Below are 72,089 nucleotides of genomic sequence, written 5' to 3'. Positions count from 1 at the left end.
GCATACCAACTTGATTTAAGTCTTGACACAGTGATTAGGGTCATAATTACGAGGAGAAGAGGCATCAAAATTCCTCATCTGGTCTCACCCCTGTTCACACTTCTGGCCGCACTGCCATGGAAAAGTCAGAGAGCATTCTGGACTAGAAGACAGCTCTTCAATGGCTGAGGCTGAACCATCCCCATGGGAGGACAGGTCTCTCCATGAGCAATGTTTTTCTGCTTGGGACTGGTCTTGGTTTTTTCACATGTAAGTCTGGAAAAGACAGGATTTCATCTTCCCAGAGCTGTAGAAAGTTTCAATCTGCTTTTGAAGCAACTTCTGAATCATTCTAAATCATTCAGAAAAGCAGTTGCCTCCCATCATTTTGCAAGGGCCTTGTTTCTCCCTTCCCTCTCTTCCTCCCTTTGTACCTGGCCCTTAATTATGAATTAGCCTCATGAGGTTGAGCTGTCTGATGTGATCTTCACTGTATGTCTTTCACTGAGAGCCTCTGTGCAGGATTAATATTCAGTATTTTGTTATCGTATCAATGTGCCAGATATTCACTGATACTACTGTTGACCTCAAATAAATAGACTGCTGGATATTTCTCCAGCAAAGATGAATTTGTTTGAGATCAGCAGAGAATTGTACTTTGGGGTCTTCAACCATGGAGAGCCACTTGCAAGTCCCCACACAGGAAGGGAAAGAGAATGCTTTTTTTTTTTTTTTTAATTTAGATTTTTGTTTGTTTTATTTATTTTGATTGTGCTGGGTCTTTGTTGCTGGTCAGGCTTTTCAGTAGTTGCGGCAAGTGGGGGCTACTCTTGGTTGCAGTACATGGGCTTCTCATTGCAATGGCTTCTTTTGTTGAGGAGCACGGGCTTCAGTAGTTGTGGAGTGTGGGGTGAGTAGTTGTGGCTCCTGGGCTCTAGAGCACAGGCTCAGTACTTATGGTGCACGGGTTTAAGTTGCTCTGCAGCATGTGGAATATCCCCGGACCAAGGATCGAACTCATGTCTCCTGCATCAGTAGGTGGATTCTTAACCACTGGACCACCAGGGAAGTCCAGGAGAAGGCTTTTATAGAGAAAAGGAAGTTGGGAGGGCTACAGTAAACAAAGAGTTCATGGCTTTTCATTGGCTGAGCTGTTGCTAGGAAAGAAAAGTCTTTCTTCCTGTTGGGCTCTGCCATCATGGCAGGGTATGAGAGTCCCCTTTCTGGTCTCAGACGTAGACCCTGTATTATAGGAGGATGGAGACATGGCAACCAACGATTAAAATACAGCAAGGTCAGGGCAACGTGAGAGGTGAACACAATGAGATAAGGGACCCTAGAGGAGTGGAATTGGACTCTCCTGCAGTCAGCAAATATTTCCGGGACAAGGAGATGTGTCTTAAAGGTTATAGTAATTTTCTAGGTGGAAAAATGGGGGAAAGGCATTCCAGGTAGAGAGGACAGCTTGAGCAAAGTTGTGAAGGAAGCATGAAGAACCAGGATCTGTTCAGGGAATTGTAAAATGTTTGGAGTGGCTGGAACATAGTGGGTGAGCAGGCAAGTGATGGAGTATAAGGCTGGAGGGTCTGGTCCTAGGGGCAGGGCCTCCATGTGTGGCTGCAAGCTGTTTGCTTTATGAAGTCACCTGCCAAGGCGGGAAGGGGATGAAATATAGCTCTGGCTCTACTTGGCAAACAGGTGTTTATAGCTACATCCGTCCAGATGTAGGCCTACTTCTAATTTATAAAAAGGCTCCCATGGACCAGCAGTGTCTCTTTGGAGGGCCTTGCAGATCTTGCTAAAGATGCACCTTTCTCTGGTGCAGTGGTTTTCAAATTCTGTGCACCAGAGTCACCCAGAGGACTTGCTAAAACAGATTGAAAGGCCCCACCCTTAGGGGCCTACTAAATCACCCCCAGATTTATATTCAAAGCCTGTGAATTTGCATTTCTTATATGTTTCAAGTGATGCCAATGCTGCTGGTCCAGGAACAACTCTCCAGGAATTCCTGGTTTGTGTAATAAGAAGCCATTGGAAAGGATTAGCTAGGAGAAGCAGAGCCAGGGCTCCAGGTAAGAAGGACCTATTTTCTGAGATTAGGGGTCTGATATCCCTTGAGAACCAGTTGGGATTTCCAGGTGGCTCTGAGGTAAAGACTCTGCCAGCCAATCAGGAGACACAGGTTACTTGGGTTCGATCCCTGGGTTGGGATGATCCCCTGGAGAAGGTAATGGCAACCCACTCCAGTATTCTTGCCTGGGAAATTCCATGGACAAAGGAGCCTGGCAGGCTACAGTCTATGGGGTCGCAAAGAGTCAGACATGACTTAGTAAGTAAAGAGCAACAGAGAAGCAGTCGGAGCAACTGAATATATGAAGGACAGTGGATGTACAGTATTCCCCATTTGGTCCTGCCAGGTGAAGTTTAATGGTTCTGTTCATTCAAGTAGGACTTCTATTCAAGGGGCTCTCTGTTTAAGAAGTTTTTACCCACAGTTGATTTAAGGAATGGCCATATCATTACAAGACACTTACCCCTAGAGCTTTTACATAGTGAGCTCCCACATGATTTAAATATTTGTTTACACTTTATTAATTACTCCCTAGAGAAGCTGGGTGCCAGAGGCCAGAGAAGCTGGGTACCTAAAGCCACCAACTAAAAGATGTCATACTTGGTGATATAGCTTCCTTGAAAACTCTTATTAGTTCAATAAATACTCGACTTTAAAATTATAGTGTGCGTGTGTGTGTGTTTGAAAAAGGTGGGGAAGGAAGGATGTGGAACCATAGATTGTCAAGATCTCACACACATTAGCAAATAAATGTTCACTGAATGAGGATGTGACAAGTGGATGGAGCCTGGTGATGGAGACTCCTGGGAGAGGCTGAGTGAGGGAAGCTGAGCTGCCAGGAAGCTGCCAGGTGGTGTCTGGTTCTGGGCTAGGGTCTGGAACTTGGTTTGGGAAGCCAGACCTTCCCCAAGCATCCTAATAGGATGTCCTCGCACACGGAGAGAGAATGGTGGCACACTTCCTCCCTCTGGGGACTCAGGCTCAGCCTGCCTGCACACTGGGGACTGGAGCTGAGAGGTGGTGGCGATACAAGGAATCCATCTTTATCCTCTGGTTGGAATATCATCTCCAGGATCAACTTGTTTTGGATAGGGGTAGGAAGAGGATACTGGGAAGAACATACAACCTGATTGTCTTCAGCCTGTTTCTGAGCTCAGCCCCAGCCTTTCCTGAGAGCTAGGTCAACACACGCACAGCGAGATCTCTATTAACCACTGATTTAGGTTGTCCATCAGGGAGCCTCATGCTGGCTGAAGGGCTGCCAGTCTCAACTGTTTTCAAACCGAGCCTGTCAGCAGTGTTACTGGGAGAAGGAAAGCCTTTTTGAAGGCTGCTGGATTCTGCCTCTAGATGTCAAGGAGAAAAGGAGAGGAGAGGATGGGGAGGAGAGTCCTTTCAGAGACTGCAATCAAGATCAGGTTGTTCTTAATTAAGACAGCTCCAGGCAGCATATTTCCATAATTCCCCATTAAAGGGTTCTGATGTATGAGTCACTGCGGGAGTGTGGTTCCGAATCAGTGCTGTTCTGTGTCTGCATCTCAGTTCAAAAAGCCAATCCATCTCAATCACCCAGGCTTTCTGAGCCCCTGTGATGTCAACTGGCCCTGTGCCAGACACCCTGCCCGGCCTAGAGAGGGACACAGCCATGCATATGGCTTTAGTTCCTGCTTTCACAGGGTAATAAAACCCCAGCTAGACCCTGACCTTGGAGAAGGACAGAGATTCAGAAGCACTTGAGTGTGAGGCTACCTCAGGTGGGCTCGGTCCTTCCTGTGATGACTGGGGAGTAGCATGGGACAAAAGGAAGCCTACTGGATTTGGAGACAGGAGGTCTGAGTTTCTTTCATTTAGCAAAATGTTGTCTCATAGCAACCTTACAAAATAGGGAGTGATCTGCAAGATAGAGAGGAGGGTGGCTTCCCCCAAGCCTGCCTATCTTGGCCATGTTCTTGGGAGGATGCCAGGGTGCTGTGCAAAGATGTAGGTCAGACCGCGGAGAAGCCTTGCCTGTAATGGCCCATGTGGAGATGCTGAATGTCATTGTGCCACCATGGCAGAGCAGCTCCTTTACAAAATGCTTCTGAGAACTTTTAAAATAAATACTAAGAAAATTGTATCATACTAAAAGTGACTCAGCAGAAACCAGAAAACTTGACTAGACCTATAACTATGAAGTGAACTAGAAAAATAATAATCTAATTCAAAAGCTACCAGGTATAGAGGTTTTTACAGAAGGGTTCCAGTCTTCAAAAATTGGATAATCCCATTTAAACTAATCTAGATAATGCAAAAAGAGAGAAAACTACCATTTGTGAGCTATTTAACTGAAAAATCGACAAGGATAAAAAAGAAACATATACGGAGTAATCGCTATTAACATAGATGCAAAAATTCTAGTTAAACCAGTTGTATTAAGAAAAAATAACACAGGTAGGGTTTATCTCTGGAATTTGAATGTTCAATATGAGAGAATATGTTCATGTAACATTAACAAATTAAAATTCATATGATTTTCTTAATGCAGAAAAATAGTTCTATAAATTTATACAAATTTATTATTATATATAATAGTACTTGTCATTTATAATATATACTACTAATATGTGGTTGTCATTTATTATTAATGCTATTAGACAGTTAGAAGAAAATTGCCATGATCTGATATAGAGTATCAAAAACCCAAAATACACATGGGAAAGTAGGTCTAAGATCATTTTGGAGAAGAAGCAGGTTTGGATAGGAGGTTATAGGATATTTCTCTACCAGATAATTCAGATTTTTTTATTAAAAATTGTGTTATTCGGAGAGGGATAGAAAAATAGACCAATAGGAGAGCCCAGGAACAGCCCCAGACATGGAGTATTGAAGCATGGCAGATGTGACATTATAAACTGGTGAAGATAGGAGAAACTATCAATAAACAGATTAGTTATTTATATGGAAAAATAAATCTATATTCTCACTTCTTACCGGATGCAACAAAATATATTCCAGATAGGCTAAAGATATAAATGGAAAAGCAAAACTGAAAAACTTTTGGAAGAAAATATAAAAGAATGTCTTTAAGGCTTTCTGGTTAAGAAGGACTATCTTAAACAAATGATAGAAAGCAAAACCAGAAAAAGACCGATGGTGTTGACCAATCTAAAATTGAAAGCCATACCCTGAATCAAAAGCTGTAGCCTGCCAGGCTCCTCTGTCCATGGATTTCCCAGGCAAGAACACTGGAGTGGGTAGCCATGCCCTCCTCCAGGGGATCCTCCCAACCCAGGGACTGAACCCGCATCTCTTGTGTCTCCTGCATCGGCAGGCAGGTTCTTTACCGCTAGTGCCACCTGGGAAGCCCATGTTATATCCTTACCACACACTAATTAATGATAACAATAATGGAGGTGGGAGGAAACTTTTGGAAATGACAGATAAACTTATTCATAGATTGTGGTGATGGTTTCATGCATATATATTTATTTCCAAACTCATCAAGTTGTATCCATTAAATATTTACAGTTTTTGTATGTTAATGACAATAATTCAGAAGAAAAACCAATAACATGTATTTTGCTTTGCAATCTGAGAGTAGAAAGGGTTCTGCAGTCCTTTCCCAGCCTCTCCTGGTGGCTGTAGGGGCTCAGGTCACACAGAAGCTTCCTTTCAGTCTGAGGCAGGGGCTGGGAACACTCATGCAGTTGGAACTGAAACAAGAGGGGCTTTTCAGGCGTCTCTCTTTCCCTGTGCTCTGCACATGGTGGCCTCAGGCTAGCTGAGCTTCTTACTGGTGGAAAGCTCCAAAGCATCCAGAGACACTGGCAAAGCTGCACAAGCTTTTCTCGTGTGGTCTCTGAAGTCCTGGAGGGTCACTCCTGCCACATTCAGCTCAGTTCCCTGTGGCAGTCACAAAGGGTATGAAAATGAACGTAGTTAATATACATAAAGCTCTTCAAGTCGGGGGCCTGGCGTAGGATCTATCTTAGCTGGGTTTTTGAAAAAAGTATAAAGGGATTCCTGAATTTTCTAGCTGGGGATTTTAATGCTTACCAATAGACACATGATCCTCTAACTGGTCCACTGATGGGAATCTCCCTGTCTTCACAGACTCCATCTGCTCTTTCCATGCATGTGTTTCTCTTCACTGCCTTTCCTTCTTCACTTGCATACAGATATGCCAATAATCAGTGTCTCGTAGCTACGTATTATCAACAATTTGGACCTTCAGCCTTCCTTTGAACTCTTTCTTTCAGTCATTTGGTGATCACTGCTGAAGTGCCTGGGCTTCTCAGGTGGCGCTGGTGGTAGAGAATCCATCTGCTAATGCAGGAGATGTAAGAGACACTGGTTTGGACCCTGGGTCAGGAGGATCCCCTGAAGGAGGAAATAGCTATGCACTCCAGTAATCTTGCCCGGAGAATTCCATGGACAGAGGAGCCTGGTAGGCTACAGTCCACAGGGTCGCTAAGAGTCTGACATGACTAAAGCAACTTGGGATGAATGCATGCTGAAGTGCCTACTATGAGCAGGTCACTGTTAGAGGAGCTGAAGACAGAGAGTGAAGAAGAAAAAGAAACAGAAGGATAAGGAGGAGAAGGAGAAGAAGACAGAACCTTGGTTTTCTGTTAGCATCCAAGCAAGTGGGGCCAGCTTGTTAGCTTGCAGGCAGTTCACAGTTCAGTTTGACACCGTTCAGTGGGATGCATGTTGTTCTATAGGGAGCCACAGATTGAATGTGTGCGTGTGTACCTGTGTGTGTGTGTGTGTGTGTGTATGGTGAGCAGTGGGACCCAGAAGGACAGTGCATATGACATGAGGATGCACGGGTACGTTTAGCAATGAGGCCGGTAGAGAAGGTACCATAGGAGAAATGACATTTGAGCCGGGTCTCTGAACAGTAAATAGAAGCTTTTCAGATAGATTTTGTATGGAAGGGTATTTTCAGCAGAGGAATAGAATGTGCAAAAGGCCAGAGGAATGTTTGGATTAGAGCAGATAAAGAGGCAGCTCCAGGAGTCCTGCCCAGAATTCCCATGTTACCCCTACCCAGGTGGCCTTGGCAACCTCATAGGGTGCCATGGAGTTTGGAAGTCAGATGAAGCTGAGTTTGAGTCAGCCCTTACACTGGGGTCCTCTGTGACACGAGATAAAGCCATTTAATTTATCTGAGCTGTAATTTTCTCCTTCGTAAAATGGGATAATAATATCTTCCTCACAGAGGTAGATAGAGATGAAATGAAGTGATATATGAAAAAGCATTTGGCATTGTACCTGGCCAATGTGGGTATGCATTGTGGGTACGTGAAACTAGTAATTACTACTCCCCTATAGAACCGCTCTGAGGTGTGTGAGTGCACACATATGAATGCTGGAGGATAATGGGTGCCTCACAGGGAGGTATATGTATCTTTCCCTTTCCCCCTTATTGTCTAACACCGTCCTCTTGACACTGAAGTCACAGGGGGTAATGGGAGACAAATTAATGTGGAGTAAAGACATACCAGTGTCCCAACTATAACTCTGCCACTTATCATTCTGGCAAATTACATCCCTTCTCTAAACCTTCATTTTATTATCTGTAAAATGGGAAGTATTAAGACCTAACTCATAGGGTTGTTATGAGGGTTAAAAGGGTATAATACATCTAAAGTGCTTGGCATAGTTTTCAGGAGCTCAGAAACTATTATCGTGATGTGAAATTGCTTTGTACAGCATAAAGCACTGTAGAATGTAAGAGGTTATTATTTTATTAAGGCAAAATTCATGGATCCAAAGGTTAATAGCTATTTCAAGCCAAGGTTTGGTTTTTCTGCTGACTCTGTTGTTGGGAATGGAGTCATGGAAGGACTCAGCCTTCATTTCCTGTGCTATCTGGGGAATAACCGACATTGTTCCTCACACCCTGCAGCCATCAGGCAAGCCACAAAGTAGCCCAACCAATGTCAAAACAAAATGGAAGGTTGTGTCTTGACATCCCAGGGGAAAGAACATGTTTGTAATTGTGCGAAGTGTGATGCAACAAGAAACATGAACAGTATGGTAAATAAGTTAAATTGACTATGAAACCTACATCATGATTCTAAGACAGCTTAAAGTTTGAGATTTGAAAATTTTCTTTAAAAAGCCTAAATTAAGAAAATTGTGAGCGCCATCTTGTGGTGAGATCTCTATTAAAACATCATATTGGAAAACACATCCTCTACATAGAATCTTTAAAAAGGCAGATAGCATACATCCATCCACTTTTCCACACATCCATCCATTCATCCACCTCATAATCCATTCAATAAGGTTTTCATTTGTTTGCCGCTGCTGCTAAATCGCTTCATGCTGTCTATGCTTTGGTCTGGGGATGCCAAAACCCTACTTGGAAGGAGCTTACAGAGGGTGATGGTAGGGATGGACAAACCAATAGTTCTGGGGAACGCTGATGGGAGGCACTGAATTCAGTTCTTGTTGTTATTGAGGTTCAGGCGACAAGCAGGGCAGGCTTCCTGATGGCAGTGGCACCCATGGTGACATCTGAAGGATGAGGTTCTAGGCGAGGAGAGCTCTAGCAGCCCTAAATGGGGCTACGTTTTCTGTGCTATCGTGTGTCCTCCAGTCCCCACCCTAGTAGTGATGACAGATTGGAGCATGTCCAGCAGACAGTGGTCAGTGTGGTAAGAAGACACTTACGGAAGGAAGCAGGGGAAGAGCTGTGAAATGAAGTGCCTGCTAAGTGGACAGATTCTATTACATAAGATGGATGCCACCTATTAATATTAGAAGGTATTAATAGCTGCCATTATGTTGAGTTCTTCATTTAATAGAATTCATTATCCTCACATCAGCAGAGCTGTGTTACTGTGGGCCATTGGCCAAGATGTGGGAATGGCCTCATTACATGTGGCTGGACACATCATAATGTTCTGCATCAAGAATCTACCTCTATTACCTGTTACAGGTTGTTAACTGATAAACAGAACACATCTGATCCTCAACTCTACAATTGATAAATTGTATTACAGAAAAAAAATGCTCAGCATGAAACTGGATAAATTGGCCAGGCTTGGCCCACTTTTGAAGAATAGACGGCCCGTTAACCATCACCCTCCACTCCTTTGCGGACTACTAGAATTAATGCTGAGCAGATCTATTTGCCTAGGCAAAGCAAACAGTAGATTCAGCAGACATGAGCAGGGCCGGCTGTAGTCAGAGTGAGTGTTCTTCAGCTCAGCACAGTTCCCACCACTCTCAAGCGTCTCTTGACTCTAAACTGTGTATCCATTGCCTTTGGAATCACCTTGACACTATTGTTCTTCTTATGATAGAGAAGTATTTCCCTATACCTATGTCTTCAGTAACATTAACGAAATATGGGCCCCAAAGATTTTGAGTATCTTATGCAACACGGTGGGAAAGCATATTTCTTCGTGGGATTAAAAAACATTCATATGTGTTTTACATATAAACCAAGTGGATCTGTGTCTTAGAGCTTGGCCATCTCTTCATTCACAGTATTTTCTTGGATTTTGTAAGTATTTGTTTCAAGATAAGCAGGAGCAACCCTGAGCTGTGTCTCAGAGCAGACAACATTGGCCTTGACTGTCACCCCTCCCTGGTGGCCCCTCCTTCCCGGGTCCCTGCACTGTCCAAGAGCAGGCTGCCCATGTTGAAAGGGCCGTGTATGGGACTTAAGGGCAAAGCTTCTACATTTCAACAATTTCTTGTTGTGGATCCCTGCTTCCCTTCTTTAGTTCAACTCAGATCAGAAGCAAGATGATGTTTCATTGGGATGGCCTTGGTTTTTCCGCTGTCCACAGTCAATTCTGCCTAAAATAATTTGCTTTCTTTGAAGTCAGCCATTGACTTGTCAGTTCACGAGTCCAGCTCCTGCCTCCTAGCCATCACCCCTCCACAGCTGGGGGAAATGAAGCCTCAGCTTTGGGCTCTGTCCTCCCAGCCTCCTTCCTTCAGGCTCTGGGGCTAATCCTGTTTTCAGTGGGAAGGAAAGATACTGTGGAGGAAAGATCCTGGTGGGAGGAAAGATATTGTGGGTTTGAGCATGAAGGCTGTCCTGCCACCTCTCTGGATCCCCTTCTTACCCCATCTGCTGTGAGGCTTCTGCTTTGTCCTTCTCACCGAATGCTAACCCTCGAGGACCCGCCTTGAGGACCTTCGAGAACTTTCTGTTCCTATTTAGAACAAAGTGCTCAGATGAACAGTTTCTTCATGCAAGCTGCTGGCACATTCAGCATTCTTCAGGGGGATGGGCACAAGGCGGGGCAGTCTGATCAATCAAAAATATTTCCCACACCCACTGGCCGATAGAGGGAAAACTGTACTGTGTTAGTGAAATTGATGATGTAATGTTCAGAAAATAATAGTGCTCCAAGCTTAAATGGGGCTTCCTAGGTGGTGCTACTGGTAAAAGAAGCACCCACTCCAGTACTCTTGCCTGGAGAATCCCATGGACAGAAGAGCCTGGTGGGCCACGGTCCATGGAGTCGCAAAGAGTCAGGCACGACTGAAGTGACTTAGCATGCATGCAAGCTTACATGATGCATAGACCCTTTTTAATGAAAAAAGGCTAACCAGTTATTTTCTTACCGTAATTAACTTTATGTGCAGACATTAACCTACGGGTAATCACCTTAAAGACCAAAACAAATATGTAAATTTAAGTATAAATGACACTGCAAACACTACTGTTCAGATAACCTTTTCCAGATTTATAAAGTGTCAACAAATGAACAAAGCTAACAACATTCCTTTACTCTAAATAGCCTCCCTTATACTGAGTTGACCAAAACGTTCATTCAGGTTCAAACTTTTCGGCCAACCCAATAAGGATCGTGATACCTTTGTTTCTACGTATGTAGCAAGGGTGTTTGTTCTTCGGCTAACAGTGATCGCATTGTTTGTGTGGAGGTGTGTCTTGCTCACTTTCCATTAGCCTGAGACATGTAAAGCAGTCCTGGTTGTCCCCTCTGCTGTCACAAACACAAACCTACATGCAGATATGGAAATTCTGTGGTTGAGCTTGTCAGCCAGTCGATCCACAGGATTCTTAGATTGATCATTTTAAGATTTTCATCAAAATGAAAACACAAATTTTTTTTTTAAAGTTAAAACCTCATGAACCCAGAGAAAACATCCCTAGGCTGTAGTCTGAGAAACACGTATATGAAAAGCCTGATGGGATGACTGTCTCACTGTTACGGGAAATGGAGGGGAACACCAGGAACTTAAACTGTCAGACGATGCCCAGATTAGTTTCTATCTGCTTTAATCTCTATCTCCTCAAAGCTGGTCTGCTCTCAGATTTACTGGGGAAATGGAAGCAGCTCATCTATTCACATGCGTTCTGATGCTCAGCCCTCATTCTGCATCTGACTGTGTGTTGCCAGACCTCCCCCGGTGAGGGCTTGTCATCCTGCCTACTGCTGGGCATAGGATTGGGTGGTTTATGTAGTGGAATCTGACCACTTGTTGTTCAGAAACACAAATTGGAAACCCTAGCTGAATAAATTTTCAGCCATTTCTATGTTTGATTGTATATGTTTATCATCAGGAGAATTTTAGCTAATTGCCATTGGGAGGGCCCAAGAAAACTGCCTTCTGGAATAGCTTCTGGTTATAAAGGATGTTTCAGAGTAAGGAAGGAAATCTGACCAAGGAAATGTTCAAGCAGCTACCAGGGACCCACGAGCTTGGTTGCCTTTTACAAGCTGGGCAGATGAAAAGAATTTGAACTGCTCTGTGACTGGCAGTAGTAACCCCCAAACCCAGCAAAACATTTTGAGTAGTTATTGAAACGTGGTTTTTCAGCCTCCAAATGCTGACTTGCCTGGGCTGAGGCAGTATAACACCTGATCCATGGAGCCTTCCCCAGGGTCCGATTAACAGGCTTCATTCACCTGCAGCTCACCTTCTATGGCCCATTCGTGGTCAGTATCACCTCACTCCAGTACTCTTGCCTGGAAAATCCCATGGACGGAGGAGCCTGGTGGGCTGCAGTCCATGGGGTTGCACAGAGTCGGACACGACTGAAGTGACTTAGCAGCAGCAGCAGCAGTGGTCAGTATAATCACGGCCAAGATGGGTTTTCTCTTACCTCCCAGAGCTGATTGCCCACAGCTCTGCCTGCCCCACGAATCCAAGTACCAAACCTCAAAGAGTACTTCAAACTCCTCCTTAAGTGCTGCTGCCAACTTCAACTCCCAATGCTTTTATTAACATGACCTTTCTACCCTTATTTCCCCTAAAACTCAATAGTCTCAGTTTAGTGGTACTGGTTATATTTCTGCAAAATAATCTTCAGTTCAGTTCAGTCACTCAGCTGTGTCCGACTCTTTGCGACCCCATGAATCGCAGCACACCAGGCCTCCTTGTCCATCAATAACTCCTGGAGTTCACTCAGATTCACATTCATCGAGTCAGTGATGCCATCCAGCCATCTCATCCTCTGTCGTCCCCTTCTCCTCCTGCCCCCAATTCCTCCCAGCATCAAAGTCTTTTCCAGTGAGTCAACTCTTCGCATGAGGTGGACAAAGTACCGGAGTTTCAGCTTTAGCATCATTTCTTCCAAAGAAATCCCAGGGTTGATCTCCTTCAGAATGGACTGGTTGGATCTCCTTGCAGTCCAAGGGACTCTCAAGAGTCTTCTCCAACACCACACTTCAAAAGCATCAATTCTTTGGCGCTCAGCCTTCTTCACAGTCCAACTCTCACATCCATACATGACCACAGGAAAAACCATAGCCTTGACTAGACGGAACTTAGTCGGCAAAGTAATGTCTCTGCTTTTGAATATGCTATCTAGGTTGGTCATAACTTTTCTTCCAAGGAGTAAGCATCTTTTAATTTCATGGCTGTAGTCACCATCTGCAGTGATTTTGGAGCCCCCCAAAATAAAGTCTGACACTGTTTCCACTGTTTCCTGATCAATTTCCCATGAAATGATGGGACTGGATGCCATGATCTTCGTTTTCTGAATGCTGAGCTTTAAGCCAACCTTTTCACTCTTCTCTTTCACTTTCATCAAGAGGCTTTTTAGTTCCTCTTCACTTTCTGCCATAAGGGTGGTGTCATCTGCATATCTGAGGTTGTTGATATTTCTCCTGGCAATCTTGATTCCAGCTTGTGCTTCCTCCAGTCCAGCGTTTCTCATGATGTGCTCTGCATATAAGTTAAACAAGCAGCTTACATGTATTTTAAAATGAATTGGGGTGTGAATGATTGAATGATCTTGTATACACTTACAAGAGAGTATGCATGGGAGTTAGTTCTGGATTCACACAGCCTGAATTTTAACCTTTTCTTAATACTCAGGAGCTGTATAACCTTAGTCAAATTCCTCGATTTTCCTAGTCTTGGTTTTCTTATCTGTAAAATAGGGATCATGGTGGTGGTGGTTTAGTTGCTAAGTCATGTCCGACTCTTGCGACACCATGGACTGTAACCTGCAGGCTTCTCTGTCCATGGGATTCTCCAGACAAGAATACTGGAGTGGGTTGCCATTTCCTTCTTCAGGGGATCCTCCCGACCTAGGAATTAAACCTGTGTCTCCTTCATGGCAGATGGATTCTTTACTGACTGAGCTACAAGGGAAGCCTCAAAATAGAAATCATAAGAGTACCTATTTCATACTGTTGTTGAGAGAACTAAATGAGGTAACACAGTGTCAGCACATAGTAGGCACTAAGCTGTAATTTATTATTATTGTTATTCCTTTTTTGGCTGCCCCACATGGCTTGTGGAATCTTAGTTCCTCAACTGGGGATTGAACCTGTACCCTCTGTATTGGAAGCATGGAGTTTTAACCAATGGACCACCAGGGAAGTCCCTGTTACTCTTGTTGTTAATTGAGCCATTAATATTGGGCTGGGCATCAGGGATTTCAAATTCTCCACCCTCAAGTAACTCATAAGAGATCTGAGGTCTTCTCAGGAGCCACTCAGATTAGGGTTAATGGTCAGACTAATTTGATGAGCAACCCACTGATTTTGGGGCCAGAGCAAACATAATTCTCCCCCATCACCCAACCCTGATTCAGTTCAGTTCAGTCGCTCAGTCGTGTCCGACTCTTTGCGACCCCATGTATCGCAGCACGCCAGGCCTCCCTGTCCATCACCATCTCCCGGAGTTCACTCAGACTCACATTCATCGAGTCCGTGATGCCATCCAGCCATCTCATCCTCGGTCGTCCCCTTCCCCTCCTGCCCCCAATCCCTCAGAGTCTTTTCCAATAAGTCAACTCTTTGCATGAGGTGTCCAAAGTACTGGAGCTTCAGCTTTAGCATCATTCCTTCCAAAGAAATCCCAGGGCTGATCTCCTTCAGAATGGACTGGTTGGATCTCCTTGCAGTCCAAGGGACTCTCAAGAGTCTTCTCCAACACCACAGTTCAACCCTGATTAGGGTGGGATTAGTATAGAGCCTATGTTCTAGAATTAGACTGCATGTTGAGGCCTCTAGTGTCCAGGTGGGGGGATGGGGGGCAGCAAGTTCCGTTTCTACAGTCTCATAGCTCTGGCTCCCCTTAATTTGGAAAGCCTAAGAACAGTAGCAGATGAGCAGCAGCCTCCCCCCGCCTACCACCACTGAAAGATGACACTGAAGGCACGGCCAAAGAGCCGCGTCCCATCCATGGCGCCGCACAATAAAGTTAGAAGGAACCTCGGGCCATCTTTCCTTCCTAATGGTTGGAACCATATGTCTGAAGCAGAATTTATAAAGAGATTGCTTTATTCGTTGTCTCCTCATTTCTGAGTCAGTAAACAAATAACTTGTTTTCTGGAGCTTCAGGGAAGCCCAGATTGACATTTTAGCCAGAAAGTAATGTGCCTTCTTTCTGAGATGGCTGTCCATATGCATTCCAATCCAGATAAAAAATATGTTGGAGTTTGTTCAAAATCTATCAATTGGGCTATTTTCTCAATGACAAACAGATGGCTTCTTTGAGTTATACAGAGACAGGGCATTTTTTTTTGTTGTTGTTTGTTCATCTCAGTTTTTATGGTTTAAAAGAATTAGTGTTTAATCCCAATTCCAAAATTGTTAATTAGTTTGTATTTGCTTCACTAAATCTGTTAAATAGATTTTTATCACTTCAGCTATATCTCCCTGGCAGCATCTGGTGTCAAGTTTGCAGAAATAATGTCGGTTTTACAGCCAAAAATCAGAGGTTAAACCTCAGGACCACAGATGTGACAGCATTAAAGGGAAATTCATCACCCCCAAGACTTTCATTCCCATATATTTTAGAATCAGTCCAAACATGAACCAATGTTCTTTTCCTCCTTTCATTCTCAAGGAGCATAGTGGCTCAGCTCCTTTTTGATTTACATATGTGATTGTTATTGATGAGAGCTCCTGGGGAGACCTCAGTCCATCCCAGCCATAGCCTTGGAAAATTAGCAGAGGATTTTCTTGCTCAACCCCTTTGCTGTTGCTTTCAGGGGCTTCCATCCTAGGCTAGTGCTGTACAAGATAAAGGCAGTTTATTCAGTTGATAAAGGGTTGAGGTAAGAAGAGCTGAGCAGACAAAAGCTCCGTAACCTCACCTACAGGTAGGGGGCGTAAGATAAAAGCAAGGTAGACTTGCAAACAGAAATTTTGAACTTGAATCCATGTACTCAGAGAAACATCCAGATGTCTGGATCTAACATCCAACATTTCATTCAAAATAACTCTGATTGAATTTCCTTTAAGAAAGTATTCCACTGGTTGAAAAATATTATTTGATACTCTCAGTTTTGATATAATTTTAAATGTTCAGAAAATTGCAATAATACCAAGGACCCAGTTGCATAATCACTGTTCTCTTTTTCTAAATACAAACATAGTTGAACCATTTGAGGGTAGTTCAGTTCGGTTCAGTTGCTCAGTCGTGTCCGACTCTTTGCGACCCCATGAATTGCAGCACGCCAGGCCTCCCTGTCCATCACCAACTCCCAGAGTTCACTCAAACTCACGTCCATTGAGTAGGTGATGCCAAACAACCATCTCATCCTCTGTCATCCCCTTCTCCTCCTGCCTTCAATCTTTCCCAGCATCAGGGTCTTTTCCAATGAGTCAGTTCTTCACATGAGGTGGCCAAAGTATTGGAGTTTCAGCTTTAGCATTATTCCTTCCAAAGAACACCCAGGACTGATCTCCTTTAGAATGGACTGGTTGGATCTCCTTGAAGTCCAAGGGACTCTCAAGAGTAAGTTGGCATTAATTATGGGTTTCCCTGGTGGCTCAGTGGTAAAGAATCTCCTGGCAACGCAGGAGACCTGGGTTCAATCCCTGGGTTAGGAAGATTCCCAGGAGGAGGGCATGGCAACCCACTCCAGTACTCTCGCCTGGAGAATCCCCATGGACAGAGGAACCTGGTGGGCTACAGTCCATAGCGTCACAGAGTTGGACATGACTGAAGCCACTAAGCAGCAGCAGCAGGCATTAATTATATCCCTTTACCCCTAAGTATGTTGGTGTATATTTTTTAAGAATGAGGACATTTTGTAATTTGTAATTTATACTATAGTACAATTATCAAAATTGGGAAATGTAACATGGACAAAATGATGTCACCCAAATCACAGTCCAAATTCAAATTTTGTCAATTGTCTTTATAGCTATTTTTTTTTCCTGGTCTGGGATCTGATCCAGGTTCACACATTGCATTTAGTTGCCATGTCTCTCCAGTCTTCCTTAATTTGGAATATTTCCTCAGCTTTTGTCTTTTTTGGCCCTGACATTTTTGAAGAGTACAGGTCAGTTATTTTGTAAATTACCCTCAATTTGGGTTTGGATAGTGTTTCCTCATGATGATACTCAGATCATGCATTTTTAGCTTGAATATCACAGAAATGATACTGTGTTGTTTTCCGAACATTGCATTGGAAGGGACATGGTGTTGCTTCTTCCCATTACTGGTGATGGTAGCCTTTATCTCTTGATTAAGGTGGTGTCTTCCAGGCTTCCCCACGGTAAGTTCTCATTTTCCTTTGTAATTAAGCAGTTGTGATGCTGAAGCTGAAGCTGCAATACTTTGGCCACCTGATGCAAAGAGCTGACTCTTTGGAAAAGACCCTGATGCTGGAAAAGATTGAGGGCAAGAGGAGAAGGGGACAACAGAGTATGAGATGGTTGGATGGCATCACTGACTCAACGGACATGAGTGCACCAAATGGACATGAGTCTGACCACACTCCAAAAGTTAGTGAAGGACAGGGAAGCCTGGCATGCTGCAGTCCATGGGGTCAAAAAGAGCTGGACATGACTTAGTGACTAAACAACAACAGCAATTTGTGGAAAGATACTTAAAAACTATATAAATAGTTTTATCATATAATAGTCTCTTTATCGTATCACCGTTGATAATCTTAGCATCCATTGCTAATTCCTACTTGAATCTATTATTACTATGATGGTTGTAAAATGGTGATTTGTCTAACTCACATTGACCCAGATTTAGCTAGCTAGAGGGAGCCCCTGCAAGTTGGTTCCTATATTTTTTGATATATTTCTATAATTTTCCAAGCATTTCTTTACTTTGTGTGACAAGATGCTCTAAGTTCTTCTCTCAACCTTGGAATCAACTATTTCTCCAAGGAACCCTGGTTCCTTATACTATTATAAGATATAATTTTTATAAGATGTGAGCAGTAGATGAGTTCATTGTTACTGGCACATTATTGCTTCTAGCACCTTTCAGCTTAAAGATCTAGGAAACATACACACACATATAGCTCTCTCCCTCTCTATGTCACACCACTAATTCCAGTCCTACACACAGGATTCACGCTAAGCTTCTCCCATTCCATGTTTGTAATAGCTGTCTCTTACGGTGAGAAGCCTGGCACCCATCATTTCAATCTATTCGTGCATTTGCTCAATCATAGTTTTCACAGAAAAATGGTTTCAGAATTGCTGACCCATACCACTGCAAGAACCAAGCCTATAGTAGAATGATTTATTTACAGGTTTTTTTCCCCCCTTCATATTGAAGGTACACAGTCAAAGCACTGTGCTTAAAACTTACTTGGAGGGGTGAAATGGGGTGGGGGAGGGCGGCTCAAGAGGGAGGGGATATCCATATACTTATGACTGATTTATGTCGTTGCGCAGCAGAAATCAACATAACATTGTTAAGCAATTATCCTCCAATTCAAAATAAAAACAAACTTACTTGAATGTGTGATTATCTTGTTTTTTTCTCCTTCACTATGGTTATGTGACTTTTAAATTATGGTTAGGTTCATTTTTTTTTTGTTTTTTTCTGTTTGTATTCCACTTTAGAGTTTTCAGACTGACATCCATATTGATTTGACTTATTTTTTTTTAATGTTTAAAACACCAACATGATTCCAAACTCCAAACTATGTAAAAAATTACTCTCACTGAAGTATTACTCCCTTATCCACTTGGTTTCCATCCACTCCTGTAGGTAACAACTCTCATTAGTTTCTGGTTTGTCTTTTCTCAATTTCCTTTTGCAATTAAGTAAGCAATCACAAGAAAATTTCTTATTTCCTCTTCTCACACAAAATTAAGAATACTATATATAGCCTTTTGCTGTGTGCTTTTTAACTTACAAAATGTGTTCTGGAACTCACTCCACATCCCTTCATAGAGAGCAGGTCTATTGTCTTTTACCACTGCACACAGTACTCCATTGTATGGATGCAATTTAGTTTATTCAACTCATCTCCCATGTATGAACACTTAAGTGGTTTCCAACATTTAGCCATTACAAATAATGCTGCAGTGAATAAACCAGTGCATATATCAGTTTGTATTGTTGCAGGTGTATTTTTAAAGTAAATTCCTAGAAGTGGATTTCTGGAACAAAAGGTAAATGCATATATAGTTTTGTTAAATGCTGCCAAATTCCCCTCCATAATGCTGCACAATTTTGCACTCCTATCAGCAGTAGATGAAAGGGCTTATTTCTCCTCAGTCTTGCCAATACAATGTAGTGCCAAGTTTTAAGTTTCTGCCATTTTGATAGAAGATAAATGGTATTTCAGTGTAGTTTTAAATTGCATTTCTCTTTTTATGAGTCGAATGACTTCTTATAAACTTCAGAACCATTTACTATTTTGGGGGATAAATTATCTATTCATGAATGTTGCCCATTTGTCTATCAGGTGTTTGGGCCCTGTGTCCTCAATTTTTAAGAGTTCTTTGTATATTATGGATATTAGACCTTTAACTATGACATGCATTACATATATTTTGGAAAAAAGTTTAATATCACTATTAAAGATGGTTAGTAACTGGCTATAAATATGTATACTTTGTTGACTGTTGACAAACTCTATGCTATTTACTCCTGTGTGTGTGTGTGTGTGTGTGTGTGTGTGTGTGTATGTGTGGGGGGGAATAATTATAAACCTCAAATACCCTTGATTTAGCCTAGATTAAAATGAAAGCTAAAAAAAAAAAAATGAAAGCTAAATAGCCTTTTCAACAAATAGTAGTGGAGCAATTGGCCATTGATAGAGGGAAAAAAAAAGAGAGAAAAGAAAAAAGAAGAAAAAAAAGAACCTCAGTCAAAGTCTCATACTTTATAGAAAAATTAAAGTGGGAAAATTTTAGAAAGAAACACATGAGACAATCTTGAGGATCTAGGGGTAGGCAAAGGGTTCCCAAACTTGATGTCAATAGCACAAAATGGATAAATTAGCTACGAATGGAGTATAACCTTTAAACATTGTGAATTACTATATTTTACACCTGTAACATATAATATTGTATGTCAAGTAAACTTCAATAAAATAAAATAATAATAAAATAAATTTGAACAGAAGGAAAAAAGAAAATGGATAAATTAGACACTTTCACAATTATAAACTTTTTCTCTGTGAAAGCCTATGTGAAGAGGATAAAAGAAAACTATAGGTTGGGGAAAAATATTTGCATACCACATGTTTGACAAAGGACTAGCATCCAGAGTATACAAAGAACACTTAAAACTCAACAGTAGAAAGTCAAACAGTCCAATTAGAAAATGGGTTGAATATATAATGCCAAAATAATGGTACAACCACTCTGGAAAGCAGTTTGACAGTTTCTTAAAAGTTAAAACTAGTGTACAACCCAACAATTATACTCTTGGACATTTGTCCAGAGAAATGAAGACAATGTTCACACAAAAGTGGGCACACGTTTATAGGAGCTTTTTCTTAAAAGCCAAAAACTAAACTCAACCCAGATGTCCTTCAACAGGTGAATGGTTAAGCAAACTGTGGTTCATAAATATGATGAAATACTGCTCAGTGGTGAAAGAAATAGACCGTTGACATGCAACAACTTGGGTAAATTTGCAAAGGAATTCTGATGAGCAAAAATCCATCTACTACCAAAATGTTATATACTGTATGATTCAATTTATAAAACATGCCTGAAATGAAAACATTTTAGAAATGAGAGGACAGATTTGTGGTTTTCAGAGGACAGGGCTGGGGGAAGAGAGATGCAGGAGGGAGGCGGGTGTGATTATAAAAGGGTAAATGAAGGATGCTTGCCTTGTTGCAACTGTTCATTGTTTTGACTCAGGTGGCAGGTTCATGACCCTACACGCATGTGTGCGTGCTCAGTAGCTCAGTCATGCCCAGCTCTGTGACCCCATGGTTTGGACTCCACTAGACTCTGTCCATGGAATTTTCCAGGCAAGAATACTGGAGTGGGCTGCCTTTTCCTGCTCCATGGGATCTCCCTGACCCAGGAACTGAACCCACGTCTCTTATGTTTCCTGCATTGACAGGCAGTTTTTTCTTTTTTTTTTAACCACTCTGCCACCTGGGAAGACTGCATGATCCTACACAGGGGACAAAATTGTATGGAACTCACACACACACACACACACACACACACACACACACACACAGAAATGAGAACAAGTAAAACTGAGGAAGTTAGAATAAGATGGGTAAATTATATAAATATCGATGTGCTAGCTTTGATATTATGCTATAGTTTTGAAAAACAAAATGAAATGTTTTGTTACCCCTGGGGGAAACTGGAAAAGTGTACAAAATATCTCTCTGTATTATTTCTACAAATGCATGTGATTCTATATTTATCTATAAAATTCAACTAAAAATTAAAGTCAAAGCCTGCAGGCTTTTCAGAGAAGGCGATGGCACCCCACTCCAGTACTCTTGCCTGGAAAATCCCATGGACAGAGGAGCCTGGTAGGCTGCAGTCCATGGGGTCGCAAAGAATCAGACATGACTGAGTGACTTCCCTTTCACTTTTCACTTCCATGCATTGGAGAAGGAAATGGCAACCCACTCCAGTGTTCTTGCCTGGAGAATCCCAGGGACGGGGGAGCCTGGTGGGCTGCCATCTATGGGGTTGCACAGAGTCGGACACGACTGAAGTGACTTAGCAGCAGCAGCAGCAGCAGGCTTTTAGCAAAAACCTTGAGAGAATCTTTAAAAGCCATCAGTCCTTCTCCTTTAAGAATGGTAGAACCCCTGCCAATAGGATCCATTCACTAGCTCATTCACCAAGCATTTACCAATGTGCATGTACTCTGACAGGCACCGCCCATGTGCAGCTCATGCCCTAAAGATCTCAGAGGCTGATAGGGAAGACAGGTGTGCTCACACACTCTCTGATACCAGGTGCAAAGAACTGACAGCTATGGTAAAAGTGCAGGTGGGAGACGAGAAGGGAGTACAGTTCACTTCTGGGGGTTCAGGGGTGGCTTTAGGAAGGTCAGGCATTTGAGGCTAGTGTTCAAGGATAAACAAAATTTTGAGAAGCAAGGTAGGGAAAGGGATTCTAAGCAGAAATGTCAGGATAAAGCCAGGCATAGAGTTCTGACAGCCTCCAGCTTGCTGGGGTGCAGAAATGAGCAGTTTTCAGCAATACAACACAGTGGGGATGGATGTGTAATGCAAATGAAGCTGGAAAAGTTAGTGACAACTTTCTTTTGAAACTGACTAAGGGGCTCTGAAAGGTTGATGAACAAATTCCTTAAGGACTATTTCCTTAGTCAGTTTGCATATTTGGAGAGTTCAGTCTTACAGTCATTTTGGTATGTGGTATCTCCCTATTTGTTTTCTCACATATTGGTGCCTAGGTTGAAACTAAGGCAAAAGTCTCATTCTAAAATCTTATTGCACCTCCATTTCTAAGGGGTTGGGGAGAAGGGAAGGAGACACAGAAAGAAATATACTGTATACAGATACACACAGAAATAGAGAAAGACCAAAACAGTGAGAGACGCAGAGAGTGAGAAGGAGTCTGAGTCAGACAGCAAAGAGTCCAAGGATGGACATGGGGAATGGAGGTGTTTTAGCTGGTCTAAGAGACCACCAGAGGTCAGGCTTGGGTCCTTCAAGAGGAAACCCAGAGGCATTTGCTCAACACAGGGTCTCACCTGAGGACCATTCAGAGGAATTTATTCCACTTTAATATACCATGGAGTTAGCAGCTTTGAAATTCTTGACCACCAAGGGACTCTTAAAAGCAATGAAGCGGGAGTCTCAGGAATGACCCGTATGTCGGGCCTGGTTATTTATAACCCTCAGGGCCACAATAAAAGGCAAGTTTCATCGCTTGGTGATTCTGCACTTGTGGGACCCAGATGTACAAACCCACCCCTCTGGCCCAGGAGTCTGCCTGAGCTTGGGAAGGAGGGATTTTGGTGCTGGGCCTGATCGAGAAGGCTTGCTCGGGCTTGGGCTAGGTCCAGGGCTGGGCTGGTTTAGGACTGGGCCTAGAGCTGGTCCAGGTCATCCTGGGTTTCAACTCTGGTCCCCAGGTTACTGACTTTTCTGTTGTTGGAGATCAGCTTCATAGGCTCAGTCAGGAAACTGTGCTGCCACACAGCTGTCTCTACAGGAGGCTCCCCAAGGCCCCCAACCTTTGAGCTCAGTAAGGAGATTGGTTTTCAGCTATCCCATTCTGGGGCCCTGTGGCTTCCAGGAGCAGACTTTGGAACTTGGGGTCAGGTGTTCCAGGTCTGTGTCTTGGCCAACGTCACTACTCATAGGCAACAGGGGTCTCAAGGCTCACCTCTCATTTCTTTTGAGTTACATTTTCTGATCCAGGGGAGCTTGACCCACAGGTCAAGGGCAATATCCTTTGAGATGCCCTCATCTTCACTTGCTGTGGCTGCTGGTCCCTGGGATACACAGGTCCTGGTGAGGCCTGGGGCCCTGGTCTGGCCTGCCTTCAGGGAAGGGGGCAGATGAGGGTGGGCAGCTGCCAGAGAATATGTGGGAGGCTGTTCAAGTGAAAGAGACAGAGCAGGGCAGTCCCTTTGGTTCCATTTCATCCCCTTCCATTAATGAGCCTTTGCCAGATTTTGGCGATGCAGGTCATCCTCACCAGCACCATCATCCTTCTCATTGAAACTATAGCTCTGCTACTGTTCTAACAGTGATCTCAAATAATCTTGACACCAGCCTGTGACGTAGCTCCTCTTATTGTACCATTCACAGAAAGGAAATTAAGGCCCACAGAGCTTTCTCTAATAACTGGTATAAAGCCACAGGGCTAGTAGATGGCAGAGTCCCGTAGCCAACACACTGAGGCACTGCGTGGATGAAGATGACTATGTTGGCCCTTGAAGATCTTACACTTCAGTGGAACACAAGCCGCTGACATGGACCAGGGTCACCAAGGAAGGCCGAGGAACACCACAGAGTGGAGGGTTGGGGCAGATTTGGCAAAGCGGACAGAAGGCTGTTGGCGGGAACACTTATTCCCCACTTTTGATGTTCCCTTCCATGCAGAGGACAAGTTTCTACAACCCTCCTGGCTTCTTCCTCGATGGGTGTGTTTGGGACAAGGAAGTAGACGTGTACAGCTCGGCCCCTTTCCTCCTAAGGCTGAGTGACCAGGCAGAGTGACCAGGGCAGGCATCAGGGTGAGGAGCTGTGGTTGTCCATGGGTTCTGTGACTGGGGTGTCCATTCACTTCTGGGTTCATTATACGGAAGTCCTTTGTGGTATACCTCAGGCTTGTCCTCCTGTATCAGCCTTTTCAGTAATAAAGTTCCAGCTTCAGGGACTTCTCTGGTGGTCCAGTGGTTAAGAATCCGCCTTCCAATGCAGGAGATGCGGGCTTGATCTCTGATCAGGGAGCGAAGATCCCACATGCCACAGGGCAACTAAGCCGGCATGTCGCAACTAGAGAACCTGTGTGCTGCAACTACCGAGGCTGCGTGCTCGAGAGCCCGCACCACAGCTAGGGAGCCTGTGCGCTGCAACTCGAGAAAAGCTCGTGTGTCACAACAAAGACCCAGCGCAGTAAAAAAAAATTCCAACTTTTGGCTGACCACTCAATAAATTGAGATCTCAGTCCGGGAGGAGAGCATTGCCATTTACGGGCCTCCCTTGAGCTATTTGATGTACAAGGTAAATTAGCAAGAGCAAGAAGCAGTGCCCAGAAAGCCATCTAGGCCTGTCCTGAAATGACCTCAATGGGCAGTACTTAAGGCTCGGGAAAAAGCCATAAGGACTTTTCATTTCTTCTCTTCGTGTTCAAAGTTCAGTTGGTTAGCAATGCCAGAAGCTTGAAGTTCTTCACTTTTTGTCACTGCCAACTTGACGGGCCTTTTCCAGAGGACGAAAGGCCTTTCCAGAGACAGCTCACCTTAGGCTGAAAAACTGGTGGAGCAGGAAGCAAGGAGCGGCTGCACGCCCAGGGGCTTCTTCGTGGGGTTGGTACAGACTGGAAAGCAGTAGAGGAGGTTCTCTCACCCCTGCTGGGTCACTTGGAGGGGCTGGGAGTGTGGGCTGTACTAAAGGAAGGAGAGCTCTCTTGGGTCTTGCCTGGAAAACAGTTTCAGGTGTTCATGCAAACTCGGGACCTAACAGCAGCATTCTGAGTCAAAGTCCCTGGCTCTTTTGGGCTGGGGGACATGGGTGTCACCCCCAATTTCTGCTGTGCAGGACCTCAACCTACAGATAACCTCTGCCAGAGGAATGTTTGGAGACACAAAGTCTCCATGTTTTTGACTGTCTCAAAAGCAGCTTATTTTACTATTGATAGTGAAGGCTAGGCTCAGGTGGTAATTAAAAATAAAAGCAACAAGAGCACCATCACCAACTGAAAGTGAAAATGAAGTTGCTCTGTCATGTCTGACACTTTGCAACCCCAGGATCCTCTGTCCATGGGATTTTCCAGGCAAGAATACTGAAATGGGTTCCTTCTCCAGGGGATCTTCCCAACCCAGGGATCAAACTAGCTAAGTACTAGCATTATAACCATTTTACAAAGAGAAAACTGAGGCTTCAAGAACTTAAGTACACTTGCCTCAGGTCATGCAACTGGTAAATGGCAGAGCCAGGGTATAAACCTAGGCACTCTGGCTCTGCAGCCATGCTTATAATCCATAATACTACATTATGTCACAGTCTGAAATACCTTTGGAGAGCCTGTATATTAATCTTCTTACTGTAGTAGATGAGGAAACTGGGGCCCAGAGAATATAAACAACTTATCCAAGGTCATACAGTTAGTACTAGAGTTTGAACCCAGCTTAGAGCTCTTATCACGCTACCATGTAGCCATGCTTTATTTTATTTTGTCTTATCTTACCTCATTTCATATTTTGCTGCATCACCAAGCCACATGTGGGATCTTAGTTCACTGATCAGGAATTGAACCTGAACCCCTTGTATTGGGAGCACAGAGTCTTATTAACCACTGGATCGACAAGGAAGTCCCATGTAGCCATGCTTTATACCAAACCAAGTTTCAAGTCACTTTAGCCAAAACTCAAGCTTTGCATTGACTAATTGGAAAGGACTAGGATTATTCTGGGTTTCCCAGGTGGCTCAGTGGTAAAGAATCTGCCTGCCAATGCAGGAGATGCAAGAGATGAGATTTCGATCTCTGGTCGGGAAGAGTCTCTGGAGAAGGAAATGGCAACCTGCTCCAGTATTCTTGCCTGTAAAATCCCTTGGACAGAAGAGCCTGGCAGTTCCACGGGGTTGCAAAGAGTCAGACACCACTGAGCACACACACACAGAATTATACTGTGATCTCCTGTTCTTAAAGAATTAAATCTTTCAGAACTCAACCCAGGCACTATCAGCTTGCCAGAGGGTATAGGTACCATGAAATAGCACCTCAAACTATGGAGAATCTTTCACTGGGGCAGAGTCCTGGCCTGGGTCAGCTTATGCCCCTGGTACTTCCACATCCATTTCCAGGCCAGGAGAACACCCCTTGGGCAAGTGAGAAAACATGGCATTATTCACTGTGTGGGGAAAAAAAAATATATATATATATATATATATATATATATACAGTTTCTTCCTTCAGGCAAGCAGGCTCTTCTCAGATCACTAATGGTGACAGGTTTTCCATGGGAGGCACAGGCTCTGAAGGAAACAGAGAGCTCTGATGTAAACAACCCTCAGAGAACGAGTAAATCATCTCTTGAAATGTTCTTGGCAGCTGTTCAATCACTAACAAAAACACCCTGCCTGGTGCAGTGATGGTCAACTCAGAAACCACTCCAGAGGCTTGGTGGTTTGCAAGGTATGGCTCTGTTCTTGAGGAAGGCTGGGCAGTGGACAGAATGCAGGGTGTCCCAGGCCCCCTGAGGGGTGATGTGGGGTGGGGGCAGGGAGCTCCTTGAGGGGCTCTGAGCCGATCTGAGCCTGGAAAACAAAAACAGTGTTCAGTTCAGTTCAGTTGTTTAGTCATGTCCGACTCTTTGCGACCCCAAGGACTGCAGCCCACCAGTCTTCCCTGTCCATCACCAACTCCCAGAGCTTACTCAGACTCATGTCTTTTGAGTCGGTGATGCCATCCAATCTTCTCATCCTCTGTCATTCCCTTCTCCTCCTGCCTTCAATCTTTTCCAGCATCAGGGTATTTTCCAAGGAGTCAGTTCTTTGCATCAGGTGGCCAAAGTATTGGAGTTCCAGCTTCAACATCAGTCCTTCTAATGAACACTCAGGACTGATTTCCTTTAGGATGGACTGGTTGGATCTCCTTAATGTCCAAGGGACTCTCAAGAGTCTTCTCCAACACCACGGTTCAAAAGCACCAATTTTTTGGCGCTCAGCTTTCTTTATAGTTCAACTCTCACATCCATACATGACTACTGGAAAAACCATAGCTTTGACTAGACGGACCTTTGGCAAAGCAATGTCTCTTTGTGGAGATCATTAATGCTTTGTTAATCAAAACAGTGTGGGGATGAATAATGCCTTGTTAACTGGGCTCCCCGACAACTAGCCGTTGTGCCTAGCTCAGTGGGTGTGTGTCAGATGGAATTGAAATCAGTAGTGAGAAAATTCTGAATTGAGGTTCAAAACAATAAGCTGTTCAAGTGTAGGAAAAGGAGAGATGGCTTAGCAGAGGCCGGGTCCAAAGCTCTGGGGAGCTTTGGCTGAGTGTGCACCCATCCTGGGCTGGCTCTGTGCTGCAGCTGTCAGCAGAGCTCATGAATCCATCCTAAACCGTGCTCCGGTCAGCTCTGATTCCTCATCAAAGCGAGAGATAAATCCCTGCAGGTTTTGCTTTGGTCAACTCATCAGTCTGGACCTGAAAACTGGTGTCCACCTCTGGGCCTCATGGGTTAAAGGGGATTTGGGCAAATTGGAACGTATTCAGGGAAGATGCAGAGATTTGAAACCATGTCATGCTGAGTGATGAAGGGACTGGGGCTGGTGGGCAACAGATCATGAGTCTGGGAGCGGGGAAGAGGTGGGGAGTCCAAGGTTGTTTTAGAAATTGTGAAGGGCACTTGTGGGAAGAGAGAAGTAGGCATTGGACCCAAGGCAGCAGAGAGTTGGATAAAGAGCTGTAGCATAAGACAGACTTGCGTTCACACCCTGGTTCCTTCCCATTTGGTTGGGTGGCAACAGGCAGATCATGTGACCCCCTCAAGCTTCAAGACTTAACCAGTAAAATGGGGACAGAAATGCCTTTTTCCCAGCATTGTCAGGATTATATACCATTCAAAAGACAGATGCTGTGCAGAGGAGTAGAATTGCAGGAGGAGGGGTATGAACCCATGGCAAGAAAAAACTTTCTAACAACCACAGCTGGCTTTGAAAACAGACTTGCTTTTTCTATTGCTTTGTTTATGTTCATATTTTCCTCCTGGAATAATACCTTTACTTTTATTTCCTCTCATTTTGGCCTGCCTTATCATATTTCCTAATATAAATTATTCATCTACTTTTCATCTTTTGCTCTTTGAAAGTGAGAAACAAAAAGCATGCGTACAAGTCATCTGGCTCTCACAATCGCTTATTGTTAGCCAGGGCCCTGGATGTCCCTTTGGTTAGCCCTGAAGAGGCCCTTTAAGTCTTAAAGTGGACTTCAACTTCTGGGGCTGGATGACCTCCCTGATCTTAATGCCCCTGAGTTGAGACGCCACTCCACCCCTGGAGACAGTGTCCCGAGTCCTGCCAAGGGTAAGAGGCCAATGTTGCTGCCCTGACCTCCACCAAGAGAGCTAACCAGATTGGGAGAAAGCTCACAGGAGCTGTTAGAACTCTGTCTAACCCTCTGTAAAAGTCAGTCCATTCCTGACTTCTGATGGGCCTGAACTTATTGTCAATCCCAATGGGCAGAGTGAGATTTTATTTCTTAGACTTCTTGGAAGGAGGCTTTCTTGGAGACCCATGACTAATACCCATCAGCAAAAGCACACAGCTCTCACTCAGACAATCTGAGAGCCCCTGATAATGGTTGGGCAGGAAAGAGTGGATGCAGTCAGGGGAGCATGTATACTGTCTGGTGGTGCTGATGGGCCCAGTGAGCTGAGGAATGAAATGTGGAGTTTGGAGAGTGAGTGTAGGGAACAGTGGAGTGCTATTTAAGACAGCATGGTTGGAGGGAGAACCTGGATGAGGGGTCAGGTGTGGAGCCCAAGACTTAGTGGGCATGTAGGGTAGAACAGGGGTCCCCAACCTCCAGGATTTAATGCCTGAAGATCTGAGAGCTTGTTGCTGTTCAGTCCCGCAATCATGTCCGACTGTGACCACCTGCACTATAGCACTCCAGGCTTCCTTATTCTTCACTATCTCCCAGAGTTTGCACAAACTCATGTCCATTGACTCTGTGATGCCATCCAACCATCTCATCCTCTGTCATCCCCTTCTCCTCCTGCCCTCAATCTTTCCCAGCATCAAGATCTTTTCTAGTGAGTTGGCTCTTCGCAGCAGGTGGCCATAGTATTGGAGCTTCAGCTTCAGCATCAGTCCTTCTAATGAATATTCAGGGTTGATTTCCTTTAGGATTGACTGGTTTGATCTCTTTGCTGTCCAAGGGACTCTCAAGAGTCTTCTCCAGAACCGTAGTTCAAACGCATCAATTCTTCAGCGCTCAGCCTGGAGTCAATGTAATAATAATAGAAATAAAGTGTACAACAAATGTAATGCACTTGAATCATCCTGAAACCATCCCCCACCCCCTCAGGTCCGAGGAAAAATTGTCTTCCACAAAACTGGTCCCTGGTGCCAAAAATGTTGGGGACCCCTGATATAGAGCATCCCCTCTGGAGGGATGGATGAAATGAAAAACAGGATAGTGGGCAGTGAGGTCTATAAGCAGGGTAGTGAAGAACAGGATGGAATAAAAGCCAAAGACCAGACATGAAATTCAGCACTGAGGTCATGGACAGTGGGAGGGGTTGGTGGCTGCGGCAGGGAAAGGGATGGTGGGTTCAAGGGTCGGGTATGTGAATACTTGCCATGGCCTGCTTTTCAGGATGTCCTTCCAATAGGCTTCATTAGTCCCCTAGGATGGGGAAGTTTGTTCTCAGTCAGGGTAGGGACCATGGTAAAAACAGAGACCTGTCTTTGACGTGTATGCCAAACCTAACTGGGATCCAAATAAGGTCCATACATCACAGTTATGTCTCTCAAGAAATTTTCATCTATAGGGTCCTTTACTCTTTCGTTAAACTTTCTTTTCAAAAGTTTACTTGTTGAAGAAGCTGAGCCTTTTGTCTTGCAGAATTTCCCCAATCTGAATTTTGCTGCTTGTCTCCCTGTAGTAATATCTAGTTCTCCTCTTTTGTGATGTTACAACTGTAGATGAGCATTAATTAGACTCATTAATTTTTCAGGGTTTGCAAAATGGTGATATTCTACTTTGATCATTTCTTAAAATATTTATTAAATTAGAATACATTTCTATGGAGAGAAACTTCCTCTCAGGAACTGTCTCATTGTTATCATGTATAATCATATAAAAAAGGCAGCAAAACACTAGATTCTTTCCTTTTATCAATTTGCAATTTGTAAACACATTTGCTGCATTTCAATCCATTGCAGTGCTAAGCATCTCCTTATTGGTTCTCATGTCATCCCTTCATCAGCTGACTAGCAGAAACTTACTCAGGTGGCCTCTCAAGACCCTTTGACACAGCCTAATGCCGTCCATGGGATCACGTATCAGGCACAATTTAGCGACTAAACCACCACCACCTCAATGGGCTTTGATGACTTCTTTCCCTGATAGCTCAGTTCGTAAAGAATCCGCCTGCAATGTAGGAGACCCTAGTTCGATTCCTGGGTTGGGAAGATCCCTGGAGAAGGATAAGCTACCCACTCCAGTATTCTTGGGCGTTCCCTGTGGGTCAGATGGTAACGAATCTGCCTGCAGTGTGGGAGAACGGGGTTCAATCCCTGGGATGGGAAGATCCCCCAAGGAGAAGGGAAAGGCTACACACTCCAGTATTCTGGCCCTGGAGAATTCCATGGGCTGTAGAGCCCATGGGGTCACAAAGCGTTGGACATGACTGACTGACTTTCATTTTCACTTCCTTCCTGGTATGGCAAAATGCTCCATGTTCATCTTATTTCTTTCTTGCCCTAATCTGGAATCAGCTATTTCTCCATGGAGACTTTTTTTAAAAATGGGAAATGGTTTTTTTAATTGGCCATAATATGGGTGCTATGATTTTTCACTATTTCTAATAATTTTAATCATTGTTTCTAGTTCTTCAAAATAACTGAGCAAGAAAACATGCATTAATTCTAAACACCTTGGAAGGAAAGTTATGACCAACCTAGAGAGCATATTCAAAAGCAGAGACATTACTTTGCCGACTAAGGTCCATCTAGTCAAGGCTACGGTTTTTCCGGTGGTCATGTATGGATGTGAGAGTTGGACTGTGAAGAAGGCTGAGCACCAAAGAATTGATGCTTTTGAACTGTGGTGTTGGAGAAGACTCTTGAGAGTCCCTTGGACTGCAAGGAGATCCAACCAGTCCATTCTGAAGGAGATCAGCCCTGGGATTTCTTTGGAAGGAATGATGCTGAAGCTGAAACTCCAGTACTTTGGCCACCTCATATGAAGAGTTGACTCATTGGAAAAGACTCTGATGCTGGGAGGGATTGGGGCAGGAGGAGAAGGGGACGACCGAGGATGAGATGGCTGGATGGCATCACTGACTCGATGAATGTGAGTCTGAGTGAACTCGGAGTTGGTGATGGACAGGGAGGCCTGGTGTGCTGCGATTCATGGGGTCACAAAGAGTCGGACACGACTGAATGACTGAACTGAACTGAACTGAACTGAAATATACTGTGAGGTTTTTTTTTTTTTTATTGTTTTCTTTATTGTTTTTTTTAACTGATACTTATAATGCAAATTATGGATTAAAAACAATCACTAACTTTATATCTGTATCTTATTGATGTTGTAAATATAGGCTGTCAATGACACCAATATAATTCTCATTGATTTATCCTATATACACATACAACAAATTTTGCCTTGAAGTACAAAATGAAGCAGGGCAAAGGCTAACAGAGTTTTGCCAAGAGAACACATTGGTCATAGCAAACACCCTCTTCCAACAACACAAGAGAAGACTCATGGACATCACCAGATGGTCAATACTGAAATCAAATTGATTATATTCTTTGCAGCCAAAGATGGAGAAGCTCTATACAGTCAGCAAAAACAAGACCCGGAGTTGACTGTGGCTCAGATCATGAACTCCTTATTGCAAAATTCAGATCTCAGTTGAGGAAAGTAGGGAAAACCACTAGACCATTCAGCTATGACCTCAATCAAATCCCTTATGATTGTACAGCAGAGGTGACAAATAGATTCAAGGAATTAGATCTGATAGCGTGCCTGAGGAATTATGGATGGAGGTTCATGACATTGTACAGAAGGCAGTGATCAAGACCATCCCCAAGAAAAAGAAATGCAAAAAGACAAGATGGTTATCTGAGGAGGCCTTACAAATAGCTGAGAAAAGAAGAGAAGCTAAAGGCAAAGGGGAAAAGGAAAGATATACCTATTTGAATGCAAAGTTCCAAAGAATAGCAAGGAGAGATAAGAAAACATTTCTTGGTGATCAATGCAAAGAGATAGAGGAAAACAACAGAATGGGAAAGACTAGAGATCTCTTTAAGAAAATTAGAGATACCAGGGGAACATTTCATGCAAAGATGGGCACAATAGAAGATAGAAATGGTATGGACCTAACTGAAGCAGAAGATATTAAGAAGAAGTGGCAAGAATACACAGAAGAACTGTACAAAAAAGATCTTCATGATGCAAATAACCACAATGGTGTGATCACTCACCTAGAGCCAGACAGCCTGGAATGTAAACTCAAGTAGGCCTTAGGAAGCATTACTATAAACAAAGCTAGTGGAGGTGATGGAATTCCAGTTGAGCTATTTCAAATCCTGAAAGATGATGCTGTGAAAGTGCTGCATTCAACATGCCAGCAAATTTGGAAAAATCAGCAGCGGCCACAGGACTGGAAAAGGTCCATTTTTCATTCCAGTCCCAAAGAAGGGCAATGCCAAAGAATGTTCCAACTACCTCACAATTGTACTCATCTCACACGCTAGTAAAGTAGTGCTCAAAATTCTCCAAGCCAGGCTTCAATAGTACGTGAATTGAGAACTTCCAGATGTTTGAGCTGGATTTAGAAAAGGCAGACCAACCAGATATCAAATTGCCAACATTCACTGGATCATCAAAAAAGCAAGACCAGAAAAACATCTACTTCTGCTTTATTGACTATGCCAAAGCCTTTGACTGTGTAGATCATAACAAACTGTGGAAAATTCTGAAAGAGATGGGAATACCAGACCACCTGACCTGCCTCCTGAGAAATCTGTATGCAGGTCAAGGAGCAACAGTTAGAATTGGACATGGAACAACACACTGGTTCCAAATTGTGAAAAGAGTGCATCAAGACTATATATTGTTACCCTCTTATTTAACTTCTATGCAGAGGACATCATATGAAATGCCAGGCTGGATGAAGCACAAGCTGGAATCAAGATTGCTGGGAGAAATATCAATAACCTCAGATAACATAGACACCAGCCTTATAGCAGAAAGTGAAGAGGAACTGAAGAGCCTTTTCATGAAAGTGAAAGAGGAGTATAAAAAAGCTGGCCTAAAACTCAACATTCAGAAAACAAGATCATGGCATCTGGTCCCATCACTTCATGGCAAATAGGTGGGGAAACAGTAGAGACAGTGAGAGACTATTTTTCTGGGCTCCAAAATCACTGCAGATGGTGACTGCAGCCATGAAATTAAAAGACGCTTGCTCCTTGGAAGAAAAGCTATAACCCAACATAGACAGCATAATAAAATTAGAGACGTTACTTTGCTGACAAAGGTCCATTTAGTCAGAGCTGTGGTTTTTCCAGTAGTCATGTATGGATATGGGAGTTGCACTATAAAGAAAGCTGAGTGCCAAAGAATTGATGCTTTTGAACTGTGGTGTTGGAAAAGACTCTTGAGAGTCCCTTGGACTGCAAGGAGGTCCAACCAGTCAATCCTAAAGGAAGTCAGTCCTGAATATTCATTGGAAGGACTGATGTTGAAACTGAAACTCCAATACTTTGGCCACCTGCTGTGAAGAGCTGACTCATTTGAACAGACCCTGATTCTGGGAAAGACTGAAGACAGGAGGAGAAGGGGGCAAAAGAGGATGAGATGGTTGGATGGCATCACCGACTTGATGGATGTAAGTTTGAGCAAATTCCAAGATTTGGTGATGGACAGGGAAGCCTGGTGTGCTATGCAATCCATGGGGTCTCAAAGAGTCGGATATGACTGAGCGACTGAACTGAACTGACACATACAGCAGTTTTAGAATAATAGCTATAGTAACCCAACCACCATCAATATAACTACTGAAAACAGATTAAAATTATTTTCACATTCTTTCTGTTTTTAGGGTTGGGTTGCACTAGAGATATGGAGTTAAATTATGTATTTTAAAGTCACTTGGAGTAGTTTTCTGTATGATTATGCCTCTAACATTATAACACATTTAGGTTTTTATTTCACTTTATTTTCACTTTTAGGGATGACTTTTTGAAGTTGAACTTGTTCTATAATTATGTAAAAAATGTATCAAAAATCCAAAATGTAAGATATATTTGTAAAATCTAGTTTCTATTCCTATTCTCTCTACTTTATTCTCCTGTTCCTGTAAGTAATCATCAACATTTTGGATAGCTATTATAGTATATTATTTGCCTTAGTTTGGGTTTTTCCACACAGCAGGCTTTGAGACAAAGACTGTATACAGCTGGTCAATTTTTGAAGATGACCCCAGGAGACAAAAAGGAAGAGAGAAAAAGAAGTAAGAAGATCAACCTAATTATTGAGCTGATAACTACAAAGGACAGTTGAGGTTTAAGCCACCAAGGACCTTCTGAGGGACTATGTAATGTGCCTCAGAACTGTCTGCTCAAGACGTGGAGGCTGGGAGTATTGATCCACAGAGCCTGTGCTCTTGTCCCCTGTCTGTTGCTCAAGGGTTGCCATGGGGGTGTTAACTCCCCTGGAACTCCCAAGCATGCTTTTTGAGCCAGAGTGGCTGTCAGCAGTGGCCAGCACATCTCAGAGAAAGATGCAGCCTGGGCTAGAGCTGTGCTGGGCTACAGTTGTGCACGACGGCTGCTGCAACGAGGGCTGCATGGAACTACTACGTGGACTGTGAAAATGTAAGATGGGGCAGAAGAGTCCAACATATCCTTGCATGTATATATATTCGCCTGTGGTGGATTCATGTCAATGTATGGCAAAACCAATACAGAATTGTAAAGTGTAAAAAAAAAAAAGAAACAGAAAAAAAAACCCACAACTCTTAAGCATATTGTTTCTCTTTTAGATAAATGGTAAAATACCACTTCATGTGCTTTATTCTCACTTGCTTTCTTCACTTAACCCAGTGTCTTAGGGATCATCCTAAGGGTAGAGACCATCATTCCTTTCCCTAGGTGCCTAGTACTCCTTTGTGCAGACGCACCTTAGTTTATTCAGTCAGCCACCTCAGGGTTGGAGTGGTTTCTAGTCTTTTGCTTTTATACATACTGCTTCAATGAGGAGTCTCATTCACTCACTTTCCCTTTATATTTTGCTAGTATTCCTTTAGAATAGACTCCTAGATGTGGGGTTATGGCTTAAAAGGTGACTAAATGTGTAATTTTGCTGAATATTGCCAAATGTACCCTTATGCATTCCCACCAGCAATGTATAAGAATGTTATTTCCCCATAGAGCCACCAACAGAATTTATTGTGAAATTTTTTGTTTTTGCCAATTGGATGATGAGAAATGATATTTTAGTATAATTTTAATGTTCCTTTCTCTTATAATAAATGAGTCTGCACATTTTTTTCAAGTTAAGGGTATCAGTACTTTTTAGAAAAATGGGAGCTACTGTTCACCCTTCTAGCCCAGAAGTTTAAAACTTTAGTGTGCCTCAGAATCACCTGGAGAACTTCTTAAAACAGATGCTGGGGGCGCTGGGAACTTTGAGATCAATGTGTGTTTCAGTCCACCGCCTTATCAGCAATTACACAGCAGCACAGCAACAGCAACAATAACAACAACAGATGCTACAAACATATGTTGGACTTACCTCATACCAGGAACTATTCAAATGCTTCAATTAAACTAACTAATTTTATCCTTTTAAGAATCTATTATTCTTACTTCTGTTTTTGAGATAATTGGGCACACAAGTAAAGCAACTAGCTCAAGCTACTAAGTGAGCTAAGAATTTGAACTTGGGCAGTCTAGGCTTTTAACCATCACTGGTTTTTGACCAAATGGCAAATTCATAGCAAAGAGTCATTCAGATGGACATTTAAAAAAAGCTTTAGTGGGGTTGAGGAGGAATGGATTGGGATTTGGGTATAAACAGATGCAAACTATTATATATAGAATGGATAAACAACAAAGTCCTACTGTAAAATACAGGTAACTATATTCAATATCCTGTTATAAACTCTAATGGAAAAGAATAGGAAAAAGTATGTGTGTGTATATATGTATATATATATATATATGTATGTATGTATATATATATATATATCTGAATCACTTTGCTACAGAGCGGAAACTTACACAACATGTAAATCAACTATGTTTTGATTGTTTAGTCGCTAAGTTGTGTCTGACTCTTTGCAACCGCATGGACTGTAGCCTGCCGGTCTCCTCCATCCATGGGATTTCCCAAGTGAGAATATTGGAGTGGGTTGCCATTTCCGTCTCCAGGGGATCTTCCTGACCCAGGGATCAAACCTTCCTCTCCTGCTTGGCAGGCAGATTCTTTTCCACTGAGCCACCTGGAAAGCCCTATACTTCAATAAAATAAATTTAAAAAATCTTAACTCTCTATGACTGGATGTTTCTAGGTTCTATGGATGAGCTGTCCTCAGTTCTTACATGAGTAGCAGAGCTGTGGTCGGTCAGTAGGAAGCAATAGGTAGAATTTCTAACATGGAGTTTCACAAGGAGACTAAGTTCTGGTCTCCCAGCTTGGGGAGTCTGGGCCAAGAAAAGAGTGGTGAAAGAATGGAAGATCATGCAATATTTTCTGATTGAATAACTAGGTTCAGTTCAGTTCAGTTCGGCTGCTCAGTCATGTCCGATTCTTTGCGACCCCGTGGACTGCAGCATGCTAGGCTTCCCTGCCTATCACCAACTCCCAGAGTTTACCCAAACTCATGTCCATTGAGTCAGTGATGTCATCCAATCATCTCATCCTCTGTCATCCCCATCTCCTCCTGCCTTCAATCTTTCCCAGCACCAGTGTCTTTTCAAATGAGTCAGTCTTCACATCAGGGGGCAAAAGTTACCTAGGAACAGCAAAGGTACAAAGGAAAAACTAGGTACCCTGTACAAATTTCCCCCAAGAAACAGTGATGGTACTGATAGAACTCAGAGGCAAGGATCCCAACCATGCCCCCTCCCCTAAATTCTTCTACCTGCTTTTTTCTCCCAAAATCTTGTAATGAAAAGGCTCTCTCTTTTCCCTCCACACATTTACTCTTTTAATGTGTAAAAACTTGATAAATAGAAACCTTATTCAAAGAAAGTCAAGAGACCAGAAGGGGGAGCTCTGTGATGCTAGCGAAGCTCAACAGGAAGAAGCAAGAGTCCTCTTCTTTCCCAGCAAGGACTCAGCCAGTGAAAAGCACCGGACCCTTGGTTTATTGCAGCCCTCCCAACTTCCTTTTCTCCTCTATAAGAGTATTCTCCTTTCCTTGCCACGTGGAGACTTGCCTGAGTCTTGCCACGGTTGCAGACTCTGGAATCCAGTTCTCGGCTGATCCCATATAAACCAATTTTTGCTGGAGAAATTACTGGCAGCCTATTTGTTTCAGGTCAACAAATGCATGGTCGTCTGGGAGGGAAACACATTGTTGTGGTTGAGTTTTGGTCTCTGCATCTGACCCGATCCACTCCTGCCTTCCTTAGGTAGATTGCCTATCGGCATTTCATTTAGTTCTTCTGGGATTTCATCTTGTTCCTTCATCTGAAACATATTCCTCTGCTACCTCAGTTTGTCTAAGCTGCTGTGTATTTCTGTGTATGTGGTAAGTTGGTTAGATTTCTTGACCTTGGAGAACTGGTCCTCTGTAGGAAATGGTCTATGCATTGCAGCTGTGCACTTGCCTCTCATCCCCCAAGCTATATGTTCTAGGGTTCTCCCTAAGAGAGCTGCATGGGTCTTTCTATTGTGGTGGGCTGACTATGTGGGTGGTCTGGTGGGCTTGGTAGGCCCTGAGTCTGGTTGGTTGCCAGGCCTGGCCTCATGCAGATGCTACTGGCTGCTGTTTAGCAGGGCCTGGTCAGGAGGGGGCTGGTTGTGGAACCCCTAGAGGGCCCCAGGGCTGGTTCTGGCTCACTGACAGGCAGAGTCAGGGTCCCATGACTCTGGGGCTGCTATGGCAACCCACTCCAGTACTCTTGCCTGGAAAATCCCATGGACTGAGGAGCCTGGTAGGCTACAGTCCATGGGGTTGCAAAGAGTTGGACATGACTGAGCTGCTCCATAACCCACCCACTGGCAGGTGAAGCCAGGGCCTGGGGATTCGTGCAGGACTACTGGCAGGCAGAGCTGATTCCTGGACTCTGGCTACAGGGCCAGGGCTCCCAGGTGCCATTTCAGATGAGGTGAGAGGTGGGGGTTGGTTCCTGACACAGTTGGGTGTGGAGCCTGGGGCCCTGAAGCTTGCATGGGCCTGCTTGTGGTCAGGGCCAGGGCCCAGCTAGTCCCTGGGAAGGGTGTGACTTGCAGTAGGCAGGGTTGGTCCTTAGACTGCTTCTAATGTCTGCCCACTGGTGGGTGGACCTGGGTATTGGCCTTCTGGTGGGCAGGGACGTGTCTAGAGGCAGCTATGGGCTCTTTGGGCTCCCCAAGTAGCACTAGTAGTAAAGAACCCACTTGCCAATGCAGGAGATGTAAGAGGCACAGGTTTGATCCCCGACTGGGGAAGATCCCTTGGAGGAGGGCAGGGCAACCCACTCCAGTATTCTTGTCTGGAGAAACCCATGGACAGAGGAGCCTGGCGGGCTACAGTCCATAGGATTGCAGAGTCTGACATGACTGAAGCGACTTAGCATGCACGCACGCATGCATGGACTCTTTAGTCTTTAGGCAGTCTTTAGGGGGTCTGTGTCCCTGCCCATTTAGTTGTTTGGCCTGAGGCATCCCAACACTGGTACCTGCAAGCTGTTGGGTGGGGCCTGGTCTTGGAACTAAAAGTGAGAGGGAGGAGCCCACACAGTGGTATGGGCCAGCACTGCCTTCCCTGCAGAATCAGCTACGGGGGGAGCCACTGCCATTGTCTATGTTCCCAGGGTCATAGCTGCAGGAGACTCTCCAAGACCTGCAGGTAGGTCTGGCCCAGGCTTCTATAAAATTATTCTTCCACCCTGGGTCCCAGCCCACGATGTTTTATGTGTGCCCTATAAGAGTGGCATCTCTATGTCTCCTGGTCCTGAAGGGCTCATGCAATTAAGCCCTGCTGACCTTCAAATGCTTTCAGGGCTCATCTTCTGGTGCCAGGGAGCCTGATGTGGGGGCTCAGAATTCTCGCTCCTGTGGGATAACCTCTGTACTATAATTATTCTCCAGTTTGTGGGTCACCTATGGGGGAAGGTGGAGGACATGAAGTTTGATTCTATTGAGAGTCCTCCCCTCCTACTGTTACCGAATGCAAGTTTTGTGTGTCTGATGCACAGTGAAGCCAAACAAACTGAAACATCCGTTTGGAGCAGAGAAAGGTTTACTGCAGGGTCAAGCAAGGAGAACAAGTGGTTCTTGCTCAGAACTCCCAAAGTCCCTGATGGTTTTCAGGGAGAAGTTTTATAGGCAAAATTTTGGAGTGAGGGCTGCAGAGTATGTGATTGTCTTCTGATTGGCTGGTGGTGAGGTAATGGTGCTATGCTCCAAGACTCTTGGGCTCAGCTAGAAGTTGCCATCCTCCACCTGTTCAGTTCAGTTCAGTGGCTCAGTCATGTCTGACTCTTTGTGACCGCATGAACCACAGCACGCCAGGCCTCTCTGTCCATCACCATATCCCGGAGTCTACCCAAACCCATGTCCATCAAATCGGTGATACCATCCAACCATCTCATCCTCTGTCATCCCCTTCTCCTCCTGCCCTCAATCTTTCCCAGTATCAGGGTCTTTTCAAATGAGTCAGCTCTTTGCATTAGGTGGCCTAAGTATTGGAGTTTCAGCTTCAACATCAGTCCTTTCAATGAATACCCAGGACTGATATCCTTTAGAATGGACTGGTTGGATCTCCTTACAGTCCAAGGGACTCTCAAGAGTCTGCTCCAACACCACAGTTCGCAAGCATCAATTCTTCAGTGCTCAGCTTTCATTATAGTTCAATTCTCACATCCATACATGACCACCAGAAAAACCATAGCCTTGACTAGATGGACCTTTATTGGCAAAGTAATGTCTCTGCTTTTTAATATGCTATCTAGTATGGTCATAACTTTCCTTCCAAGGAGTAAGTGTCTTTTAATTTCATGGCTGCAATCACCATCTGCAGTGATTTTGGAGCCCAAAAAAATAAAGTCAGCCATTGTTTCCACTGTTTCCCCATCTATTTCCCATGAAGTGATGGGACCAGATGCCATGATCTTCGTTTTCTGAATGTTGAGCTTTAGGCCAACTTTTTCACTCTCCTCTTTCACTTTCATCAAGAGGCTCTTTAGTTCTTCTTCACTTTCTGCCATAAGGGTGGTGTCATCTGCATATCTGAGGTTATTGATATTTCTCCCAGCAATCTTGATTCCAGCTTGTGTTTCTTCCAGCCCAACATTTCTCATGATGTACTCTGCATATAAGTTAAATAAGCAGGGTGACAATATACAGCCTTGATGTACTCCTTTTCCTATTTGGAACCAGTCTGTGTTCCATGTCCAGCTCTAACTGTTGCTTCCTGACCTGCATACAGGTTTCTCAAGAGGCAGGTCAGGTGGTCTGGTATTCCTGTCTCTTTCAGAATTTTCCACAGTTTATTGTGATCCACACAATCAAAGGCTTTGGCATAGTCAATAAAGTAGAAATAGATGTTTCTCTGGAACTCTCTTGCTTTTTTGATGATCCAGCGGATGTTGCCAATTTGATCTCTGGTTCCTCTGCCTTTTCTGAAACCAGCTTGAACATCTGGAAGTTCACAGTTCATGTATTGCTGAAGCCTGGCTTGGAGAATTTTGAGCATTACTTTACTAGTGTGTGAGATGAGTGCAATTGTGTGGTAGTTTGAGCATTCTTTAGCATTGCTTTTCTTTGGGATTGGAATGAAAACTGACTTTTCCAGTCTTGTGGCCACTGCTGAGTTTTCCAAATTTGCTGGCATATTGAGTGCAGCACTTTCACAGCATCATCTTTCAGGATTTGAAACAGCTCCACTGGAATTCCATCACCTCCACTAGTTTTGTTCATAGTGATGCTTTCTAAGGCCCACTTGACTTCACATTCTAGGATGTCTGGCTCTCGGTGAGTGATCATACCATCGTGATTATCTGGGTCATGAAGATCTTTTTTGTATAGTTCTTCTGTGTATCTTGCCACCTCTTCTTAATATCTTCTGCTTCTGTTAGGTCCCTACCATTTCTGTCCTTTATTGAGTCCATCTTTGCATGAAATGTTCCCTTGGTATCACTAATTTTCTTGAAGAGATCTTTAGTCTTTCCCATTCTGTTGTTTTCCTCTATTTCTTTGCATTGATCGCTGAGGAAGGCTTTCTTATCTCTCCTCGCCATTCTTTGGAACTCTACATTCAAATGGGTATATCTTTCCTTTTCACTTCCCTTCCTTTCACAGCTATTTGTAAGGCCTCCTCAGACAGCCGTTTTGCTTTTTTGCATTTATTTTTCTTGGGGGTGGTCTTGATTCCTGTCTCCTGTACAATGTCGTGTACCTCCATCCACAGTTCATCAGACACTCTGTCTATCAAATCTAGTCCCTTAAATCTATTTCTCACTTATACTGTATAGTCATAAAGGATATGATTTAGATCATACCTGAATGGTCTAGTGGTTTTCTCCACTGTCTTCAATTTCAACCTGAATTTGGCAATAAGGAGTTCATAATCCAAGCCACAGTCAGCTCCTGGTTTTGTTTTTGCTGACTCTGTAGAGCTTCTCTGTCTTTGGCTGCAAAGAATATAATCAGTCTGATTTCGGTGTCAACCATCTGGTGATGTCCATGTGTAGAGTCTTTTCTTGTGTTGTTGGAAGAGGGCATTTGCTATGACCAGTGCGTTCTCTTGGCAGAACTCTATTAGCCTTTGCCCTGCCTTATTCTGTAATCCAAGGCCAAATTTGCCTGTTACTGCAGGTGTTTCTTGACTTCCTACTTTTGCATTCCAGTCCCCTGTAATGAAAAGGATATCTTTTTTGGGTGTTAGTTCTAGAAGTTCTTGTAGGTCTTCATAGAACTGTGCAACTTCAACTTCAACTTCTTCAGCGTTACTGGTTGGGGCATAGACTTGGATTACTGTGATATTGAAATTTTTGACTTGGAAATGAACAGAGATCAATCTGTTGTTTTTGAGATTGCATCCAAGGACTGCATTTTGGACTCTTTTGTTGACCATGATGGCTACTCCATTTCTTCTAAGGGATTCCTGCCCGCAGTAGCAGATATAATGGTCATCTGAGTTAAATTCACCAATTCCAGTCCATCTTAGTTCATTGACTCCTAGAATGTCAACGTTCACTCTTGGCATCTGTTTGACCACTTCCAATTTTCCTTGATTCATAGACCTGACATTCCAGGTTCCTATGCAATATTGCTCTTTACAGCATCGAACCCTGCTTCCATCACCAGTCCCATTCACACCTGAGTGCTGTTTTTGCTTTGGCTCCACCCCTTCATTCTTTCTAGAGTTATTTCTCCACTGATCTCCAGTAGCATATTGGGCACCTTCAGACCTGGGGAGTTCATCTTTCAGTGTCTGATTTTTTGCCTTTTCATACTGTCCATGTGGTTCTCAAGGCAAGAATACTGAAGTGGTTTGCCATTCCCTTCTCCAGTGGACCACATTCTGTCAGACCTCTCCACCATGACCCGTCCATCTTAGGTAGCCCCACACGGCATGGCTTAGTTTCATTGAGTTAGACAAGGCTGTGGTCTGCGTGATCAGATTGGCTAGTTGTCTGTGATTGTAGTTTCAGTCTGTCTGCCCTCTGATCCCCTCTCTCAGTACCTATCGTCTTACTTTGGTTTCTCTTACCTTGGACGTGGGGGCCTTAGTTCCTGCTGCTGCTGCTAAGTCGCTTCAGTCATGTCCAACTCTGTGCAACCACATAGACGGCAGCCCTCCAGGCTCTGCCTTTCCTGGGATTCTCCAGACAAGAACACTAGAGTGGGTTGCCATTGCCTTCTCCAATGCATGCAAGTGAAAAATGAAAGTGAAGTCGCTCAGTCGCGTCCGACTCTTCACAACCCCATAGACTGCAGCCTACCAGGCTCCTCCATCCATAGGATTTTCCAGGCAAGAGTACTGGAGTGGGGTGCCATCACCTTCTCCAAGGAGGAACCAGGACCTTGTTTTAATGGCTGCACTATAGTTTCTTGACTGCTTCTCCTTTCTTTCTGCATTCCCTCAACTTGCCTGATTAGCAAATGGCTACCCATTTCATTATGGTTCCTTCTTTATGTCTTTAGCTGTAGACAGTCTTTTCTAGTAGGTTCCAGATGGTTGTTCTGCAGATAAGTGTGATTTTGGTATGCTCTTGAGAGGAAGTGAGCCCAGGCTCTGTCTACTCCACTATCTTGGCTGCTCTCCACTGATCCACTCATGCCTTGCAGTGTGTGTGAGGATGGTTATAGAGCAGGAGGACCTGGGCTTGACTGGGGAAGAAGGGAGGCCAGCCAAAAGGGAAGGGATTCAGGAAACAACGTGCAGGGGCACGTCATGGCTAACAAAGCACTTTATTCCATTTGATCTTCACGGAAACCTAAAAAATGGGTCTCGTTCCCATTTTACGAGGAGAATCTGAAGCCAGAGAGAGGGGCAGTAGGTGGAGCCAGGACTCGACATCAGGCATCTGACATCAAAGCCTGCATCATCTTGGTCACACAGCATGAGGGGGACAGGGAGCAGAAAAGAGTTCCCATGGTGACTCGGACTTCCAACTCCTTTCCCTTCATGCACGGACAGAGGGCAAAGGAAGCCAAGGTTCCACAGGGGAAAATCATGGCCTGAAACTTCTGAAATGGCATCACCCAACTCTCCCCAGGCTTTGGCTGGTCTGAAGAGAGGTAATTGAGGCGTTTTGGAGCACATCACCCTCTGTCTTTATTTCTGCAGCTGAAACGAGCTCCCATTTCTTGGCTTTCACGTCGAGTCTCCGTTACACCTCGGCTTTTGCTCTGCAGGATAAATTGTGACTTCTTTGGCCAGTGGATTGACGGGGAGCATTTAAGGACACCTATCAAGTCTGTGCCCTCAACTTTGCCTCTCTGAGGCCTAGAGGCTGGAGAGCGTCCATCTGCCTGGGGACCAGTGAAAAAACAAAAAGAAAAACAGACTTGACCCTTATTTGTAAAAATCTCAGATGAATTGTGTTGTTCTGTTCTTTTAACCTGTTTTACAAATGTGGAAACTGAGGTTCAGAGAGACCAAGTGACTCATCCAAGATTGTGCAGCTGCAGGGTGGCAGAACCTGGCCTCTCCCTCAGGTCTATTTGACTCCAAAGCCCTGGGCCTCCCCCTGCCCAGAGAGCACTGGAGTTTGACGCAGCCTGTGCCATTCAGACTGCCAAGTGGAAAGTCTGCAAGATGGATAATGAGGAAGTCATTTTTCAGGAAATCAATGTGGATGAAAGATTAATTGATGAAACCCTGCCAAAAAGAGGCTGCTGCAGAGTCTGGATTTTTTGCCAGGAAGCTCAGAGCACCAGAGGAGGGTGAGCACTTTTCTGAAGGAGAAAGCTTGTGGGAGAGAAAAGGAGGCTATTCCTCTGGGCACACGGGGGCCCCTGTCATCTGGCCTTGGCACTGCTGTTGGGTGGCAGTGCTTGCTGGGTACCTGTGTTCAGACTCTGGCCACCCGCTGGCCTTTTGTGCCGAAGTTATCTCAGAGACCTGGTGTCTCTGTGTCTCCTGCCTCCCACTCAGGCAGCCGCTCTCTGCAGGAAGCCTGCCTGTACCATGCCTCTCAGGTTCTTGCTCATCTCAGCCCCGCCAGTGCTGCCGCCTAGGGCTGGCTCTGCTCTGTTTCCCCTGCCTTCCTCTTGGATGTGTTTCTGAGGGAGGCTGGGTCATGCTGTGGAAAGGGAGCCAAGCAGCGTGGCATCCGGACTCCGTCACTTGTGCTGTCACCTAGGTCGCTTACCCTCTCTGAACCTCCTTCCCCTCAATTGTAAGATAAGGATGACACATGCTCTAGGAAGAGTTGTGCTGAGGATGAGAGTCAGGTCTGGAAACCTCCCCTCCCAGTGCCAGGCCCTGGGAAACTGCTTGGGAAGAGGGGGCCAGTCAAACCTTGACTGTCAGAGCAGGTCAACTCTGAACTAGGACTCTCATTCCTTCTGACCTACCTGCCTGTGCTGGAGAGAGAAGCTGGGTCAGGGGCAGGTGGGATGGCAGCTTCCTGCACAAGCCCTCTCTGGTCTCGCTAACCTCCTGCCCACTCTCCTTTCTGTTAATACCTTCCCATACTGCTCCCAGCTCATGGGAGATGGATGGAGCTTGTGGGAGATGATGGAGGTGTATGGTCCTCCTGGCAGGACCCCACTTCTGTTCCAGAGCCCCTGGGCCATCCAGGCTGGTGCTCCTGGGCCCCTGTCTGGGTCCCTGCCCTGCAGCCCCTCAGCTTTTAGTAGAGCCAAGGATGATCAAACCTTTCTACCTGCTTGACCAGGAGAAGCTCAGGCCCTGGATTCTGGTGGGATGGGCTGTGGGGGTGCAGTCCCAGAGCTCAGAGTCTACAGTTCTACCAGAGGGGCCAGTGCGAGTTGCTAAAATCCCTTAAAGGGAAGGCTCCCCATTGCCTGCCCTTCTCCTGCATAATACCCGGCTGACCTGAGTGACAGCTTGATGGGAAGACTAGGAAGGCACCAGGACCAGGCCTGTGGACAAGAGAGGTGCCAGGGCAGATCAGGTCTGGAGCTTGGCAGGGCTTTTGGGTCAGTCCCTGTGGTGGCTGCCAGGTGTCCTCATGAAAGGTCCATGGGGTGAAGAGCATTAAGCCTGGCATGGCTGATGTCACCATCTGGAGACCTAGGAGGGGCAGTAGGCATCTCATGGGGGTGGTGAGACAACACCTAGCGTCAGGTGGCTGGTAAGGACAGAACGTACACAGGGAGGATGCTGGACCTCAGAGAAAGTGGTGGTGAGAGTGAGGTCAGGAGCCATACCGTGACCATGGAGGCAGGGGCTCAGGGCACAGGCAGTGTGCCCTGAGACTGACATGCTGAGAAGGAAGTGGGGGCAGAAGCCCAAACTTATGGCCTGGGTCAACTCATGATTGGAGATTGGGGTCATAAGTCTATGCGCACACGGAGGTCCCAGTCTCTCCTGACGCTTCCCCACCCCAGCCCTGCGAATGGATCTGAGACTCCCAAACTTCTCCCCATCCTGGTTCAGGGAAACATTGATGACTGGCCAGGATGAACGTACAGATGTTAGGCTTGAGTGTACAGCTGAGATGAGCTGCGGAAGGCAGGGCGTTCCCTTTTCCGCTGCCTCTGACTCCTCGCCGCTGTCCTCTCCCCTTCTCCCCCTCCCTCTGTCTCTCTGGCTGGAACGTGGCAACCACGGGCACTGCTGGCTGACAACCAAACACGGAGCGTCTTCTAACGGTGATGATGCCCTCAGGCTTGGAAAGTGATTATTAATTCTCAGGTAAGAGAATTAATAATAAACGAAGAAGGGCTGAGGTACAGGGCACGGGGTGCTCATGAAGTCCCTAGAACAAGGAGAACAAAGCATGTGGGCTCCATCCTCCAAGGAGAGAACTGAGTGTGTAAACTTTAGACATGCAGATGCGGTGGGGATGGAAGGGAGAGTCAGATTTGGGGACATGATTGTGCAAAGCTCCAGGGCAATATGTGAGGAGATGAGAAAATGTGCGTGCAGAGCACAGTCACACCCTGCAAAAGGCCAGGCAGGTGATTCAGTCTTCCAGCTGATTGTTCTCCTGGCCATTACCAGCTACCTACTCTGAGCCAGGCCTGGGTGCTAGCGGCACAGAAACGAGTGAGACAGTGTTCTTGCCCTCTGGGAACCCCTGACCTAATTAGAAAATTAGACCAACAAATGGATAATTTTCAAGCAGTTGGGAAGTCATGTTACAGAAGTGGAAAGGAAGGGTTCTTTGGGACAGCCTGGGTTGCAGAGTGATGGAGGTTGATGAAGAGAAGGCCTTGTGGAGGGTCAGATGGCCTCTTTTGCAAGGTTGAAAAAGCAGCTGAAGATAGAGCAGTCCAGGTAGAGTGGATGGCATGAGTAGGGGCTTGAAGGGGAACTGGGGACAACCACAAGACACTTGGGGAATACAGCAGGAGTCAGGGAGTAGCATGGTGAGATCAGGAGACTGGAGGACCCAGGGGTAGGTTCTTTGGCCTTGGAGAGCCCCCAAAGAGCCAGAAGTCCTGGAGGAAGCTGGGAGAATGGGCCAGACAGAGGGGAAGGGCTCTTTGATGGATACAACTCAGGATCAAGCGAGAATCCAGCCTGCCAGTCTAAGGTGGTCATGAGCTGACATCGGGGGTGGACAGACTATGGCCCCTGGCCCGTCACCAGTGTTCTTGCACAAAGTTTTATTGGAACACAATCATGTTCATTTATGCTACAACCTCAGAGTATTGGCAAACACAGAGACTGTATGGCTCATGAAATAGAAAATATTTCCCATCGGCCGTTTATAGAAAAAATGTACTGACTTCCGATTTAAAGTAAAGATGAGCTGGACAGCAAGAAAAGGAGGCTGGACAAGCAGCCTCCACACGTGTCCTGAATGTGTGTTTTCAGAGTGGTCTCTGCTCAGGCCAGTGTGGTTCAGACTGGACTGGGGCTTAGCTGAGCTGTTGATGCTGAGTGGGGCTTCCAAGAGCTTTGCCCTACCAGCGCTTGGTGATAGAGGCCTTGTACTCGGGACGCTGTGTTCCCTCTAGGTAGCTGTGTCCTTGTGGGAGAGTGCCCTGGGCTCTCCATGAGTGAGGTTTCCTCCTCTTTCAGAAGTTTTCAGCATGATAGCTGAGTCTTGAGAAAGCAGGGATCTGACCCCAGGAGTTCTCTGGGGTTGGGTACTAGGTGTTGTCATGGTTCCTGGGTGAAGACCCCCACCTGCAGCATGGATCCTGACTTCCTACCAGGCCCGACCTCTACCCAGCCCAGCTTTGTGGGAATCAGAGTTAGTGTTGCAAGGATCCGGAGAGTTATCTATTCTGGCCCAACCCCTCTACTGAAAATCTTTAAATTATTTAAAAGTGTAAATTACATTTCTTTCAGCTTTCTCTGGACACCCTTTCCACCCTTTCTGGACACACAGTTGCCGGCCAATCTTCTACTCAAGCTATTGCATCCCAAACTTCCCACAGCAATCCAGGGGTGTTCTGCTTCAGGTTCAGGTGTCATGAAAAGGTCAATAGACTTTCTCTGAGGAGCAGCTTCTGGCATCCATGACCTGCAGAGACAGACTCCATTAGCCTCTAGGTTAAGACCCACGTTAGGCTCACTTGTGCTGAAATACACTGGCAAGATGCCTGGCCGGGAAAAGCGTTAGGTGCTTCAGGGACTCTGGTGATGGGAGAGTGTCGGAGAACTACAGGGGCTGAAAGAGAGCGAGCCTATATCTGTGCATAATCAGACTGCCTCCACAAATTTATGTCTTGGGGGAGTGGTTTTGCTTTGCTTATAGCTTTTGCTAGATGGTAACAAAACAGGTAAGCCAGAGGTGTTCTGCCACTCTGCACATCCTACAAAGACTGATCCAAAGAACAAAGGCCTCACTTTACATTTGGCTGTTAGGACAAGGCCAAATGATCAGAAGGTGTATTGCCCTATACCATCAAGAACACAGTGACCTTCTGGTAGGCACTGGACAGTGATCGGGAGGGGGAGCCCGCTGCTCCCAGCTACCGTGCTAGGTTGCTTGCTTCCTTCCCTGAATCCTGTCCTTGTACGAGTCAGTCTTTTCTGATAGGCCTGGAGCCAGCAGGCTGCCCTGGACCTCGCTGTCAGCAGAGAGGAAATGCTGAAAGGGTAGGCCTGACTCCGCTCCCAGGAGTCTGGCTTTGAGCTTGGTGTAAAAGACTAAGTGGTGACTAAACAAAGGTTACTGGGGATGGGGAGGATACTTTTTAATTTAAAATTTCATGGGGAGATAATCATAGATTCATCTGCAAAGAAGTAATACAGTGATCCTCTGTTCCCTTTCTGCATTCCCCCCACCAGGAACATCTTGCAAAATTGTAGCACAATATGAAAAACAGGATATAATATCAATATCACAGAGATAGAGAATATTTCACCCACCACCACAGCCATCCCTCCTGTTGCCTTTTTACAGTCAGACTTACTTCCCTCCTTCCCCCTCCCCTCTTTAACCATGGCAAACACTCATCTGTTTTCCATTTCTGTAATTTTTTCATTTTCAGTTCAGTTCAGTTCAGTCGCTCAGTCATGTCCTACTCTTTGCGACCCCATGGACTGCAGCACGCCAGGCCTCCCTGTCCATCACCAACTCCTGGAGAGTACTCAAACTCATGTCTATTGAGCCAGTGATGCTATCCAACCGTCTCATCCTCTGTCACCTGCTTCTCCTCCCGCCTTCAATCTTTCCCAGCATCAGGGTCTTTTCAAAATGAGTCAGCTCTTTGCATCAGGTGGCCAAAGTATTGGAGTTTCAGCTTCAATATCAGTCCTTCCAATGAACATTCAGGACTGATTTTCTTTAGGATGGACTGGTGCAGTCCAGGGGACTCTCAAAAGTCTTCTCCAACACCACAGTTCAAAAACATCAATTCTTCAGCCCTCGGCTTTCTTTATACTCCAACTCTCACATCCATACATGACTACTGGAAAAACTATTGCATTGACTAGATGGATCTTTGTTGACAAAGTAATGTCTCTGCTTTTTAATATGCTGTCTAGGTTGGTCATAACTTTTCTTCCAAGGAGTGTCTTTTAATTTCATGGCTGCAGTCACCATCTGCAGTGATTTTGGAGCCCCCCCAAAATAAAGTCTATCACTGTTTCCACTCTTTCCCCATCTATTTGCCATGAAGTGATGGGACCAGATGCCATGAACTTAGTTTTCTGAATGTTGAGCTTTAAGCCAACTTTTTCACTCTCCTCTTTCACTTTCATCAAGAGGCTCTTTAGTTCTTCTTCACTTTCTGCCATAAGGGTGGTGTCATCTGCATATCTGAGGTTATTGATATTTCTCCTGGCAATCTTGATTCCAGCTTGTGCTTCTTCCAGCCCAGTGTTTCTCATGATGTACTCTGCATAGAAGTTAAATAAGCAGGGTGACAATATACAGCCTTCACATACTCCTTTTCCTATTTGGAACCAGTCTATTGTTCCATGTCCAGTTCTAACTGTTGCTTCCTGACCTGCATACAGATTTCTCAAGAGGCAGGTCAGGTGGTCTGGTATTCCCATCTCTTTCAGAATTTTCCACAGTTTATTGTGATCCACACAGTCAAAGATGTTGGCATAGTCAATAGAGCAGAAAGAGATGTTTTTCTGGAACTCTCTTTTTCCATGATCCAGCAAATGTTGGCAATTTGATCTCTGGTTCCTCTGCCTTTTCTAAACCCAGCTTGAACATTCGTCATTTTAGGGATGTTATATAAATGTAATCGTACAGTAAGTAACCTTTGGGGATTGATTTTTTTTACTGCTCAGCATAATTCTATGGCGATCCTTCTGAGTCATATGTATCAATAGTTGATTCCTTTTTATCGCTGAGTGATGCCATGAAACAGATGTATCGCAAATTGTTTTATCATTCACACATTGAAGGATGCCCAAATCAGTTCCACTTTTTGGCTGTTGTAAATAAAACTGCTATAAACATTCACCTACGAGTTTTTTTAATAAGGATTTTCCTGGGATAAGTGCAGAGGAGTGCAACTGCTGGATTACACTGCAGGATTGTAGTTGAATATTGGATTTTTGGTCTTAATATTTATTTGTCTGTGCCAGATGTTGCCATATGTGGGATCTAGTTCCCTGACCAGGGAATGAAACTGGTCCCCTGCATTGGGAGTTTGGAATCTTAGCCACTGAACCACCAGGAAAGTCCCTGAATATTGGCATTTTAAAGAAACTACCCAACTGTCTTCCAGAGGGGCTGTGCCATTTTATTATATTACATTTTTTACATTGCATATAATACACTCCCACTACATATGAGCCATGCAGGTCCTTTGCAAACTCTCCAGCATTTGGTATTGTCACTGTTTATTTTAACCACTCTAATAGATGTGCAGTGATATCTTACTGTGGTTTTAATTTGCCTTTTCCCTAGTGAGCCACGATGTTGATTGAACACGTTTTCATGTGCTTTGCTGCCATCTGTATATTTTCTTTGGTGACACAATTTTTCTTTTTCTCTGCCCGTTTTCTAATAGGGTTTTCTTTCCCCGCGAAGGAGCTTATTTTTATGCTGTTGAGTTCTGAGTGTTCTTTTGTTGTTGTTTAGTGTCTAGTGAAGTAACTGCAAGCTGCTCAGTCGTGTCCGACTCTCTGTGACCCCTTGGACTATACAGTCCCTGGGATTCTCCAGGCCACAATACTGGAGTGCATAGCCATTCCCTTCTCCTGGGGATCTTCCCAACCCAGGGGCTGAACCCAGGTCTCCTGCCTCGCAGGCAGATTATTTACCAGCCGAGCCACAGGGAAGCCCTTAGTGGCTAAGTGGTGCCCACCTCTTTGGCAGCTCCATAGACTGTAGCCCACCAGGCTCCTATCCATGGGATTTCCCAGGCAAGAATACTGGAGTGGGGTGCCATTTTCTCCTCCAGGAGATCTTCCCAACCCAGGGATTGAATCTGCATCTCCTGCTTGGCAGGTGGATTCTTTACCACTGAGCCACCTGGGAAGCCGTTTATTTATTCTGAATATAGTCCTTTGTTTAATAAGTGGCCAGTAAATATTTTCTTCCTGTCTGTAGGTTGTTTTTTTTTTTTAAAGCAGAGTTTATTATGAAGCAAAAATTTTTAATTTTGATGAAGTTCAATTTATCAAGTTTTCTTTTTGTGGACTGTGTTTTTAGGTGTCAAGTTTAAGAACTCATTGTCTAGTCCTAGGTATCCAAGATTTCCCTCAATTTCCCCCCAGCCCTGACAAAGTTTTATTTTTTACATTCATCTCCATGATTCATCTTGAGTCAATTTTTGTATAATATGTGAGTCTTCAGACAAGCTTCATATTTTTTTGGTCTATAGATTTCCCACTGCTCAGCCTCATTTGTTGAGAAGACAATCTTTCATTCACTGGATTGTTTGACACCTTTGTGAAAAATCCTTTGGGCATACATATGTGTGGGTCTGTTTCTGGGTCCTCTCTTCTCATCCATTCTTGTCACTGGGTCTAATACCATGGAGTCTTCATTAGTTTAATCTTGAAAATCGCATACACTGATTTCTTTTACAAAACTCTTTTTAGCTATTCTTGTTCTTTTACCTTTCCATATACATTTTAGAATAATCTTGTCTATATCCACAAAGAAACTCTGGAATTCTAGTCAAAATCGCATTCAATTCAGTTCAGTCGCTCGTGATGTACTCTGCATATAAGTTAAATAAGCAGGGTGACAATATACAGACTTGACGTACTCCTTTCCCTATTTGGAACCAGTCTGTTTTTCCATGTCCAGTTCTAACTGTTGCTTCCTGACCTGCATACAGATTTCTCAAGAGGTGAGTCAGGTGGTCTGGTATTCTCATCTCTTTCAGAATTTTCCAGAGCTTGTGGTGATCCACACAGTCGAAGGCTTTGGCATAGTCAATAAAGCAGAAATAGATATTTTTCTGGAACTCTCTTGCTTTTTCTATGATCCAACAGATGGTGGCAATTTGATCGCTGGTTCCTCTGCCTTTTCTAAATCCAGCTTGAACATCTGGAAGTTCACAGTTCACATACTGGTGAAGCCTGGCTTAGAGAATTTTGAGCATTACTTTACTAGCATGTGAGATGAGCGCAATTGTGTGGTAGTTTGAGCATTCTTTGGCATTGCCTTTCTTTGGATTGGAATGGACACTGACCTTTTCCAGTCCTGTGGGCACTGCCGAGTTTTCCAAATTTGCTGGCATATTGAGTGCAGCACTTTCACAGCATCATCTTTCAGGATTTGAAACAGCTCTACTGGAATTTCATCACCTCCACTAGCTTTGTTTGTAGTGATGCTTTCTAAGGCCCACTTGACTTCACATTCCAGGATGTCTGGCTCTAGGTGAGTGATCACATCATCGTGATTATCTGGGTCATGAAAATCTTTTTTGTACAGTTCTTCTGTGTATTCTTGCCACCTCTTCTTAATATCTTCTGCTTCTGTTAGGTCCTTACTATTTCTGTCCTTTATTGAGCCCTCTTTGCATGAAATGTTCCCTTGATATCTCTAATTTTCTTGAAAAGATCTCTAGTCTTTCCCATTCTGTTGTTTGCCTCTATTTCTTTGCATTGGTCACTGAGGAAGTCTTCTTTATCTCTCCTTGCTATTTTTTGGAACTCTGCATTCACTGAGGCGGCCTTACAAATAGCTGTGAGTAGAAACATTGCATTAGATCTGTATTATCAGTTTGAAGAGAACTGACATTTTGCCGTATTGAGTCTTCCATTTCATAAATGTGAAATGTTTCTCTGTTTATTTAATTCCTTTTTGGTTTCTTTGCTCAGAATTGTATAGTTTTCAGCATATAAGGCTTCTGCCAGTTTTGTTAGATTTACACCTAAGTATTTCATTTCTGTAGTGAGTTAAAGTAATATTTAAAATTTCTGTGTTCATTGCTAGTTCATAGAAATACAATGATTTTTGTGTGTTCATTTTCTATCCTGTGACCTTGCTAAATTCATTTATTAGTTCTAGTAATTATTTTGTAGATACCTTGGGATTTTCTATGTAGAGAATCATGTCATTTGCAAATGGAGGCAGTTTTCTTTCTTTCTGATCTGTATTCCTTATCTTTTATTTCCTTGGCTTGTTATATTGATCAGAACTTCCAGCAGTGCCTTTCACATTCTTATGTTGAATAAGAGTAGAGGGAAATGAACATTCTTGACTTGTTCTTGATCTTAGGAGAAGGCATTCAGTTTTGTATTTTTTTAACCATTAAACATAGTATTAGCAATAGGTCTTTTGTAGATGCTCTTTATAGAGTTGAGAAAGTTCCCCTCTGTTTCTATTTTCCTGAGTGTTTTTTTCCCTGTAATTTTTGGGTGCTGACTTTTGTCTAATGCTTGCCTGTATTGATCGATATGATCATTGTGGAGCTCTATACCAAGGTTGCATAGAGTTGGACACAACTGAGGCGACTTAGCAGCAGCAGCAGCAGCAGCAGCATACCAAGGTCACAGTTATAGATCCCTACACCAAGGTCCCAGGTGTGGAGGCCTATACCAAGGTCACAGGACCAAAGTTTCTGGAACTGATAGATCTCCATAACAACTGTTGCCATGAGCCTCTGGATCTAAACTGGCCAGTTTCCTAACCCCATATTAGGTAAAATACCTACGCTATTACCCACCCTATAGCATCCTAACCAATTACCTAATGCCACCCTTCTGGTGAAAGTGAAAGTGAAGTCACTCAGTCATGTCCGACTCTTCGCGACCCCATGGACGGCAGCCTACCAGGCTCCTCTGCCCATGGGGTTTTCCAGGCAAGAGTGCTGGAGTGGGGTGCCATCGTCTTCTCCGACCCTTCTGGTAGGAAGGCTATAACAGTTGGCTGCACACATGCATGCGCGCTGTGTGCTCTGTGGTGTCCTATACTTTGCAACCGCATGGAGGTAGCCCAGCAGGCTTCTCTGTCTATGGGATTCTCCAGGCAAGAATACTGGGGTGGGCTGTCCATTTTCTTCTCAATCTAGTTCCCTGACCTGAGGGGATCAAACCCAAGCTCCTTGCACTGGCTGCAAAGAGTTTTAACCACTGGACCACCAGGGAAGTCCCCTCGCTTAGTTTCTTGAACCTATAGGTTTATCTGTTTTGCCAAATTTAAGAACTTTTCAGCTCTGAATTCTTTTCCATGCCTGCCCTTTTTCTTCTCCCCCTAGGACTCCAGTGACACGAGTATTACACATTTTGTCATGGTCTCAGAGCCCCTGAGCCTTTGTTCCTTTTTTTTTTTTTCAGTCTATTTTCTCCCTATTAGAATAATTAGAATAATTTCTATTGTTCCACCTTCTAGTTCACTGATTTTTTTTACTCCTTTCCCTTCATTCTGCTGTTGAGCCCATCCACAGAGCCTTTTATTTTGGTTTTCGTATTTTCACTTTGGTTCTTTCTTATATTTTCTATGTCTTTGCTGAAACTTTCTATTTCTTTGCTGAGGCTTTCCAATTTTTTCATTGGTTTCAAGCATGTTTGTCATTCATGAAAGTATTTTTTAAAAAGCTACTTTAAGATCTTTGTCAAATAATTCTAACATTTCTTTCATCTTGGGGTTGGCAACTTTTGATTGAATTTTTCATCCAGTTTGAGATTTTTTTTCTAGTTTTGAAATGATAAGAAATATTTGTTTGAAACCTGGACATTTTCATATTATGTTATGAGATCCTGAGTCATATTCAAGCCTCCTGTTTTGATCGGTTTTCTTTGACACAGCTCTGACAAGAGGAGGAGGGTGGCTGCTTCGTTACTGCCAGGTAGAAGCAGCAGGGCAGAATCCTCAATCAGCCTCTGTTGACACCATCAGGGTGGCCCCATTACTGCTGGGAAAGTCCTGACTGTCCACTAGGCCACTGTGACACCACTTCAGTGAGAGGTGGAAAGATGTCTCATTACTGCCAGCTGGGGATGACGGCCCAGCATCCCCATGTGGTCCCTCTAATACTGAGGAGGGCCACGATTGCCTTCATTACTGCTGCAGGGATACAAGTCTCAGCTTCCAATTTGTCCTTCATGACACCACCTGACTGTTGTTAGAGCGGCTCATCATAGCCTCACAAGAGTGGGAGTCTGGGCTCCTCTTTCAACCTCTGCTGGCATAGATGGGGGTGAGGCCATGGATGTTTTATGCAGTGTCTGTGGAAGTAGAGTAGTTACTGGGTAAAACCTTTCTGTCTTACTAGGCCTCTCCTTTTCTGGTTCTTTTCTTGAGAGAGGAGACTTCTGTTGGGGCTTTTTTGGCCCGCAGCTCACGGCATTTTCAGACTGCGGTTTTCTTTAACTCCACTTCTATGATAAGATATAGGAGGCAAAAATAAAACCCAGGCATGTCCTTACCAACCCATTCCTTGGTTCCATGATCTCTAGCTGATCTGCCTCCATTTCTCCATCTTCCAGATCTTTCTTAGGTTTGTTTTTGAGGGTAGTATCAAGGGCTTTTAGTTGTACTTAACAAGAGGGATAGGGCAAAGTATGTTTAGTCCATCTTCCTATAAGTGGACGTTCCCCTGTCTGGGGCAAGACTCTGATTCAGAAGACATCAGTGGGAGATCCCAGCTCAAGTGAATAGGTAGGTGGTGACTTCTGCTATGAAGCGATCACTGAAGACTGTCCCCTGACTCCTGGTGCTGGGACATTCCAATCACCCCACGTATCTGTAGTTCAGACACTGTCCCTGCTGTTTCGGGGTTCGGCATCATATGCTCTTTTATTCATGGAAAGAAATATCCAGCTGCAAGCATAGAGAAGCTTTCCAGTGCTCAACTCTTCTCTCACAGGAGACCCTGCCATGGAGAATGTGGACTCCTCATCCTTGGAAACATTCCCTCAAATGTTGAAAGTTCTGGGCTGGAAAGGAGTCACTAGACAGCTTCTGAGGCCTTCCTAATGCTGATTGTGAAACTGTGAGGTCTCCCTCCTCTTTTTTGGATGACTGTCAGGTAACAGGGGCCTTGTGTAAATTTCAGTTGATTCGATGCTGATTCTCACTCTGGACTTTGCACACAGAATGTTGTTTGGGTCACTGACAGAGTGGTGGCTAAGTGGCTGAATGACTGAATAGTATAGGGGACAGCTGGCGTCCACTCGGACCAGCTACTCTCAGACACAGGGTGAGTGAGAAGAGCTGGCTGATACCCAAACTGTGGAGGAGAACCTTAATGTCAGACTTCTCCCTTCCCCACCAGCTCTGAATATTACATAATACTATGGTTCAGTCAGAGCCAGCAAGGACGGGCTGACTCAAAACTCACAGGATAGCAAATATCCTTAGAGATTTACCCTGCCTTGCCATCCCATCCTTGGTTCAGGACAGTTTGGGCTCTCCCAGATCTGATTACAGCACAAGGGCTAGATACCCAAAGCTCAGATTCAACAATTTAGAAGTCTATTAGGTAGGGAAGAGAACCAGGGTGTAGAAACTGCTGGCTCAGTACTTTTCTTTTTCTGAGTCAGGAGCAGACATCAACTAATGAAATATACCCATTAGGAAAAGAATGATGGAGAATTCCTTTCAGGAGAATCATCGAGGCTCTCTGGAGGAAAGAAAGCTCTATGACTGGGAGAAAGATTCAGGGATTTCCTGGAGAAAGTGTCTTTTCAAAATGAAGAAGATGCTATGTTCCAGGCATTTTCCTATGGGTTATCTCAATTAAGTCGCATGGCACATAGGTAAATTAGTCATCAATATCTCAATTTTCAGATGAAGAAACAGGTTTGAAGAGGTTAGTAAGTTTCTCTGAGGTCACAAAGCTGTCAAGTGGCAGAGCAGTGATTTGTACCCTGATCTGACTCCAAAGCTCATGCTTTCAGCAAGCCATCATCCCGGCTTTTCTAGATGGGGAGCACCAAAAGGAAATGTTCTTAAGATATTTGCTGTTGAAGTACCAGGCTGAAGAAAAAGAGGGAAATGAATATGTGTTTCAGATTGACCCATAGTTACCACTTTCTTGGGTTATCATTATTGCATCTCTGACCTTCTACCTGTGATCACTCTTCTTTTGAATTAAGCATGCCCTTTAGTGAGGATATTAATCTGGTGTCCAATCAGGAGAGAGAAATCAAACAGTAATTTGAGCAAAGAAAGTTTAATATAAGCAATGAACTATAATGGGGACTGGCGTAAGAAGGAATTGGATAATAAGTAACAAGGAGAATATAGTAATATAGGCTGTTTCCTGTGTCTGTTGGTCCTATATTTTTAACTTACTACTCTCATATGTATTATTACACATACATGAGAGGTTTAAGAACTGGAACCAGGAAGACAAACTCCCCCGCAGTGTCTCTCCAGTGCCCTCTATTGACAAAGCTTAACATGATATCAGCCAGCAAAACAAAAATATTTAAGAGCAGAGCTCCACTTTGGCAGAACCAGAGGGTGAGTTTGGAGCTGAGAAACATGAAATTGATAATTGGCACAGTGAAGGTCTTCTGATTACACCTGTCTCAATTTTCATTTCAAGGCTTCACCTCCATTCTTGATATAAATTTTGCTGGGTGTATGATTGATATTTTTCTCAACACCTGAAGAAAGCATCGCACTGTCATTTGGCTTTCCTTAAGAAGTCATCTGGAGAAATAAAAAAGAAGTCATCTGTCAATTTTTTTCTTTCTTTGTCTTTTTTTTTACAGGTTATTTTAAAGACTCTTTCTTTGCTTTTGGTTTTCTGCAGGTTCACTATGTCTAGTTCAGTTCAGTTCAGTCACTCAGTTGTGTCCAACTCTTTGCGACCCCATGAACCACAGCACACCAGGCCTCCCTGTCCATCACCAACTCCCAGAGTTTACCCAAACTCATGTCCATTGAGTTGGTGATGCCATCCAACCATCTCATCCTCTGTCATCCCCTTCTCCTCCCGCCTTCAATCTTCCCAGCATCAGAGTCTTTTCAAATGAGTTAGCTCTTCTCATCAGGTGGCCAAAGTATTTGAGTTTCAGCTTCAACATCAGTCCTTCCAATGAATATTCAGGACTGATTTCCTTTAGGATGGACTGGTTGGATCTCCTTGCAGTCCAAGGGACTCTCAAGAGTCTTCTCCAACACCACAGTCCAAAAGCATCAATTCTTCGGTGCTCAGCTTTCTTTGTAGTCCAACTCTCACATCCATACATGACTACTGGAAAAACCATAGCTTTAACTACATGGACCTTTGTTGGCAAAGTAATGTCTCTGCTTTTTAATATGCTATCTAGGTTGGTAATAACTTTTCTTTCAAGGAGTAAGTCTTTTAATTTCATGGCTGCAATCACCATCTGCAGTGATTTTGGAGCCCCCCAAAATAAAGTCTGACACTGTTTCCACTGTTTCCCCATCTATTTCCCATGAAGTGATGGGACCAGATGCCATGATCTTCGTTTTCTGAATGTTGAGCTTTAAGCCAACTTTTTCACTCTCCTCTTTAACTTTCATCAAGAGGCTCTTTAGTTCTTCTTCACTTTCTGCCATAAGGGTGATGTCATCTGCATATCTGAGGTTATTGATATTTTTCCCAGCTATCTTGATTCCAGTTTGTGCTTCCTCCAGCCCATCGTTTCTCATGATGTACTCTGCATATAAATTAAATAAGCAGGGTGGACAGCCTTCACGTACTCCTTTTCCTATTAGGAACCAGTCTGTTGTTCCATGTCCAGTTTTAACTGTTGCTTCCTGACCTGCATACAGATTTCGCAAGAGGCAGGTTAGGTGATCTGGTATTCCCATCTCTTTCAGAATTTTCCACAGTTTATTGTGATCCACACAGTCAAAGGCTTTGGCATAGTCAATAAAGCAGAAGTAGATGCTTTTCTGGAACTCTCTTGCATTTTCAATGATCCAGCAGATGTTGGCAATTTGATGTCTGGTTCCTCTACCTTTTCTAAAACCAGCTTGAACATCTGGAAGTTCACGGTTCATGTATTGTTGAAGCCTCGCTTGGAGAATTTTGAACATTACTTTACTAGCATGTGAGATGAGTGCAATTGTGTGGTAGTTTGAGCATTCTTTGGCATTGCCTTTCTTTGGAATTGGAGTGAAAACTGACCTTTTCCAGTCCTGTGGCCACTGCTGAGTTTTCTAGATTTATTGGCATATTGAGTGCAGCACTTTCACAGCATCATCTTTTAGGATTTGAAATAGCTCAACTGGAATTTCATCACCTCCACTAGCTTTGTTCATAGTGATGCTTCTTAAGGCCCACTTGACTTCACATTCCAGGATGTCTGGCTCTAGGTGAGTGATCACACCATTGTGAATATTTGGGTCGTGAAGATCTTTTTTGTACAGTTCTTCTGTGTATCTTGCCACCTCTTCTTAATATCTTCTGCTTCTGTTAGGTCCATACCATTTCTGTTCTTTATTGAGCCCATCTTTGCATGAAATGTTCCCTTGGTATCTCTAATTTTCTTGAAGAGATCTCTAGTCTTTCCGATTCTGTTGTTTTCCTCTATTTCTTTGCATTGATCACTGAGGAAGTCTTTCTTATCTCTGAGTTTCAAATCCCAGTTCTAACCTGGATTTGTAGTTGCAGTCAGTATTCAGAAATTTTTGTCTTCTCCACCTAGAATTCAATGGCTGAGGTAGTCAATTTTTTTTTTACTGTCCCCTCTGATGAGGAGGTAGGGGGTTACTTCTATTTTGCCCTTTGAGGACACAGTCCTTTGAATTTCTAGCTTTCTTCAGGGGACAGTGGTTCTCTTATTAGACTATGCACTTTAGATGGGCTGTAATCTTTGTCTCCTGTTTCCTGTACACTCCCGCGTCATGAACACTGAAGCTCGGGGTCATCTGGGTTTGCAAAATGCCCTCCAGGGAACATTGGTTTCAAGTATTCTCATAGGTGTCCTCCTTTACCTTATTTCTGACCCCTGAGGATTTGTTGCCTTCTTCCAAATTCATTTATTTGCAGACTTTATTTAGCCTAGTGGAAGGTTTGTCAGAACATCAGGTTTAAGAAATAGTAGCTCAACTAAGCTAGATGCAGTGTTACGTTTAGTCCTCACAATAATCTTGGGGTGTTTTTGACCCAAAAAGTTGAGATTCAAGGAGTATACACAGACAGCAAGTAGCAGAGCGGGTATCTCGAATTTTCTTGAAGAGATCTCTAGTCTTTCCCATTCTGTTCTTTTCCTCTATTTCTTTGCACTGATCGCTGAAGAAGGCTTTCTTATCTCTTCTTGCTATTCTTTGGAACTCTGCATTCAGATGCTTATATCTTTCCTTTTCTCCTTGGCTTTTCGCCTCTCTTCTTTTCACAGCTATTTGTAAGGCCTCCCCAGACAGCCGTTTTGCTGTTTTGCGTTTCTTTTCCATGGGGATGGTCTTGATCCCTGTCTCCTGTACAATGTCACGAACCTCATTCCATAGTTCATCAGGCACTCTATCTATCAGATCTAGACCCTTAAATTTATTTCTCACTTCCACTGTATAATCATAAGGGATTTGATTTAGGTCATACCTGAATGGTCTAGCGGTTTTCCCTACTTTCTTCAATTTAAGTCTGAATTTGGCAATAAGCAGTTTATGATCTGAGCCACCGTCAGCCCCCAGTCTTGTTTTTGTTGACTGTATAGAGCTTCTCCATCTTTGGCTGCAAAGAATATAATCAGTCTGATTTTGGTGTCAACCATCTGGTGATGTCCATGTGTAGAGTCTTCTCTTGTGTTGTTGGAAGAGGGTGTTTGCTATGACCAGTGCATTTTCTTGGCAAAACTCTATTAGCCTTTGCCCTGCTTCATTCCGTATTCCAAGGCCAAATTTGCCTGTTACTGCAGGTGTTTCTTGACTTCCTACTTTTGCATTCCAGTCCCCTATAATGAAAAGGACATCTTTTTTGGGTGTTAGTTCTAAAAGATCTTGTAGGTCTTCATAAAACCGTTCAACTTCAGTTTCTTCAGCATTACGGGTTGGGGCATAGACTTGGATAACTGTGATATTGAATGGTTTGCTTTGCAGACGAACAGAGATCATTCTGTCGTTTTTGAGATTGCATCCAAGTACTGCATTTTGGACTCTTTTGTTGACCATGATGGCTACTCCATTTCTTCTGAGGGATTCCTGCCCACGGTAGTAGATGTAATGGTCATCTGAGTTAAATTCACCCATTCCAGTCCATTTTAGTTCGCTGATTCCTAGAATGTCGACATTCACCCTTGCCATCTCTTGTTTGACCACTTCCAGTTTGCCTTGATTCATGGACCTGACATTCCAGGTTCCTATGCAATATTGCTCTTTACAGCATCGGATCTTGCTTTTATCACCAGTCACATCCACAACTGAGTATTGTTTTTGCTTTGGCTCCACCCCTTCATTCTTTCTGGAGTTATTTCTCCACTGCAGCAGATATTAAGAAGAGGTGGCAACAATACACAGAAGAACTATACAAAAAAGATCTTCATGACCCAGATAATCATGATGGTGTGATCACTAATCTAGAGCCAGACATCTTGGAATGTGAAGTCAAGTGGGCCTTAGAAAGCATCACTACGAACAAAGCTAGTGGAGGTGATGGAATTCCAGTTGAGCTGTTTCAAATCCTGAAAGATGATGCTGTGAAAGTGCTGCAGTCAATATGCCAATAAATCTAGAAAACTCAGCAATGTCCACAGGACTGGAAAAGGTCAGTTTTCATTCCAATCCCAAAGAAAGGCAATGCCAAAGAATGCTCAAACTACCACACACTTGCTCTCATCTCACATGCTAGTAAAGTAATGCTCAAAATTCTCCAGGACAGACTTCAGCAATACGTGAACCGTGAACTTCCACATGTTCAAGCTGGTTTTAGAAAAGGTAGAGGAACCAGAGATCAAATTGCCAACATCTGCTGGATCATGGAAAAAGCAAGAGAGTTCCAGAAAAACATCTATTTCTGCTTTATTGACTATGCCAAAGCCTTTGACTGTGTGGATCACAATAAACTGGAAAATTCTGAAAGAGATGGGAATACCAAATCACCTAACCTGCCTCTTGCGAAATCTGTATGCAGGTCAGGAAGCAACAGTTAGAACTGGACATGGAACAGACTGGTTCCAAATAGGAAAAGGAGTACGTCAAGGCTGTATATTGTCACCCTGCTTATTTAACTTCTATGCAGAGTACATCATGAGAAACGCTGGACTGTTAGAAACACAAGCTGGAATCAAGATTGCTGGGAGAACTATCAATAACCTCAGATATGCAGATGACACCACCCTTATGGCAGAAAGTGAAGAGGAGCTAAAAAGCCTCTTGATGAAAGTAAAAGAGGAGAGTGAAAAAGTTGGCTTAAATCTCAACATTCAGAAAACGAAGATCATGGCATCTGATCCCATCATTTCATGGGAAATTGATGAGGAAACAGTGGAAACAGTGTCAGACTTTATTTTGGGGGGCTCTAAAATCACAGCAGATGGTGACTGCAGCCATGAAATTAAAAGATGCTTACTCCTTGGAAGAAAAGTTATGACCAACCTAGATAGCATATTCAAAAGCAGAGACATTACTTTGCCGACTAAGGTCCGTCTAGTCAAGGCTATGGTTTTTCCTGTGGTCATGTATGGATGTGAGAGTTGGACTGTGAAGAAGGCTGAGCACTGAAGAATTGATGTGTTTGAACTGTGGTGTTGGAGAAGACTCTTGAGGGTTCCTTGGACTGCAAGGAGATCCAACCAGTCCATTCTGAAGGAGATCAACCCTGGGATTTCTTTGGAAAGAATGATGCTGAAGCTGAAGCTCCAGTACTTTGGCCACCTCATGTGAAGAGTTGACTCATTGGAAAAGACTCTGATGCTGGGAGAGACTGGGGGCAGGAGGAGAAGGGGACGACCCAGGATGAGATGGCTGGATGGCATCATGGACTTGATGGTTGTGAGTCTGAGTGAACTCCGGGAGTTGGTGATGGACAGGGAGGCCTGGCATGCTGCGATTCATGGGGTCGCAAAGAGTCGGACATGACTGAGCAACTGAACTGAACTGAATTGAACCAAGCAGAGCAGGGCTGGGACTTGAACTTACATCTTTTGGCTCTATTTCACTCCAAGTTCTCCCCACCACACTACTCTGGGTCCTTGGTCTTCTCTCTTCATGTAATGCAGATTCTAGAGCTCTTTGGAATGTGGACTATTCCTTAATTTCAGAAAAGCACTGAGAATTCTAGAAGAGTCTTATTTAATTCTTCTCTCACTTGACTGAACACAGCTCAGCTTCTCTTGAGGGTACCTACTTTATCATGGTGGAAGAAGACCCAGTAAGGACTGTTCAAACTGTTAAACTAGGGGCATCGTGGCTGCAGCCCACACATCCCTAGAGGTCTGTGGGGAGTGAGGGAGTGTGGTCTCCTTTGCAGGGTATTTTCCTACTTCACTTAGTTTAAAGAATGTACTCGTGATTCTAGAATTGCTTTGGGAATAGTGTGCTCTGCCCAAGCCCCTCCTCTTCTCCCTTCCTCCTTTCCTCTTTGTCTGCCTTTCATCAGGTTCTCCCTCTCTTACCAGGGAATTCAGCATAAACCTCAGGGATTGAGTCCTTATGTCAAACAGCCTTCAACGTTGGAAACATCAGAAGTATACATTCTGTATTTCTTCCAGAGTTGGAAAGAACTGAGGCCAATTAAAAGTGAACTTTTAAGAGAAATGAACATCTTGCATGCCAGGTTTCAGCTGAATGTCACTGCAATTGCCTGAGTTATAACTATCAGAAAAAAGTGCATTCTAATTATGGAAATGCCATTAGGAGGAGTTCCTTCTGCCTGAAAACTTAAAAAATGACTACCACCTCTACTTATACTCCATCTCTCAATGCAATTTCTGTAGTCAGAGGGAAAGAAGGCAACATACTGCAGTGAAAAGAGGATTTGTACCATACAGAATCTGGGTTTGGATTCTAAGTCCATCAATTATTGGCTGTGTGATCTTGAGCAGAACAAACCAACCTCTGATCCTTTATAGATGTTTCCACATCTGTAACATGAGGATAAAAATACCTACTCCATGAAGGTGTTTTCAAGATGAAATAAGATGGCATACATGGTGTATGTAGCATCTAGCCTGGCACATAATGGATTGTAAAATTGAGTGGCTGGAGATGGAGGGACAATGATAATTATCATTAGACTGAGGAGAGAGCTTTGATGCAAATAATAACTGACGCAGTTACTAATTTAAGCAGTTTTTCACTCTAGTGATCTCTCCACATTCATTTAGACATGGAGAGTCACACACTCATTTAGATATTACTCTTTGGTGCCTGCAGGCATGGGTGGCAGACTCCACACAGGAGATGATGACGGCTTAGAACTCTTGTCTTCCCAGAGAATCTTGACTCTGGGAAGATCTCCATTTCCTGATCTCGCTGATATCTGGTTTGATCTTATGCAGGAACTCCTCTGCCATGGCTGAGTATTTCCCACCCTACCCCCACCCCACCCCAACACTCCACCTCCTATTCAAGCTCCAACATAATCTGGATCAATCTTTTTCAATAAGTGGAACTTGGACCCTGATGGCTGGGAAAAAGTAGATTTATTGCAGAGAGTTCCACAGATCTATACACTTGACAAGCATTGCTTATAGACAGCTATGTCTTGAACTTATATATTCACATATATTACAAATCTGTAGATGCTCTTGTGAAAAAAACTACTTAAAGATGATAGTAGATGCAGAGAAGCTTTTTGAATTGTGTTTTCTCAGTCGATGAATACCAAAAGCACAGCCTTGTGAGTCTGAGAATATTTTGTGTTTCATTTGAAAGGGCTGGAAATTACCAGAGATCTGATGAAAGACTCATGTCTTGGTGGGCTGACCTGCCCCGCTCTCTTCCATCACCTCAATCTGCAAGACCAGTGCTGAGGAAGGTGACAGTATCATCCTCACCTGCCAGGGAGGCATCTCTCTGAAGGACAACTATGACCCACCTGTGCTTCCAGCTGGATTTCTCGGTACCCCTGGAGGCTCATTATCTGGGCACTGGGTGCTTGGACCTGGGCACCTCAGTTCCAGCTGCCCTCAGCTGTCTTTGTGCTGGTCCTGTGCTGTGAGGCTGGTTTTGGTGGAAGTGGAAGACCAGCAAACACTATATATATTTATCTTTGTTTTTTTGTCCACTTCTTGTGGCATGTGAGACCTTAGTTCCCTGACCAAGGATTGAACCTGTGCCTCCTCCTTTGGAAGTGCAGAGTCTTAACCAATGGACCATCAGGGAAGTTTTTCAGCAAATACCATATTAATGCCAGGCAAGTGGGTCCAGGAAAGGAAATGGACAAGAGGGCTGGAGCACAAAGAAGTGAGACAAAGAAAGGATGGATGTGGTAGGAGAACAAAACAACATAGAGGGTGACCAACTGTTCTACTCAGCAATGGCTGGGAGAAGAACTCAAAAGAAATTTAATTGTGGGGGTCATCCAGCCTCCATATTTTATCTTTTATCCTCTTTCTCCTTCTCTCCTCTCCCCAATTCCTAAAGAGGTGTGCTCTTCCTAAGATTTACCCATCACCACGGCTTTGTGCCCCCTCTCCTCCCATTTACACCAGAGCCCTACTCTTTCAGTTACCACCTGTTGCTTCCGTATCCCCTCTCCCTCTTGGCTCTCCCTCCTCAAGCACATGACCACTGTGTTTGAAGGCATACCTTCACCCTAATGCTCTCTTTTCGTCCCCAGCCAAAAACTGGAAAAAGTGCTCTACTGTTTTCTCATGCCCCATCCCCTCATTTCCTGTTTGCTCCTCAACTTAGGGTAGCGTGGCTTCTGTCCCCACTACCCCATTCAATCTGCTCTGGGTGACCTACCAATGTCCTTGCCATCAAACCAAATGCACAGTTTTCAAACCTTATCTACTTAGGTCTCTCTGGCATGTTTGACTATTGATCACATCCTCAGTTTCTTTAGGGTCTCCTCTTCGTGAGAGCCACTGACACCTACGTGTTGCTGGTCTTTAGGGGGTCTGAGTTTGCCTTTTCTTTCCTCTTAACCCCACTCCATTTGCAGCAAATCTGTGGTTTTAACTACTATCTGTCAAGAACTACTGTCTCCAGCTCTGACCTGAACCTTGAGCTCTGGACTCTTATGCACAATCACCAACAGGATGGTTCCTCTCAAGTATAGCATCAGCTCTTTGGACTCTGCCTGAGCTGGAACTTGTCATTACCAACTGATGGACCATCTGTCCCCTTCCTCCACCTATGCTTTATATCTTTGTTGTGACATCCCATCCGTTCGTTATTTAAACAGAACACAGTCAATCCTAACTCCTTGCTATGGACTGAATTGTGGTCCTCTACAAATTCAGATGTTGAAAGCTAACCCCGAATATGTCTGGGTCTGGAAGCAGGATCTTTAGGATGTAACTAAGGTTAAATGAGGGCATAGGAGTGGGGCCCTAATCAGGTAGGACTGTGGCCTTATAAGAAGAGGACATGTGAAGACACAGTGAGAAGCTGGCCATCTGCAAGCCAGGAAGAGAGCCTTCCCCAGGGCAGACCCTAGGGCAACTTGACTGAAAGCTTTCAGTCTCCAGAGCTGCCAAGATTAACTTCCTATTGGTTAAAGCACCCAGTCTATAGTATTTTTTATGGCAGTGCGAGCTGACTAATCCTCTCCTCTTCCTTTTTCCTCCTTTGAATTAGAGAATTCTGTCAATCCTAGTATCTAACTAGCTTTCTTGTTTAAAGTTTTAATTTTTATTAATGTTCAAAATGACCACAGTTTGGAGATTCAGGCAGTTCTACAAGTTCTTTAACAAGTGCTGTTGTCCCCATGCTAGGCCACTCCACTGTGTTCAGTCGCCTCTTCTTTTGTGGTTATTTTGGTATTTACCTCCAGCTCTGAAGTAGCTCGGGAGAAGGCAATGGCACCCCACTCCAGTACTCTTGCCTGGAAAATCCCATGGATGGAGGAGCCTGGTAGGCTGCAGTCCATGGGGTCGCTAAGAGTTGGACATGGCTGAGCGACTTCACTTTCACTTTTCACTTTGATGCATTGGAGAAGGAAATGGCAACCCACCCCAGTGTTCTTGCCTGGAGAATCCCAGGGACGGGGGAGCCTGGTGGGCTGCCGTCTATGGGGTCGTGCAGAGTCGGACACGACTGAAGTAACTTAGCAGCAGCTGAAGTAGCTCAATTGGTAAAGAATCTGCCTGTAGTCCAGGAGATCCAGGTTCGATTCCTGGGTCATGAAGATCCCCTGGAGAAGGAAATGGCAACCCACTCTAGTATTCTTGCCTGGAGAATCCCATGGACAGAGGAGCCTGGTGGGCCACAGTCAATGGGTTGCAAGAGTCAGACACCAGTTAGTGACTAAACCACGGGAGTTTCAATTCATACTGCTACTCCTTGGTAGTTCAGTTTAGTCCCACCTGTTGCTTCCTCTATGAGAAGAAATCAGGTTTTTTTCCCACCCTTATCTCCTCATGTACACATCACACACTTCTGCAACTCCCCCGCCCTCCCTTTATAGTCACATGATAATTTCAGTTTAATCAAGCTATGACTAGTTAATTTTTATTTGCAGCTTAGTCATTACTTGTCCTTTCTTGTACAACTTGTTTGATCTCTGTGGAGTTTATAATTATCTTCCATTAAATGTTTCCCATACTTTTCTTTGTACTCTTCACTAACTCAGCCCCTAAGCACTCTCCCAGAGGTCTACATCTCCTCTCAGTATGTTCAAATACATAAGATAGTTCTGTTACTGGGCCCTTTCCAGACTCTGAACAGCAATACCATAGAAATGAGTATCACTTCCACAAGTCACTTAGGCAAACAGAGCTCCTTATTAAAAGAGATTGCTTGTGCATAAAGGAGAAGGTAGGTCTCCCCTGGTGGCTACTCGGTAAAGAATCTGCCTGCAGTGCAGAAGACCTGGGTTCAATCCCTGGGTTGGGAAGATCCCCTGGAGGAGGGCATGGCAACCCACTCTAGTAATCTTGCCTAGAGAATCTCATGGACAGAAGAGCCTGGCAGGCTGTAGTCCATAGAATCACAGAGTCAGACAAGACTGAAGCAACTAAGCAGCAGCAGCGAGGGTGAAGGTGAAAAAAAGGTGCCAGCTCCCTGAGTAGAAGACACGAGTTGCAAAACCAAAGGGAGGGTTTGTCTCATTACCACTGATAATTTCCAGAAGTCATCAAACTTCTTTGAGCAGCAGCAGGAGGCTCCATGGTGGCTATCTGGAATTGGGAGCACTTCTATGAAGACAAGAAATGCATGAGAATTTTCTGCAAGAAAGCACAGAAACGGATAAGGTTGACATTTAGGTATACTAGTGTAACAGAGGTAAGGTGAATCTTTTATTCCTGTGAGCCTGGCTTTTCATCTCTGGGACTCAGGCCCCAGAGCCTTTGTTCTTTAGCTCTCAAGGCCTGTTTTGCCCAAGGCTGTTCCCTGGTCTTGTCTTCTTGTCTCTGTTCCATCAGTGTCTTCTGGAAGAAGTTGCTTATGAAGTTTTTGACCCACTGCAAGGTGGCCTGCTGACCTCTCTGCCTGCTGCACAGAGATGACCTCAATCAGTGTTCACTGTGTCCTAAGAGTCCCTGGGCCTCTCACTTGTCCCAGGTCCCCTGTTGGATCTCACGTCATCTTCTTTCCTCATTTACTTCCTCATTTTGGTAGAGTGTATCCTCTAGTAACTTTCTGAGAAAGAGTTCATGAGAGGCAATTGTTTTTTAAACTTGGTAAATCTTTAAGTGTGTTTATTCTGCTCTTACACTTATTTGATATTTTGAATAAGTATCGAATTCTGAGTTGAAAGTTATTTTCCCTCTGTATTTTAATGGGATTGCTTAATTTTCTTCTAGATTTCAGACTCACCAGTGGGACATTTCATGTCAATCATATTTTGATGCATTATGGTAATCTTTTTTAAAAACCCTTCTCTGAAAACTTTTAGAGTATTTTGTTTGGCCCCAGGGTTCTGAAATTTCCCTTCTATGCCTTGGAGTGACTATTTTTATCAATTGTGCTGGGTACTCAATGGGCCTGTTTATTGTGAAACTTACGTTCTTCAGCTTCAGGATATTTTCTTGAAAAAAGCTTTTAAAAATGTTTCCTCCTATCACTTTCTCCTCTTTATGTCTAGAATTCTACTTTTCAGCTACTGGAGCTTCTGAATTAATCCTCTAAGTTTCTAATCAACCCTTTCTCATTTTTCATCTCCTTAGCTGTATGCTGTAATCTCTGAGAGACTTACTCAGTTTTCGCTCCTAGCTCTTGTATTGAAGCTATCACTTCTCCTCACAGGTTCCCACTAATTTCCAAGAGCTCTTTTTTGCTGTTGTTTGTTTTCTCAAAATTACTTTTTAATAGCATCAGATGGCTCAGCAGGTAAGGAATCTGCCTGCCATGCAGGAGGCGCGGGAGACTTGGGTTTGATCCCTGGTTTGGGAAGATCTCCTGGAGGGGGAAATGGCAACCCACTCTAGTATTCTTGCCTGAGAAATCCCAGGGATGGAGGAGCCTGGTGGGCTACAGTCCAAAGGGTTGTGGAGTTGGACACGACTGAGCAACTGAGCACTTACTTTACTCACTGCTTTAATTTAGTGGATTCAAAATCTTCACATGCTTCTCTAGGGTCGTTACCATTAGATATCTGGATGTTTTCTTTTTCCTGCACTCTTTCCCGCAGCTGTTTTCCCCCATGTGTTTCAGTCTCTCTCAGGGTAGAGGCATTCCTCACGCATTTGGGGGTCCTTGTTTGTCTGCATTTGTTCATCTGTTCATGATTGGGACTTACCAACTCTGGGTCACAATGCAGGGCAATTTTGCTTGACTGTTTAGTTGGAGTCCTTGATATCATAGGTTTTGGATCTTCCTGCTGGACTGGTCAGGTTTCCTGGAGGAGCATCTTCCAGGCTCCTGCCTGGCTTAACAGCAATCACTGGAGTCCGTTTGGAGAAGAAGATTGTAAGTCTCAACATCTAGTTTACTGACAAACAGTCTTTTAATTCCTTTGTTTTTAGTATGGTGGTCCTAGTATTAACTGGACTTGGTGTCCTTAGTCCAGAGATCCTAGATATGTGCTGTCCACTACAGTAGCCTCCAGCCACACGGTGATATTAGCACTTGAAGTGTGGCTCATGTAACTGAGGGATTACATTTTCTAATTTAAATTAATTCATTGATAACATGCATACTTTATTTGGTACTGGGAAACTTTTACACACTTTGGAACAATTTGGGTATGTGCCTGTACTTTTTTAAATTGTAGATTTATGAAATCTAAACACAGATCAAGTATTCCAATGAAAACATTCAAATTGATGTGCATTTGAGTGTAAAATACACATTGTATGCTGAAAAGAAGAATGTCAAAGATCTCATCAATGGTTTTCTCAAAATGATAATATTTTAGAAATACATTAGGTTAAATAAACAACATTGTTAAAATTAATGTGACTTTTTTTAAATGAGGACTCTGGAAAATTTTAAATTACACATGTGGCTTACACTATTTCTATGGACAGTGCTGTCCTAGAGGCTGGAGGTGATGTTCCAGTGAGGAGAGACAGTCATCTGGTTTGTCTAACTGCTCCATAAACAGACATACACTCAGGCTTTCCATCTGAGCCTTGCTCTTCCTCATTTGCAGAAACCCAGTGCTGCCGGTGCCTGGGCCTATGGGTCTTCTCTGACACAGACTGAGTGGTTCCTGGTTTTCCTCACCATCAGGCTAGAATCCAGTTTCCTTGGGTTTGCTTGTTGATTGCCAACTAGTTGCCTGCCTTCAGGTTTCCAGAAGTTTACTGCTATTGACTCTTTTTCTATCCTCTTTACCTTTGGGGTTTACACGTTAAAAAAATTATATTTTGGTGTTTCAGTGGGATTTCAGGCAGGAACAGAGACAAAGATGTATGTGTCCAGTCCACCATCCTAAACTGGAAATCCCAAACCTTTTGATTCCCTCTCTTGATCCATCCTATGGTACTTTTTGTCATCCTTTTTTAGGAGGAAAATCCCACCAGATTTCTCTTAGCTGATCCTACTTCCAGCCTTTTCCCATACAAAGCTCCATTCTAGGTTACAAATCTGATTATATTATTCTTCTGTTTAAAACCCTTCAACAGCTCTCAGGACACAAACATAATCATCCAAGCTCCGTGTAGATCCCCAGGAGCTGACCCCTTCGTCCCCCTCTGCCTTACCTACTACTGCTCCCCACTCCAAATCTCATTACCCACCTTCTCTGTGGTGGAGATCCTTTATCTTTTAATTCTTAATTTCTTTATTTTGTCTGTGCTGGGACTTCGCTGTGGCAAGTGGGCTCATCCTTCTGGTCGGTGGGCTTTCTGCAATTGTGGGGGATGGGCTTAG

This window comes from Oryx dammah, unplaced genomic scaffold, assembly GCF_014754425.2.
Source record: "Oryx dammah isolate SB20612 unplaced genomic scaffold, SCBI_Odam_1.1 HiC_scaffold_17, whole genome shotgun sequence".
NCBI lineage: Eukaryota > Metazoa > Chordata > Mammalia > Artiodactyla > Bovidae > Oryx > Oryx dammah.
Note: the sequence above shows the minus strand (reverse complement) of the source record.